This window comes from Miscanthus floridulus, chromosome 9, assembly GCF_019320115.1.
Source record: "Miscanthus floridulus cultivar M001 chromosome 9, ASM1932011v1, whole genome shotgun sequence".
NCBI lineage: Eukaryota > Viridiplantae > Streptophyta > Magnoliopsida > Poales > Poaceae > Miscanthus > Miscanthus floridulus.
The window spans coordinates 84,602,816-84,674,904 of record NC_089588.1 but is presented as its reverse complement, the minus strand read 5'-3'; the positions used below and the strand labels follow the sequence as shown (position 1 = coordinate 84,674,904).

At 45.9% G+C, this 72,089-nt stretch overlaps 3 protein-coding genes and 1 non-coding gene across 4 annotated transcripts in view; 2 read left to right on the top strand and 2 right to left on the bottom strand.

Moving 5' to 3' along the window:
* Window positions 1-26,861: 26,861 nt before the first annotated feature.
* LOC136484572 (small nucleolar RNA Z247) lies at window positions 26,862-27,000 on the bottom strand. The gene has a single exon (XR_010766083.1). It is a non-coding gene; the product is annotated as a small nucleolar RNA Z247 (small nucleolar RNA).
* Window positions 27,001-30,490: 3,490 nt separating this feature from the next.
* Window positions 30,491-31,752, top strand: LOC136482289 (uncharacterized). Its single transcript, XM_066479509.1, has one exon. The coding sequence runs from the start codon at window positions 30,660-30,662 to the stop codon at window positions 31,311-31,313; it is 654 nt and encodes a 217-aa protein (XP_066335606.1). The 5' UTR covers window positions 30,491-30,659; the 3' UTR covers window positions 31,314-31,752.
* A 4,410-nt stretch (window positions 31,753-36,162) lies between these two features.
* Window positions 36,163-38,086, bottom strand: LOC136482288 (probable protein S-acyltransferase 1). The gene is made up of 3 exons (XM_066479508.1): window positions 37,856-38,086; window positions 37,487-37,669; window positions 36,163-37,367 (listed from the first exon to the last, which is right to left on the bottom strand). Exons 1-3 carry the CDS (start codon window positions 37,973-37,975, stop codon window positions 36,303-36,305), a joined length of 1,368 nt encoding a protein of 455 aa, XP_066335605.1. The 5' UTR covers window positions 37,976-38,086; the 3' UTR covers window positions 36,163-36,302.
* A 32,444-nt stretch (window positions 38,087-70,530) lies between these two features.
* LOC136482287 (leucine-rich repeat extensin-like protein 1) overlaps window positions 70,531-72,089 on the top strand; it is a 1,972-nt gene continuing 413 nt past the window's right edge. Inside the window, exon 1 of the mRNA XM_066479507.1 lies at window positions 70,531-72,089. This exon is cut by the window's right edge and continues 413 nt beyond it. Within this exon, the coding sequence (XP_066335604.1) occupies window positions 70,717-71,895 (1,179 nt within the window). The 5' untranslated portion in view covers window positions 70,531-70,716 and the 3' untranslated portion in view covers window positions 71,896-72,089.

The following is a 72,089-nucleotide window of genomic DNA, read 5'->3' as shown; positions in this document are numbered from 1 at the left end:
TGTCGATCGTTGGGCCGACTGGTTCTAGGGACACTCTTTGGCATAGTGGCCATCCTTGCCACATTTGAAACAAGCACCAGGCTTGTTTCCAAATCCTTGGCGAGGTGGGACCTGCTGTCCCTGAGGCTACTGGGGTTGCACCTACTGGGTGGGTGCATGGTATTGAGTGGAAGAAGTCTGAGAAGTTTGCTAGGGCTGCCGAAACGAATGTATGCCTGATGATTGATAGGGCACCCATCGGACAACCTATACCTTCTGAGTATGAGGGTGGCTAGAACATCTCGTGGCCACTCGCTTTCTCTTCCACTCTGCCTAGGAATCTGGCTGCAAGCCCTCCATAGTGATGGCAGCATTCATCATTGCCCCAAAGGTCTGATAGTTCCTAGTGTATAATTTCTCCTAAAGGATGTAAGAGAGGCCACGATAGAAGCGGTCCGTTTTCTTCTCATCGGCATCCACATGAATTCCAGCATATTGGGACAAGTGACTGAACTTATTGACATAGTCCATCACTATCATACCCCCTTGCCGAAGTTCCAAGAACTCAGTTAGCTTCCTATTGAGGACAACAGCAGGAATATAGAACTCTCTGAATGCTGCGGTGAACTCCTGCCAGGTCACTCTATGATCTAGCTGCTGCATGGCATGGAAGGTGTCCCACCATGCACTTGCGGACCCCAACAACTATTGCGCTATGAAGTGCGCTTTCTGCTCATCGGCCACGTTGAGCAACAGAAACTTCTGCTCTAGAATGTGAAGCCAGTGCTTCGCATCCAAGGGCTCAACTATCGATGTGAAAGTGGGTGGGTGGGTCTTGAGGAAATCCTGGTAAGAGGAGGGTCCCTTAGGATGGTGGGAACCACCCCTATTCCCACCATTGCCCCTGTGGCCTCTGCGAGTGAAGCCAACGACAGCTTGTGCCATTAGCTCCATGGCACAGGCTGACTCACGGTGAGCAGCCATCAGTTCCACCATCATCTCTATGTGAGTCATTGGAGGCAGCAGTGGTGGAGGAGGAGGAGCCAGAAGTGGAACCTCATGGCTCTCCCCGTTGTGCTCATTGACCCGACCACTTTCCCCTTGGCCTTCGCCAAGACCGTGAGCCACCCCAGCATTGGTGCTCCTGCATCTCGACCTTAGATTCATCTGTAAGAGATAGGAACCATCCATTTAGAACAACCTTTCTGATCAGAAGCAAGGGATTAGAGAAATGCTAGGACATTTATTAAATGTTCTTTAAGTTAATCCTATAAATTTACTAATCCAATTATACGTGTATGGGGATTTTAGTTTAAGCAAGATCATATTATCATGATGCATGCTTTGGCCTATATGTTCACTCAAGCTGGAATATAGCGGCATTGGTAAAATTTTCGGCACATCACACTCACTTTCCATATACTAAGTGATTTCTTATGCAATGTTAGTCAGTGTACCTATAGAAAACTGATTAGATAAAACTAGTGCCACTATCCTAGATAGACCATATTGCTAGGGCTTATACTTATTTACATAATTTAATCGCATCCTACTTTTCTCAAAACTTTGTTGGTCAAATTTTTAAGTTTTGAAAAAGAGTGATGAACTCATAACCCATTATTGGCTCTGGTGCCAACTGTGGCAGAACCGCTTGAAATAACACACTTACGGAGGCGCTCGTCTTCCATCGGACACTAAGCACCCAGAAAGCAAGCTACAACGAGCAGTATCTGTCGGGCACACCCCAAGGGAGAACCTGAAAGATCTACATTTTTCCCCAAGGATCCAATAATGAGAATGAGTAACAATACTCAATGCATTTCATACATCTAGAGTTCATAAAAGGTACATTATTACATTTCCAAAGTCAGAGTGTGGAATATTAAACAGCGGAATTTAAAAATAAACATCCAGCGATAAGGAATGAGGATCCATCTGTGCCCACCAGAAGAATCCTCCACACAATGGTACTCTTCAAACATTACCTGCAACCGGGGTAAATAAACCCTGAGTACACAATGTACTCGCAAGACTTATCCGACTAGTGAGAATAATTTCCCGACTCCAAGGAATATGATAAGCTTTATGGTTTGCTGGTTTCTTTTTTGGCAGAAAGCAATACTATTAGTGAGTCCTTACTTATGATATTATTAATAGCCATATTAATTTATTATCTATCCATTCTATGTAAGCACATGTTCTACTTTCAAGCAAGAGTTGAGAAATAAGTTCCATTTCATCACCTTCCATCTTTCAGTTTTTACTATGATGCTAGAGTTAAGATAAGCCGTACCAACTCGGCGGTGATTTGCGAATCAGTGTCCCCAGCTAGGTACCCTAAAAACACATGCCCCGCTTGTACCCCAGGCACAAGCCAGACTAATCCATCACCATCCTATCCTAGGTGTCTAGGTCCCTGTCTAAACTTGAACTCCAAGCCCCCACTCCTGAGTCCTGGACTCAGTGCGGTGCAAGGACCTCCACCATCCCTGTCTCTAATCAGTCGGTCTAGAAAGAGCCGGATTCATGACAAGAGAGCAATGAGTCTTTCCTGCGCCCATACCCAAGTATGTGCTAGGGATAATAGGTCTGTGACTTGCCTAGCGTCCATTGCAATGACCGGTCCTTAACCGACATAGATAGGAAAAAAGTGTAACCTAGCCATGCCCTATTGGCCGCAAGACACAACCCCTCACACCCACCAGTACCCAAACCACATCCCTACCCAGTCACCACTTTTCCTTTCCACTATTTTATCATGAGTGATCATAATTATCACCTATTATGAGTAACGACAGGTTACTCACGCTACCAAAATCCTGAGCATAGCAGCTATTCGACCTGTACTAGTAGAACTCATAGGTAGATATTTTTATGCATGTGGTTTCTATAAAATACCTGTAATGTAAATGCACATCATATATATATTCAGTGATCATTAAAAATAGGGGTTATGCATCAGGGCTCACCTTGGACAGGTGGTGGGTCAGCAAAGTCAGCACCAAAAGGCTCTAGGGCTCCCTCCTACACGAGGATCTCCTCCTTGTACTCCTCAATGACATCTTCATAATCCAATTCATCCATGGGCATGAACTCTACCAACTCGTGATCTACATGTATGAAATGATGATGCAACACTTAATAATATGGCAATATCAGCTCTTAAAATAAAATACCTCAATCAACTACTAAGCTAGTGTTACCGACCAAGGTACTAAGTTACCTACTGTTACCACTAACAAGTATGAAGCATGACATACATTATCATAGCAACTAAAGGTATCCTTACTCCTAATACCGATTTACTCTATATATGATAAAACAAGGATAATAGCTACTCTATTTATCAACCTACTCTAGGGCTACAAAACTTATAGCAAGTACATAATAATCTAATGAGCCTACTACAAAAATTTTGTAGCTAAAGCTATCATCTATTTGCCACAAAAATGCCTACAAATATTAATCTTCATAATACTAAGCTCTCTAATTCGAATTTAAGAACCTACCATTACCACAGCTAACTATAATCTAACTACACTAATAGGTAGATGGCATTTTTGTGAACCTAACAAACTTGGTTTCACTATTTTTGGACATCTACAAGATTTGCTACAAATTATCAAAGTTCAGCTCAAAACTAAATTGAATAAGCCTTTACTATTTTAGTGGAAATTGAAAAATTAAATTGTATTGCACGGCCCGCGAGCGGGTGACTCGGCGCAACACGTGCGTGCGTGTGCTGCACCGCGCAGCCCACGTGGGGGTGCGGCCTGGTCCACGCGTCGACGGCCCGACGGGAAGGACCCGCGCACGCCGACCATCTTACAAAAATGCCCTCGACCTTTCCGGTAATAATGCAAGTACTAAGAACACTATTCCACCAGTCTATGATTATGCAAAACAGTCCCTAGAATATGCTACCTTCACAACAGCGATACCCCTCGGGCACCCACGTGCGCGCCGGCGCGGCGGCGCTGGCACCGATGGTTACGCCGGCCACATGAGCCTTTCCCCGTCCTAACTATAGAGCCGATACCTACCTAGGAGTGAACGTGAAACTCTGGGCGAAGGAAGCATGAGATGGGATACCGCAGCAAGGCGGACCATGGTGGCGGAGATCCTGCAACCACGGCGGTGGCGTTCCGGTGAGTCACAACAATGGTGGAGAAATTGGGCTAGCTAGTGAGCTCAAGGAACTCACCATGGAACCAATCGAGGCAGTGGTTCGACCAGAGACGGCTCGAGCCGAGGTGGCCACGTGCGCACGGACATTACGGCGGCACACGACGGTGGCAAGGCTACGTCAGGGAAAGCTAGGTGGCGGTAGCGATTTGGCAAGGGTGCGCAGCATGATTAGCAGGTGGAGACGAAGCTAGAGGTGCAAGGAATCGACATGGGCTACACTGGATAGGGGCTGGCCTTTGACGTAGGCCGACTCGGTCTTATCGACCCAGTGGATGGAAGCTCCAAATTAGAGCATGATGCGGCGAGACTCGCTGCAAGGTGGGGTTGGGTGGGTGGGTGTCTACTCAGCGGGGCTGAGGATGGGGTTAATTGGATTACGGTGCCTCCACCATGGCGAATTGAAGGGAGCGGGTCCGTCGGCCATGGCGACAGCGGAGATAGGGGAGGACAGGTGAGGCTTGGCTCTTTGCTGTTGTGGCATGACATGGCTGCCAATCGGTGTACAAACAAGTACCACTACAGGACTGAAAGCGTCTAGGCTCCTAGTTGGGTTTCAGTGATTAATGACAATACAAGATTACTATGACTAACATGTGTTTTGTAGATGCAATTAAGTTAGGTCATGGTAATGACAATTGATTAGGCAATCATGGTTGTCATGCCCCTACGATGGAAATCGTTTCGGTTTTCAAAGGATGGACGACAAGGTTAAGGATGGACTAGTTCTAAGTGTCGTTTGGAGTTGAAGAGACACTTAGAGTAGTTTAGGACTTTGTTTTTTCCTTTGGCCCTACTATTAAGGGGGTATGGACGGGTAGCTTGACCTAGGTAAGTCTAGTGGGTTAGGTGTGGTGCACACTTGTCAAATCTAGCACTAGGTAGCTCCAAAATAGCCCTAAGATCAATTGGAGCAAACTTCATTCACATATGATTGCGAGTTGGAAGTGAATGGAGGGTCAAATGTTGACCGAACGCTGGTTCCGGTGTGACCGGATGCTAGTGCAGAGTCTGGTCAGTTCATTTGATCAAGGTGAAGTCGTCTAGATGTGACCGAACACTGAGAGAAATGTGATCGGATGCTGGGTGCCAGAGTCCAGTCAACTCCAGTAAGCTTCCTGAGAGGGAGAATCCTGATCGGATGCGTTCGGTCAGTGCTGACTGGATGCTGGTCAGGTTTCGGCTACTAACCGGACGCTGAGCAGCAAAGTCATCGGACGCTGGGTGCCAGAGTCCGGTCAACATCAATAAGGTTCTAAAGAGCAATTTTTGTGACCAGACGTGTCCGATCAGTGCTGACCGGACGCTGGTCAGTGTCCGGTCACAACTTAAATGGCTCAATGGCGGGTGAACTGACTGGAGTGTTCGGTCACCTTGACCGGAGCGTTCGGTCACCCTATAGTGGCACATAACGGTTCATTTTGAATGAGGGTGTATAAATACTTCCTCTATTCATGTGAGCGATCACTTTTGCTCATTCCGACAGCTGAGAAACACCCTTGAGAGTGCCAAGAAGAGCAAGGTCCTAGTGAGGTAATTGAGATTTGAGAATCCAAGAGAGAGGCCTCATTAGTGAAAGCAAGAGTAACAAAGTGTGCATCCACCCTTCTCATTAGGCTTGTCATGTTCAAGTGAGAGTTCGTGCTTGTTACTCTTGGTGATCGCCATCACCTAGACGGCTTGGTGGTGAGTGGAAGCTTGGTGATCATCTGGCGGAGCTTGTGGATGACCCAACTCAAGTTATGAGTGGTTGTGGGTGATTCACCGCGATGGAGTGTCAAAGAATCAACCCATGGAGAGCACTTGATCCTTGCGTGGATCAAGGGGGAGCTACACCCTTGCGCGGGTGCTCCAACGAGGACTAGTGGGGAGTGGCGACTATAACACCCCTAGTGTTACGAGCTCATTTAGCACCGCGATTTAGGCCTAAGTCAAATTTTCGAAACAAGTTTCCTAGAATTTTGATTTAAAACATACTTGATGTGATAAGTGAATCTTGTGTGACTAAGTTTCGTGGACTCAAATAAACGCTCAAGTTAAATTACGCAGTGCGTAGAAATATTTAGGAATATTCAATAACGATTCTAGCAAGTAAATGGCGAATGGCTTGTTCTATTGGATTGAACATGAAAACAATTTTTATAAACAAAAATATGATATGACTGGTATATAGTACTTAAGTAAAATTTGGAGTATGATTTTGGTTGCAGTTAAAATATCAAGTAACAAACTTTAGTGCTTTAGCCGTGTTTGAAAATATAAATAGTCATCATGGTAAATGAATATTTGAGAGCTGAAATAATAACGAGAGTGCCGCTGGCCACTCACCCCGCCTCACTTGCTGGTACGACACATGCACTGATGGATGAAAGTTGGTCGGGCTACTGCTGCCATGTACTGCCTTGCTTGTCCTGTTGCTCGCATCCTCCCGTCGGTCTGCAACATTGCCGGAGCACGCCGCGCGGTCCCTAAATAATGGAAGTTGGCCGACCCTCATGATGTTGTCCCCTTCCTTGTCTATTTCTACAGCTAGCCCTAGCTTCCGTTTGCCAGTCGCTCCTTGTTTCCCTCGCCTCCCTCTACTTGCCTGCCTCGTCTTGTCCCGATCTGCATGCTTTATCTCTGCGCTACCCTATGTTCTCATTCGAGTAAAGGCCGAATCATCCCCGTTCTTCCCTGCTCTGTTAGCCTCTATCTTCGATTGCTTTTTCGAGCCAAGCTGCTACCATCGTTGCTGGCTCATTTCCTTCCCTCTGCTTGCTACGTGCTGAACTGCAGTCCCAGTTCATGCTCTCCTTTCCCTGCTCGCCTCCATTCGTGCCTAAGGCACCGTCGCCCTTCCATGCAAACGATGCACCTGTGCCCACAGTCGTTGACTCTCCCTCCCCTTCCTTCCTAGCACTCGGCGTCCTAGCGTTCATGCCCTTGTTGCCCTGCATGCCTGCACCCAGCTGAGCCATAGTGCCTCGTCGGTCCACCCGTGCCGAGCTAGGCCACTGCCTCAACTTTTGCACCTAGCCACCGTTGCCGGTTGCTGCCCCACGGTTCGTTGTTGCTGTTGTGCCTCACCGTCACAGTGTCTTCTGGCTCGCGCATTTCCCTGCTGTCGCCTGAGCCACCTCGCTAGCCACCGTGCCCTCACACTGTAGGCTACCACTTTCCCTTGCCAGCATCGCAGTCGAGCAGAGCAGCCATCCACCATTGATGCCCTTGTGCTCTTCCTTCCTTCTCCAAATTGGCCACACTCAACTCATCCCCCTCCAATTGCTCGCACCCACATCTATGCTAGCTCCTTAGCTAGCCTTCGGACGAAGCCTCGGTGAAATACGTCCACTAGTGCCCATCGTCACGGTTACCATCAGCGCCGAAGCTAGGCTCCACCATGGGCATGTTCTCCTCGTCCATCTCCTCTTTGTTTTTACCTTGTCTCAGAGCCACCTTGTTACCTTGCCTCTTCTACTGCAATAGGTTCTCCGATGGAGCTTCATACCATCGAGAACGATGGCGCTGCTCTAGTTCGCCGCCACCACCTCACCGGCACACGCGGGCAGCTCTCCCCGTAGCATATCCGACTGAACCAACGCCGCTAGCAATACCTAGGTGAGGCCCTATTGTTTCCCCACCCCGTGGATTATGTTGTACCATGCTCGTCTCAATGGTGCACGTATGCCACCGCTAGTGAACCACGCTGACGTGGGCAGTCACGCCCTGCCCCCCTCCCCTCCCCCCATCAGGTGTCCTGGTCCCCTCGGGTTGCTCTCCACAGCCACGTGGTCTCTGCATGGGGGGCCGTGCACCTCATCGCTCATCCCACGCCGCCGGCGAGCCCTCCTAGCCAGAACCAGTGCCGCCCATCCATGACCGGCTATGCTTCTACGCTCTAGTTTCCCTAGAACGTGCGAAAACATGAATTTGGTTTGTCTAAGGAGTAAAATGTGAATAGCATGACTCACAAGAATAGTGGCCTCAATGGTTTTGCAATTAAGGGATAAAACGAGGACTCTTTAGGAAGATTGCCACAGCCGATGCGGATCCCTCCTGGGCCGACCTGCTCCCACGCGTGGGCTGGCTGCTCACCCGCACCTGGGTTGGCTTGTTGGGCTGGCCTGCTCGCGCTGCCGGCTTGGTCCGCCTGTGCCTAGGCCGTTTGCCGCGCTCTGGGCCGGCTATGCCACCCACGCCTGCCCCGCCTGGGCTACCGTGGCCGCTGGTCCAAGCAAGCTGGGCCGTTTCGAACCCAAGGGGTCTTTTCTTCTTTCTTCGATATTTTGTTAATATTAGTAATCGACTGAATGTCTAGAAATTTGTAGTAAATAGTAAAAAATCATAAAAATGCCAAACTAGTTTTGTTGAGTTTCTAAAATCATGATCTATCTAATAGTGTATTTCATTCGCATAGGTTCTGTATATTTTTAGGATTGCTCTAATTATTTTAAAATGCTTAATATTGTTAAAATGTGAACTTGTAGGAATTTCCGTGATAAATCGGTGATAGTATTAACTCCAAGAATTTTACAGTAAATTACTAATATTATTAGCTGCTCACTATAATTTTTATAGCTCTGGTATAATTAGTTTGTTAGATAGATAATAATGCCCTATTCCGAATAATGATTAAATCGATAGAATAAAATAAAGAAACAACTTGGATTTATATAACTAAAATAATTGTTGGGAAATAACGCCTGATTCGACAACATGGATATGTGTCCTAAGTACGATCGTCGTTAGAACTAGCTCGTTAACTTGAGAGGCGTAAATCATATTTTATGAGTCACGATTGTAGTCGATTAATTACGTATTTGCATTGCATCGCATTGCATATCATATAGGTACAATGATGGGTCAACAGATCAATTGAAGGATGATTGGGAATCCGAAGATGGTGTAATGGTATTCTCTCTAGGAGATGATGCAATGGGCTTTCTATTCAGTTGATGGTGGATGATCTGAAGATGCAGATACTAACTTTTAATATATATCTTACCCAGGAAGCCCTGGTGCATAACCCCTACTTTTCTGCAGTTTAAATTATATTTGTGCATTAAGTTTTAAGGAGTTGAATGAAACCCACTTGCATATAAATATCTTTATCCTATGAGTCTTACTAGTATGACAGGATCATGTAGAATGCTGTGCTATAGGACTCCAATAGAAGTCGAGTGATTGCCTGTCACTCACGAGATATAGGAAATATGTTACTATATCATTATCACTTGGAAAATATAAATGGTGGAAAGGAAAAATGGTGACCGGGCAGGGATATGGTTTGGGTATGGGTGTAAGAGGTTGTGTCGCAGTGGACACAGGGGCATGGCTTGGTTACACTAGCTTTCCCTGTCTGTGTCGGTTAAGGACCGGTCATTGCATAAGCCATCGAGGCAAGTCACAGATTTATTATCCCGAGCACATACTTGTGTATGGGCGCTTGGAAGACTTGTTGCTCTCTTGTCAGTGGGTTCTGGCTCTTTCTGGACCGACTGTTAGGGTTTTGTTTTAGTGGAGGAGGTCCTTGCACCGCACTGAAGTCCGGGACTCAGGGGCGAGGGGCTTGGAGTCCCAGTTTGGATGGGGACCTAGGACCCTAGGATAGGAGGGTGATGGGTTGGTCCTGCTTGTGCAGTTAGGTACAAGCGGGGCGTGTATTTTTAGGGTACCTAGCTGGGGACATTGATTCGCGAATCACCACCGAGTCAGGTATGGCTTGTTTCGTGCCTAGCACCAGTAGTAAGAACTGAAAGATGAAAGATGGAATGGAAAAAGGAAATCTGATTGCTTACCACCTGCTTGAAAGTAGCACAGGTGCTTACATAGAATGGTTAGTTATTGAACCAATGCGGCTATTAATAAAAATCGAATATAAGGACGCACGCTTAGTAATGCTTCCTACAAATGCAATAAATCCACAAGCCAGATAGCCTTGCATATCCTTGGAATCTTTTCTTTCCTTTTGTCGGATAAGTCTTACTGAGTACAATTGAGTACTCAAGGTTTATTCCCCCTGTTGCAGGTGACAGGTGGATGCTAGAGCTGACCCTTGTGCGTGGATACCTCCTGGTGGGCTCAGCGAAGATTTCCTTTACGCTATGATCGTAGTTTTTATTTATAACTCTTACCAAATATTTTTATAAATAAAAGTTTATAATCTGTTGTCATAGTTTATATATCAATACTTCATCATGTCATGATTAGATATTTATTTTCGCTGTAATTCTGATCACAAGTTTATATTCCGCTGTTAATTTAAATTATTCATAACTCTGATAATTTGATTACATTCTGCTGTTATACAATTACTATTATACTCTGATGATATATTAAAAGTGATGTAAGAAATAGTTAAGAACGATGTAAGCTTTATTCACTCATTTATGATCCTGATGGGAAAATGTGGATTTTTCGGGTTCTCCCCTGGGGTGTGCCCGACGAAACCGAGTAATTTAGTGTTCTCCTTTGGGTGCTTAGTGTCTAATGGAAGACAAGCACTCCTGGAAGGCATTAGATTAGGTGGTTCTGCCACAGTGACTCTCTGATACCTCGGCAAAACATCGTCGTGTTCCTCCTTCTCTCTTTACTTTAAGCATTTACTTTGAGCAATTCAATTCTTGTCTTTACATTCATAGAATTGCCATGCTAGAGTAGGATTGGAACATAGGTTGCTAAACTTTTATGCGGTAGAACAATAGAAACACTTTCTAGACACAAGGGGTGAAGTGGGCTAACCATAGGGTTTAATTATTATAAAGAATTTTAGAATTAGCCCAATTCACCCCCCCCCCTCTTGGGCATCTTGATCCTTTCAAGGATGACGGGAAATTGGCCAAACGCGCTCAAGATGGTGGGGAACAGCGAAACATGCTCCAGATGGCTGGCCGCACTGCCTAACACGCAAGCCGATGGTGGCTTGGTCCTTTGCGCCATAGTGGACACCGCCGGTCAGGGAGAGGCTTTTGCGTAGCGTCACATCAAGCTCAGACGTGATGGTAGAGGTAGGCGGGGCAAGCTCACGCGTGTGCAGCTGTGAAGGTCAACAACAGCAATGGTCATGCGGCAGCGGCGGTCGGAGCGCAGCGCGACCGAGCCACAGCGTGACATGACGGTGGCGATGGCAGAGTGGCTGGGCCCGCTAGGCACGACGTGCGTGTGCGGCATGAGACGCGTGGCAGAGCGCCGCCATAGCGGTGCGGGTGATGGTGGCCACAAGTAGGCCTGGGCAGAGGTGCGTGTGGCGCGTGCGTGTGTGTGCGTGGCATGCCAGGACGCAGCAACGACGGCACGGCTTGCAGCGCGGGGCTAGTGGCAGGGCTGGATAGCGTGGTGGCCCACACGTGGCGCACGCGTTGGGCAGCAGGCGCTGCGACGGCGAGTGTCGGCACGGTGATCATGCCCAGACGCTGTAATTGATTGGGAAAAGTGACTTGCACGCTTTTTAAAGCTGCCCAAAAACCCAACTTAGTTGCTAAACCAACTATTTTACGCTCGAGATGGTATATCAAGCGACTAAAACAAACCCTTAAATCATGCCACTACCTAACCCGATCCTCCTATAAAAATTGTCGAACTCAGCTTCGTCGACCCATTTTCAGACTTAAGAAAAGTGACCAAGTTTCGATCAGTTTTTGCGTCAACTTCGATTTCCAGGCTACCAATTAAACTAGCTAGTGATTCCCGTTCTCGACCGCGAGTATTTCACCGTCACCTACAAAGCTTGTACTACAAACTTTATCAAAGTTTCGCATATGTGTTTTATAGCATTTTCATTCAATAAAAATTCGTTTAGACCACTAAGTGATACAACACAACATGAAATGTAACATTCATTTTGTGTTTTCCGACAAACATTTCAAGTTATGTATATTGCTTTACACTCTATAATTCATACATGTACACATAAGTATGATGCTCATGCAGTGTTTTAGCAAAAAGCTGTGCAGTGTAACACCGAGGGTGTTACATATTACTAAGGAAGATTAAGAACAGAGCTTGTCTTCCTTCGTAACTAAATCCTACTTGTATACCTATATTCAGGGAGTGGACTACAAAGGACTCAATGGGAGTGTCACATCCATGATCTACCATATGACCCGGAATATAAGGTGTATCCGCAGGTAAACAACGTATAAGCACCACGCTTACATAATGTCGACCACTCACCCTGTGTACACCAGGGCGAGCGCTATACAAACTTATGCATGAATATGTTGCCAATCCAACTATACTAAGCATATAATCAAAGTAGACGATGAACATGATAACTAGGAACATAAACGATATGAATAATAATGTCATAACAATTGTAGCAAACATATAAAAGTAATGAGAGATACAAAAGAGAGAAGGGTATAAATATTATACCAAACCATGCTCTTGACACGATCAGGAATCCAAGCGAAACATGCTTGCCTCCCTCTAGACCTAGCCTAACTAGCTATGTCCTAGAATGTGGTGGAGCTCTAAGGATGATTAAAGTTTCTATTTTCTCAAATGACTTATGCCTCAGGGGGAGTGACAGGGGCTGGTATATATAGGCCGGAGCGTCAATTCTGAGTCCTTGGATCAAACCAACTTGAATAAATGGTGTAGATGCAATCTAGAAGGCGATGGAGAACCGACATAGCAACGGGGGCTGACATGTGGACCCTAGGGGCCGGCCGGCAAGCAGGTGGCGCCGGCCTGGCGGCGCCTCACCCTCCACTTGGGTGTGGAGTCCTGTCGAATCTTCTGGAACCTTCTTGGGTTGTTTTCGCTATGGATAAGTGCGATTAAGTTTGACATCTAGGTCCACCTTGATGGTTTTTTTGGATAAACCCTATAGAAAATACAGATTCACCAAAACTCGTGGAATTTGTTAGTTTAAACCTCTAGACCTTCGTTGGTGATTATATTTATGCCCTTATACATATTTTATAATGGTTGTTAACTACCATTAACAACCACCACAACAGACTAGGGATCCTTCGCCTCCATCATCGCCGCAAGTCCAGCGGGCACAGATTTGTTTTCACTTGCAGGGATATCCAATTTAGGTCAAACCTATAGGATATCCACATAGCCAATAGGATACTATAGCGACTCCAAAGATATATCAGCATAGCCAAGCGTCTAGCATAATGGTAAAGACGTTCCATTCCTTGGTCTAGATCCCGGGTTTGACTCTCAGGTATCAGACCTTTTATTTGAGAAATTGAACCCCGACGGCACACATGGTACAAGTGACATAAGCCGTCGGGTCCCATAGGTCGGATGGAGATGGAGAAAGGTCCGATAGGTAGACGTGACACGTAAGCCGTCGGGTCCTAGAGGTCGGATGCAGAAGGGGCCCGCAGGTACACGTCAGATGGAGAAAGGACCGAGCAGAGACTTTTATGACGAATTTCAAGCGTCACGTATGAGTAACTGTAGGTCCCACAGGTACACGTCGGACGTCTAGTCCCATAGGTCGGATACAAAAGGGTCCTGCAAGTACACGTTGAATGGAGAAAGGACCGAGCAGAGACTTTTATGACGAATTGCAAGTGTCACGGATGAGTAACTGCAGGTCCCATAAGTACATGTCGGATGCAAAAGGGTCCCGTAGGTACACGTTGGATGGAGAAAGTATCGAGTGGAGACTTTTATGGTGAATTGCAAGCGTCACGGATGAGTAACTACAGGCCCCACATGTACACGTCGGATATAGAAAGGACCGTGTGAAGATTTATGACGAAGTGTCATTCGTTACAGATCGAAAACTTCATCACATATGTGTAATTAGTTCAATGACGAAGCCCTAGATTTAACGTTGGCTCGCCACACCTATCACAACCATCCTCCTTTACCAGGGCTTGGGATCTGCTATGTTGAGACAACATAGGCGGAGTTCTCTGCAGTACACCTTATAGTTTTTTATTGGTATCCATTATTTTGTCTCATACCGTTTTACTGTATGTGATGCTGAAAGCATAGTTTGGGGTGTTGTACAAGATGTTGAAGTCCCAATAAGAAAGATAATCTGACTTTTGATTATTCCAAGATAGTTTGTGCTTGTTACTTGTATTTTACAAGGCAATTCACAGTACAGGTGGTACTACCTTATTAGCTGTTTGGGCATTTTTGTAAATGAGACCTACTCTCACAATCGGTAGAATACTGCCACTGTGACAACCCCTCCTGCAGCCGCTTAGTCAAGATGTGATGTCATTAAGATAGAGACATGCTATTTAGTTGGTGAGAGCAGATGGGAATTGCATCTGTTGTATATTCCTAATTGAGAGATTGGATACAGAGTACATTTTATAGAGACTTAAGGCTAAAAAAGAAAGAGGCAACACGCCAGTGGGAGAACTATGTGTTTGGGAGACTCTACAAGGAGGGGGTTTATGGTTTACAGAATCTTGCACGGATCAACTCCAAAAGAGTCCATGTATACCCATCAGATCATAGCCTTCTACATTTGTCATTTAACATTTTCGTCTACAGGATAGACTTGGAGCTATTGAGGAGCATTCAGAGCTTGGCCAAGGTTTCCATGTTGCAGAGAAGGATATGGGTATCAGGGGATTTGGAAGCTTGTTTGGTGATCAACAGTCTGGAGATGTTGCAAATGTTGGCATTGATCTACACCCTGTTCGCTTGGGCTTGTTAGGCTTATAAACCGTACTTTTTCAGTTAACGAACAGTATTTTTCTTTCACACTAAATCAGCCAGCAGTACTTTCAGCCATGGCTTATCAGCTAAACAAGCTCAAGCGAACATGCATTGGGAAGAGTGAAGAGTTCCCGACATCACAGAAGTCTTTGATATGCTTTTTGATAGCTTGTCAAAGGTATCTTCATTCATTCGGACACATTTACTAATGTTCTTCTCATTTTGTTCTCTACTTAGTGCTTTCTTTTGGGACCTGAATAAATCCTATCACTGTGCCATCTGGCATTTAGTAATCATGGCATTGGTTATCTAATATTATGGTGAGCCTTAAGCTATTAAATCTGCTGCATAAGAAATTTCTTTCTTACAAATAATGTTATTCATACAATGAAGGGCGGGCCTGGTGCAAGTGATAGAGTCTTACCGCCTGTGACCGAAAGGTCCCGGGTTCAAGTCACGGTCTCCTCGCATTGCACAAGCGAGGGTAAGGCTTGCCACTGACACCCTTCCCTAGACCCCGCACAGAGCGGGAGCTCTCTGCACTGGGTACGTCCTTTTTTAATGTTATTCATACAATATGGTGGTACAAATGCACTTGTAATTCAGCTTTTTTGGGAGAGAGAAGGTAGAAACATCTACCTGGCTACCAACTTCTGAAAGGTTTCTCTTACCACATTGGTAACACTGAAGTCAGATATGACAAAAGTCACTAATAATGCATCTAATCATCTCCTACGCATTTGCAAATTTGCATGAGTATTGTGAGATGCATCTTACATGGCCGAGAAGATAATTCCTGTTCTGAACTACTAGCTTGTGTACAAGTCTCCTTATCATGTTCTCCCCTTTGCAAGCCAGTCTATTCTTTGCTTGATTCATCACGGGTACACATTATTGTATTTAGAATCTCCAGATTACTCGAAGGATAGTTAAAGCAGTTTGGCTAGTCTTTCAGATTACTGAAAGCATAGTTAAGAATATTTGTATTTTGCAATTTCAGTTTCCAACAGTACAACTATTGGGGCTGGTTGCTTTCCTTTATAAAAGCAGTCGAGTAATTTCTTAGCTAAGTTCTAGCTAGTTCTGCATGACATGACATTGCCCATGATAATTCTGACAGGATTACTAACTATTTCAGGTTGATCAGTTTTGCCTTGTTCCCGTTCCATACAAAGATGTTTAGGTGAACCTGAAAATACTTCTCAATTTGAGTTGCATAGCTTTCTTATGCAAGCATTACATAATGATATTTTGCAATTTTGTATGAGCATTGTTTGAGTGAATCTTTTCTTGGTGCTGTTGGTGTAAGCCTGCTGATGGACGATGTGGAGCAGCGTGGAGGCAACTGTGAAACAGCAAGGTGTTTGAATTTGATTTTAGCCTGGAGCGAGAACGGTTGACATGGCAAGGTGGTGACCACGCCCACGGAGTTAGTTTCAGCAGGAGCGTGTGTTTGTGGTGAGTTTGTATCCCGTGTTTAAAGTTTGTAAGGGTGTTATCGACTTTATAAGCTTGTGGTATAAATAGCTGGTTGTAAGAGGAGTGGGTCAGCCCCTCTGTTGAGTTGTAACTCGTGTTGTGCTCGAACTTGTGTTGAGTGAAAAAGGGCACTATCATCCCTGTTGACAGTTGCCAGTTCAGGGGTGCGTTCATGTTTGCGTGCGTGATCTTGATTTAGGCATAGCCACCGTGTAAATTTGTGTGTGATTGATTGATCCTTGCCATCATTTGGTATCAGAGCAGATCGATCGCATACAAACGCGTTGAGTGATCAACCATGGGAGATCGCGGGAGTGGCGGCGGAGGAGAAGGCGGCGGCCGGATCCAGTACCCGCCCCTGACCTCTACCAACTACACTAGTTGGAGTATCAGGGTTCAGGCGATCATGGAAGATCAGGGCGTGTGGGAGGTGGTTGAGCCGGCGGGGAGAATCGTCGGATCAAGGCGCAGCAGGCGGTTGCGGCGAGGAAGGCGAAGGACACCAAGGCACGGGCGCATCTGCTCCAGTGCCTGCCCGATGACTTGCTGATGCAGGTCGCCACGAAGAAGACCGGAGAAGGAGGTCTGGGACTCGCTCAAGGCGAGATTCGTGGGGGAGGAGCGTGTCAAGGAGGCGAGATTGCAGACGCTGAAGAGCGAGTTTGATGGATTGAGGATGAAGGATGATGAATCGATTGACAGTTATGCAGGAAAACTGACGAGTATGTCAGTGAGATATGCTAACTTGGGTGGATTGCTGGATGATGCAGCGTTGGTGAAGAAGATGTTTGACACCGCGCCGGAGAAGTACATCCATGTGATCGCCGGGATCGAGCAGTTCTTTGACCTCAAGAAGATCGCCTTCGATGAAGCTGTCGGTCGGCTCAAGGCATTTGAGGAGAGGACCAAGCGGGGAGCAGGAGGTTCTCGGTCAGAGGCCCGGCCTAGGTGCTGCTGACACAAGCTGAGTGGGAGGCTCGGCAGAAGAAGTCCACTGGAGAGGGATCTGGTGGTGGAAGGAGTCATGGCGGTGGCCGTGGACAGGGTCATGGCCGCGGCGGTGGAAGCAGTGGGCGTGGCAGTCATGGCGATGGTGGCAGAGATGGCGCAGGGGAAGCGTGACAAAAGCCACATCAAGTGTTTTAAGTGCCACACCTATGGACACTATGCCAACAGGTGTCCAGGAGGTGGTGAGAAGAAGAAAGAAGAGGAGGCACATCATGTCAAGAAGGTGGAGTATTGAGCCTACAGTTTTGCTTGCTGAAACGGAGGAACCAGGACAGCTCAAGCATCTGTTGTCGGAAAACAGTCAGGCTCAGGGAGTGTGTTGTCTGAATGACGGTGAACAGTGTATGCAGGAGGAACTGTGTCTGAATGAGATTCATCTCGATTCAGAGTTGCTGTTTGCAGGTGCTGACAAGTCATGTGGTGATCTCTGGTACCTTGATAATGGTGCTAGCAACCATATGACAGGGGATCGTCAGAAATTCAGGAACATTGACACCACCATCGGTGGCAAGGTACGTTTTGGTGATGGCTCAGCAGTTGAGATACATGGTAGAGGTTCCATTTTATTTCAAGGCAATGCTGGTGATCAATGGTTACTTAGTGATGTTTACTTCATTCCTAAACTCAAAAGTAATCTCATTAGTTTGGGTCAGTTAACTGAAATTGGCTATAGAATAGAGATGGATGAGAATTTGATAGAAGTAACAGAGAAGAGTACCATGAGAACCATAATGAGAGTGCAGAGGTCTGGGAATAGGCTGTACAAAATTGAACTAAAGACTATGGAACCAGTGTCCTTTCTAGCTAAAGTAGATGATCAATCTTGGCTTTGGCATGGTAGATTGGGCCATGTAAACTTTGAGTCCATTAAGATGTTGGTTGAAAAAGAGATGGCAGGGGGTTTACCTTTGATCAAGCATCCAGATCAAGTTTGCCATTCTTGTTTAGCTGCAAAACAGACTAGAACATCATTTCCAAAATGCTCAAGATGGAGATCAGATGAACCATTAGAACTGATTCATGTTGATTTGTGTGGTCCTATTACTCCTGAAACTGTTGGTGATAATAAGTATTTCATGCTGTTAGTAGATGATTGTACTAGATGGATGTCAGTCTCAATTCTGAAATCTAAGGATCAAGCATGTTCTGCATTTGTCAAGTTTAAGGCAGAAGCAGAAAATTCTTTGGGTTACAAAATTAAAATGGTGAGATCTGATAGAGGTGGTGAGTTTTTAGCAACAACTTTTAAGGGATGTTTGTGAAGCTGCTGGAATCAAAAGGCAATTCACAGCACCCTACTCACCACAGCAGAATGGTGTGGTTGAGAGAAGAAACAGGACTGTCATGGAGATGGCTAGGTCTATACTGAAGGGCATGAGTGTACCAGGGTGTTTTTGGGGAGAAGCTGTAAGGCACTCTGTGCATTTACTTAACAGGTTGCCAACAAAGGTTATGGGGTATAGAACACCATTTGAGGGATGGTGTGGGAGGAAACCACAACTTGGGCATATGAGAGTGTTTGGGTGCAGAGCTAATGTGAGGCCAGCAGTGCCTCATCTGAAGAAATTGGATGACAGGAGTGTTGGCATGGTTTATTTTGGTGTGGAGGAGGGCAGTAAAGCACATAGACTGTATAATCCTCAAACCAAGAAAATAGTAGTCAGCAGGGATGTCATCTTTGAAGAAGCAGTAGCTTGGAATTGGAAGTTCAGAGTTTGGTGAAAACTCAGAATTTATTGTTGAAGAAAATGATGAAAACATGTTTCAACCATGGACTAGGGGACAGTTTGGTGGTGGTCATGTTGATGGAGATAATCACAGTGATCATCATTCAGGGGGAGCTGATGATGGTCACCAGTTTGATGCACCTAGTGGAAACAACTTTGATGGTGCAACTGAAAATTCAAGTGGAGTGGGAGAGAACTCACATTCAGGTTCTGTTCACAGTCAGGCAACAAGAGCAACAACATCAGAAAGTGTAGAGACAGGAGATGTACCTGCTGAGATGGATGTTGATGGCACTGTGGATATTGATGATGGACCTGTGAGATTTAGAAACTTGAATGAAGTATATCAGGATTCAGTGGAAGTAGAACTGAACTATGACAGTGAAGTAGAAGCACTGAATGGCAGTCATGGAGGAACCAACTTGCTACCAGGAGGCAGCTGGTGATGGGAACTGGATAGAGGCCATGGAGAGTGAGATTCAGTCCATCAATAAGAACAAAACATGGGAGTTGGTGAAATTACCAGCTGGTCACAAACCTATAGGCTTGAAATGGGTGTTTAAATTGAAAAGAAATGCAGAAGGAGAGGTGGTGAAGTACAAAGCCAGACTTGTTGCTAAGGGCTATGTTCAGAAGAAGGGAATAGACTATGAAGAAGTATTTGCACCTGTTGCAAGGCTAGAAACAGTTAGACTGATATTGGCTATGGCAGCAAACAGAGGATGGGAAGTACATCACCTTGATGTGAAAACTGCATTCTTGAATGGTGAGCTCATAGAAGATGTGTATGTAACACAACCTGAAGGTTTTGTGAAGGAGGGGCAAGAGCAGATGGTGTTTAAGCTGAGAAAAGCTTTATATGGTTTGAAACAAGCTCCTAGAGCTTGGAATGTAAAGTTGGATAGCAGCTTGAAGAAGCTTGGGTTCCAGAAGTGTGTGACAGAGCTAGCAGGTGTATACTAGAGGCAAGGGAACTGTCCAAAGTAATTCTTGGTGTGTATGTAGATGACCTTATTGTAACTGGTGGTGATCCAAGAGAGATTGGAGTCTTTAAACAGCAGATGACTTCTGAGTTTGAGATGAGTGACTTGGGGATGCTGTCATTCTATCTTGGAATAGAGGTTGAGCAGAGAAAAGACTACATCACCATAAAATAGACAGGTTATGCCAAGAAGGTGCTTGATTAGTTTGGAATGGCTGATTGTAATGCAGCAAAGTTCCCTATGGATCCTGGTGCAAAGCTGGATACAGATAAGCAAGGGGAGAGGACAGATGCAACTAGATACAGGAGAATCATTGGATGCCTGAGATATCTGTTGCACTCTAGGCCCTGACCTATCTTTCTCTGTTGGTGTGGCAAGTAGGTTTATGGAAAAACCTACTGTCAAGCATTTCAATGCAGTGAAGCAAATCCTGAGGTACTTGAAGGGGACACTGAACTTTGGTTTGGTGTACACTCAGGAGATGAAGCAGGAGGTGTTGGTGGGTTACACTGATAGTGACAGTGGAGGAGATGTTGTGGGGAGGAGAAGTATAGGTGGCATGGCTTTCTATCTCAATGATGCATTGATCACCTAGAATTCCCACAAGGAGAAGACAGTAGCACTGTCATCTTGTGAAGCTGAATTCATGGCAGCAACTGCAGCTGCCAAGCAAGCTTTGTGGCTTAGAAATCTGTTGGGAGAAATCACAGTAACAGAATCAAGGGCAGTGACTTTGTTTGTGGATAACAACTCAGCCATTGCATTGATGAAGAACCCTGTGTTTCATGGCCGCAACAAACACATAGATGTTAAGTTTCATTTCATCAGAGAATGTGTAGAGCGTCGGTCAAATCAATGTGAAGAAGGTGAACACTCTTGATCAGAAAGCAGATGCACTAACAAAGTCTATGTCTGCAATCAAGCTATCTGTGATGAGACACTTGCTCGGTGTCCGAGAAATTGAGGATCAGCAGACTTAAGGGGGAGATTGTTGGTGTAAGCCTGCTGATGGACGATGTGGAGCAGCATGGAGGCAACTGTGAAACAGCAAGGTGTTTGAATTTGATTTTAGCCTGGAGCGGGAACGGTTGACACGGCAAGGTGGTGACCACGCCCACGGAGTCAGTTTCAGCAGGAGCGTGTGTTTGTGGTGAGTTTGTATCCCGTGTTTAAAGTTTGTAAGGGTGTTATCGACTTTATAAGCTTGTGGTATAAATAGCTGGTTGTAAGAGGAGTGGGTCAGCCCCTCTGTTGAGTTGTAACTCGTGTTGTACTCGAACTTGTGTTGAGTGAAAAAGGGCACTGTCATCCCTGTTGACAATTGCCAGTTCAGGGGTGCGTTCATGTGTGTTCTTGCTCGTTTGCGTGTGTGATCTTGATTTAGGCATAGCCACCGTGTAAATTTGTGTGTGATTGATTGATCCTTGCCATCAGGTGCAGCTGGATATAAACATTTCTCCACGTCTCTCCTCTGAATACATAAGCTATCTGGAAAATCCTGTTGAGTTGCTCAATGAAGTGGCAAAAGCTGCAGAGAAAGACCTATGGACCTTGATACAGTTTACAGAAGACCTTCGCCGACGATACGGAAAGGAGCCCCGTGATATGGAGGTGTTTCTTTATGCTATGATCAGGGCTGATGATTTCAGTTTAGTGGCTTACTTTGTTGTGTTATTTACTTTCTCTTGCAGTTACTACTGAAAAAGCTCTATGTAAGATGGACGGCTGCAGATCTTGGTATCAGTCGGATATATCCATCTGGCAAGATGATTTTCATGAAAACAAACATGAACAAGAAGGTATTTAGGCTCATGACAGAAGCAATGGCTTCTGAAACACATCGGAATTCCCTATCATTTGCTGGAAAGGAAATTAAGGTAAGGGTCCATGTGCCCCAGTATGCCATTTCCTGGAGCAGATGAAACTGAGGAAAATCAGTCCCAGTCATGATTTTGATACTATAAGCAAAACAGTATTTTAGTTGTGATGGATGGGATTAAATTTGGGATCTGTAGGTTTTATGCCCAAAATTCAATCAAACAATATTCTTAAAGTATATGACCTTGTCAATTATCTGTATAGCATAAATTAATGTGATCTTTAGTGTTGATGCACAGCCCAGTGGCTAGTTGTTTAGTGCTCATCCTTCTGTTAACCATAAACCATGTGCCTGGAAGCATCCACTGTTCCAGCATCCAAGTGATGTTCATTTGACTGACCTATATTGAGTTGTGGTACTGGCTAGTTCTTTTTTTTTTTGAACAAATCACTAGTTCTTTGTTTTACAAAGCCTTAATACCTCTAAAGATCAGTGGGGCAGGCTCCTGGGTGGTTGTGTTGTGCCAAAGCATCAATCAATCATTCATGCTATCATGCACAGTTTTATTACTAATGATATCTGGTGTTACTGATTATAATTTTCCTTGCTATCATGCATCTTGGCATCTACATAGGTTCCATTCATAGGTGTATGTGGACGAACTTGAATTCACCTTTTCTGGTTTATACCATTTTAAAATATTTTATCTTATCTCCTTAATGAAATGACACACGTCTCTCATGCGTCATTCGAGAAAAAAATGTTTCCATATGTGTCACCTTTTTGACAATTTTACTCTTTTCTACAGGCTGAACTCCTCGTGAGTTTGCCAGATACCCTACTTTTGAACTGGCTTTTCCATTGCTTATCAGACTGCTATACTGTAATACCAGCCCTTGTGAAGTACTAGATTATTGTTATTATTTCATAAGAACTGAAGGCTTGTGCCGCCACCATGAAAGCGGACAATATATCCATTCTTGAAGAGAATGGTCTATCCGAGAAAGCAGTCTTGGCTATTTGATTCATCTGCGATGGATGGCTCTTCATTATGTTGGTATTGGTGTGAGAACTGGTGGAACGTGGTACCTTCTCAGGTCCACGGTTGCATGTTATATAGGTGGTGGCATGTACACATATATGGTTACAACAAGAAAACAAGGAGAGTCCTACAATCAAGGATCACCTCCCATCTACAATACACGCATGCATGAGTCTAAGATACAATGAACCTAGACTAACAGATATGCTTATCATCTAACACTCCCCCTCAATCTCAGCCACTTACAAGGTTGAGATTGATCCTAAACTGTCTAAGCTTCGCAGCAGTGATGGCCTTAGTGAACCCATCTGCCAACTGATCTCCGGAGTTGATGAACCGTATGTCCAAGAGTTTCTGTGCCACTCGTTCTCTGACAAAGTGGAAGTCTATCTCTATGTGTTTGGTTCTAGCATGAAACACGGGATTAGCTGACAAGTACTTTGCCCCTAGATTATCACACCACAATCGAGCAGCCGATGGATGTGCTACCTTGAGTTCGGTCAAAAGTTTCTGAACCCACATCATTTCTGCTGTAGCATTGGCCAAGGCTTTGTATTCTGCTTCCGTGCTAGACCTTGATACGGTGGCCTGTTTCCTGGCTGTCCAAGATACAAGGTTACTGCCAAGAAAAACAGCAAAGCCTCCTGTAGACCGCCTATCATCTAGGCAACCAGCCCAATCAGCATCTGAAAAGGCACTTATAATCATTGACTGTGATCTCTTGATCTTGAGTCCAAAATTCCTTGTCCCACTAACATACCTCAGGATCCTCTTGACGGCGCTCCAGTGAGTTGTAGTTGGAGCATGTAAGTACTGGCACACCTTGTTCACCGAAAAGGATATATCCGGTCTTGTTAGTGTTAAGTACTGCAGCGCCCCAACCACACTTCTATAGTGTGTAGCATCCTCTGCCCCAAGTGTAGCACCATCTGTCAATCTCAATTTTTCAGAAACAGCAAGAGGTGTATCAACACTTTTGGCCTTGTCCATGCCGGTCCTGGACAAAATATCCGCAGCATACCTGCCCTGTGAAAGCACAAGCCCATCGTTGCTCCTCCTCACCTCTATCCCAAGGAAGTAGTGTAAATCACCCAAGTCCTTCAATGCAAAATCCTTCTGCAGATCCTTAAGCAATGCTGCTGTAGCTTTGGGAGAGGAGCTAGCAACAATAATATCATCAACATACACTAGTATATAAATAGTATACCCACCCCGGCTATAGTAGAACAATGACGTGTCAGCTTTGGATGGAACAAATCCCAACTCTTGCAGCCTCTTGCACAATCTTGCATACCAAGCCCTTGATGCTTGCTTTAGCCCGTAGAGAGCTTTGTCCAACTTGCAAACATAATTTGGATGAGTCTTGTCTTCATAGCCAGGTGGTTGGTGCATATATACTTCTTCTTCTAGATACCCATGGAGAAAAGCATTTTGGACATCAAGTTGACGAAGTGACCAGTCTCTTGATACTGCAATAGATAAAATCAGCCGTATAGTGGCAGCTTTCACAACAGGACTGAAAGTGTCTTCATAGTCAATGCCATAACGTTGCTTAAAACCCTTAGCAACCAACCGAGCTTTGTATCTGTCCACAGTGCCATCAGCTTTGCGCTTCACTTTATAAACCCATTTGCATCCAATGACGTTTCTCCCCTTGGGCCGAGGAACAAGATGCCACGTCTTGTTTCTCAGCAAGGCTTGGTGTTCGTTTTCCATGGCAGATGTCCATTTTTGATCTCGGAGTGCTTCTTCCAACGAGCTCGGCTCCTCAGTTTTGATCAGTGCGTTCATGCACCAGCGTACTGTACCATCCGTGTACTCCTTGGGCTTTACTATCCCATGTTGAAGCCGAGTAACCGGTCTTTGAGGATCGGCGGCAGCAGCTGGAGCATCAGAAGTAGGTGCAGAAGCACCGGCTCCCGTGGATGACAGGGTTGCAGAGAGCTCATTTTCAGAAGATCCACCTGGGAGGATCACCGTTGAATCCCATGCGTGATCCAGCGCCCCCTCGCTGGGATCAGTTCGCGGTGTCGAAGAGACCGATCCAGGCGGTGTGGCCACAGACTCAGCCACAGATGATCCGGCCTGGGATAGGATCGGCGAGGCCCCAGGTTCCAATCCCGAAGGTGATCGCGCCTGACTGCCTGATGCTGCCGCAGTCGTACCGGACGGATCCGCCTCGGCCGCTGCGCTGTTGCCGGATGGGTGACACAGCCAATAATGCCTGCCAACAGTAGCAGTTTTTCTTGTCCCTGCAGCGTTTTCGCCATGGTTTGTCCCTGTACCATCAACATACGGTGCATGGCTCGATGGCCGGTTAGTAAAGACAGGAGAAAGCAAAGGCTGGTCACCAATTTTTGCATTCTCAAAATCCGAGGAAGGGTTCTTAAGGATATCAGGAAGGAGAGCAAGCTCGGCTCGAAGCTGTGCTCCTGCGTTGGGATGGAGAGAGGAGAAAGGAAAAACTTCTTCATCGAAGACAACATCCCGGGATATGTAAACTCTCCCTTCTTTTGGGTCTAAGCATTTGAAACCTTTGTGCATATTGCTATATCCTAGAAACACACATTGCTTGGATCTGAATTCAAGTTTCTTGGAATTGTATGGGCGCAAATTCGGCCATACAGCGCAGCCAAAGGTGCGTAGGAAGGTGTATTCTGGTGGACGGCCAAAGAGTTTCTCAAAGGGGGTTTTGTCATCAATGATTTTAGACGGCAAGCGATTTATAAGAAAGACTGCAGTGAGAAAGGCTTCATCCCAGAATTTTAGAGGCATAGAGGCGTGTGCAAGGAGGGTGAGACCCATCTCGACAATGTGTCGGTGCTTGCGTTCGGCCGACCCATTTTGTTGATGCGCATGAGGGCATGAAACATGATGTTCTACACCTATGCGCCTGAAAAAGGAGTTTAGTGCTTGATATTCCCCTCCCCAATCTGTTTGTATGGCACGAATTTTCCGATCAAATTGTCGCTCAACAAGTTTTTGAAAATCTTGAAAACACTGATAGACTTCAGATTTGTGTTTCAACAAATATATCTAGACAAACTTACTGTGATCATCAATGAAACTCACATAATAATTATGGCGACCAATAGAGTTGGGGGCAGGGCCCCATACATCGGAAAAAACAAGATCCATAGGATGACTCGACACACTGGTAGATCTAGGGTAAGGCAATTGATGACTCTTGCCTGACTGACATGCATCACACACCCTAGTATTATTTTGACTATGGGAAACAGGAAGCTTATGGCGGCTTAGGACCTGCTGGATGACCCGAGATGATGCATGGCCCAGCCTACGATGCCATAGTGAAGTGGAAGGCTTGACTGCACCAAAGGCTTGTTTATTTGGAGACGACTTGGATGGTAGCTTCAAAGGATAGAGGCCCCCCTCACATCTACCTGTGTGGAGGATTTTCTTCGACACCTGTTCCTTAATGGAAAAATGGTGGGGGTGGAATTCAAGAAAAACATTATTATCACGAGCGAGTCGATTTACAGAACAGAGATTTTTATGTGCTTGTGGGACATGAAGAATATTTCGGAGATGAAGATTAGGTGAATGCAAATAACTGTGACCAACATTAGCAATCTCCATACCTGCCCCGTTTGCAGCATGCACCTGATCACCGCCGTGATACTTGTCACGGACGGTCAACTTCTCCAGCTCGCCAGTGACATGATCCGTGGCTCCAGTGTCCATGTACCAATTTGTGTCGACACCGTATGAACTGGTGGTAGCAGCAGCAGTCTTTTGTGGAGGGCCCTGATAAGATGAATCATACCGTTTGAAGCATCGGTAGGCCGGGTGTCCTTCCTTGCCACAGACTTGGCAATAGACGCCTGGTTCAAAACGCCCGCCACTGCGTCCTCCTTTCTGTCCGCGGCCGCCACCACGGCCTCCACGCCCGCCACCGCGCGCGTTGTTGTTGTAGTTGCTGCCACCACGGCCACCCTTGGTGGCCATGTTCACAGAGGACTGTTGTCCCCCACTCCTGGCCTCCATGCGCTGCTCAAAGGAGATAAGCTGCGCATAGAGCTCGTTTACGGTGATCGGTTCAACTCGCGCCGCCACCGCTGTCACCACTGGATCATATTCCTGATCTAGCCCGGTCAAGATGTAGGAGATGAGTTCCTCATCTTCGAGCTTACGTCCGGCAGATGCCATCTCATCTCCCAGAGCCTTCATCTTCGTGAAGAACTCGTTGATCGAGGATGCACCCTTGGACGCGGTAGCAAGAGCCATTCTTGTGCTGATGATTCGGGCTCTTGATTGTGACGCATGAAGCGCCTGAATCGCAGTCCACGCCTCCGCTGCGGTGGTCACCGCAGTGATCTGAGATCCGATCTCGCGAGAGAGGGATCCAAGCAGGTAGGAAAGGACTTGCTGATCTTGGGCTACCCACTTCTTGAACTCAGGATTCAGAATGGGTGCCGCATCTGCGGCCGGCTTCCCATCGTCCGCCTCGGCCTTGGGGGGAATGAACTTCTCCGGCGGCTTCTCCGTCGGGTCGATGAACTTTTCCATCTCCGCACCTCGGAGGCCGGAGAGGACTTGGAGCTTCCACATAGGATGATTATTCCTGGTCAACTTCTCCGTGACCGGGAACATGCCGAGAGGGGAAAAACCGGCAAGGGCGGCGGCGGTGGAAGAGGATGCAAGCGCCATGTTTTTCCGCTAGGATAGATGCTCTGATTACCATGTGAGAACTGGTGGAACGTGGTACCTTCTCAGGTCCACGGTTGCATGTTATATAGGTGGTGGCATGTACACATATATGGTTACAACAAGAAAACAAGGAGAGTCCTACAATCAAGGATCACCTCCCATCTACAATACACGCATGCATGAGTCTAAGATACAACGAACCTAGACTAACAGATATGCTTATCATCTAACAATTGGCAGTCACAGGCTCTGGCAGGCCAAAGCAAGCCCATACAAACTATTGATTGATGAAAAGGTCTGTCAAAATTGTCAACATAAGGAGCATACTTTAGTCCTATACACAAACTGGTATTCTCTTGAGCCCCAAAGTTCCCATTTTTGCAGTTCTTCAATAAATCCTTCACATTATCTTCTTTATGTGACGTCATCCTGCCATTTTTTTCAGGAGAATGCTCAACACAAAGCCACATATTGCAGTTTTCTACATTCGCTGACAACAATGGGATGGATTGCCTAATACATAACCGCTAAATTCAGGTGCAATGCAAGTATGAAACATGAAATCAGGAAGCTCAGAGAACTAGTTCAGATATACCTGACAATAGATACATTCAAAATTCTTCTAGGATTTTTGACATGAACTATCGAAGTATTGCTCGATAAAATGGTAGGTAGGGAACTAGGGATGGCGTTAACCATACACCATTTGTTTGACAAAAAAGCATTAGGAAATTTGGGGCCAATTGGTCTGTGAGTTAATATTTGTTGTAAATGCCTATTCAAACAGATTGTGACGGACTGACAATGATCATATTAGTTGACAAAAATTCACGGAACTATGAGTATTTTTGTTATATAATAATGAAGATCTATAATTATTTTGATACGTATCACAAAACTTCAACTATTTTGGCACTTGGTATCACAGAACCCAGTGCCTAAATAGTAGGTATTTTTTGGCAAGAAAATTGTAGCTTTGTGGTAACAAGCGCCAAAGTAGTTCTACGGTGCATGTCAATTATTACTCATTAGGTCGAAGTAGTTTTGTGAACTTGATATGTTGGTTTTGTACAACTAAGTTGTGTAATAGTTTAAGATTTGTGCTTTAACATTTGAAGCTTAGCATAGTTTACCCGAAGACAAAAAAAAGTATAATATCTCAGGAAAACCACTCTGATCTGTTAGAAGAAACATTCTGCTTGGTAAGTTCACGAATATGTGAATTGAAAATACTCCATCCCAAATTATAAGTCATTCCAACTTTTTTGAAGGGTCAAAGCATCTTAATTTTCACCAAATTTATATAATAAAATAATAATATTTAAGATACCAATTAAGTATGATTAGATTCTTCATTAAATATATTTTTATAGTATACCTATTTGATGTCGTAAATCTTTGTAATTCTCTATATAATTTTGGTCAAACCTGAGACGCTTTGACTCTCTATAATTCTTGGAATGACTTATAATTCGTAACGTAGGGAGTAGGTCTGAATATCCGATGCGAAATCAAAACGTGGGGTCTCTTCATTTAAGCAACACTTTCTGTCCAAATGTACAAAATGATGCAAATGAAATTCATTGCAAAGCATGCCTAAGGATCTGTTTGGATCAATGTATACTAAACTTTAATCATCTAAAGTTTTGTCGTAGGCCATTTAAACGGATAAATTAAAAGGTGGACTACTATTTTGGTTCAGTCCAATTTACTCCTTTATTCCTTTTCAATAGTTTATGTACTCAAAACATAGGACCAAACTTTAGTTAGCTAAACTTTTCACGTAAATTTGAGTTGGGACTAATGACTAATCTAGGATCAAACTTTAGTTGGCTAAACTTTTCAAGTAAGTTTGAGTTGGGACCAATGACTAATCTAGGTGATTCAAGAAAACCCCTATGCCGCTATTTGGATGTCATGGAATTTGGAATTGGAAATGAAACTCAATACCAACCGGTATTGGTCCCGCTCTCACCATTCACCCTTAATACCGAGCTGAGCCCCTCCGTATTAGCTAGAATCGCGTCTCCCCCCCCCCCCCCCCCCCGCGTCTCTCTCTCACCCCCTTCGTCTTCGACATGAGAAGCTGCGCCACTGCTCCCTGCCTCCCTCACGTTGTCGTCGCTCCCTGCCTCCCTCGCCGGCGGGCCGCGTCGCCCCTCCTTGCCTCCATCGCCGGCGGGCCTTGCCGCTGCTCCCTGCCTTCCTCCGATGGCGGGCTGCACTCCACAGGTGGCAGAGGGGATGAGATGTTGTCTGTCAATTCCAATTTGATGATATGGATATCCAAATATGAATTGGTATTTGCCACTCAGTTGAATTCTATCTAGCAATTTCATCTGCATCCAAACAATACCTTTGGTATTGTATCCATTTCCAAAACTAGCCTGATTTGCTATTCAACCCAATTCAATTCCAAGCCCTCCAATATCTACATCCAAACGAAGCCTATATGTGTTTCGTGGAATTGAATGTTATTTCAAGAATCACATTACATTTTAGATCTTAATTGAAGTGTTGTCCTCGGTGAGAGAGCTTAACAACAGTAGGGAGGAGGGTCCCCACAATGAGTTTTTTTTTGTGTGTGTCCAGACTCGCGAGAGACGAGCGTAGGAGATCAGGCTGCGGAGCTGGCGATAAATCTCTGTTTCCATTTCTTACTATCTCTCTTTCAATTTTTTACCCTTTGAATTTAATGTAGGTATGTCATTAAGATTTGAAAAGTGGTGGAAAATATTAAATTCTAAGCCAAATAGTTTGATCCAAAAAGGGCATAAACGTTTTTGAATTTGTTTGAATAGCTTTGTACTCCAATGCTTTGGCAGCAATACTGTTAATGCTTTACAACTGTAGATGAGAATTTGAGACCCGTTCGTTCACGCAAACTTGCAAGTTCATGTTGGTGTGTGCTTCCGGAGAAAACCGGGTCCATGCCGGGACGACCGAATACCGGCGGCAACCGGTGCCCCTCTCCATCCTCCTCGCGGGCACGGCTGGCCGCGCTCTCGCTCCTTCGCCCCGCCGCATTTCTCGCCGCCCTGTTTCCTGCTCCCCTCCTCCGCTCCCCTGCCCCCAAAACTCCGGCATCGACCGCTCCTCCTCCTCGGAACCCCGGCCGTGCTCCAACTGGCCTGACCCCAATGGCGGAGGCGCTGCTGCTCGCGTGCCACCTCGCCCTCTCTTTCTCCCTCCTCGCCGCCTCCCTCTCCCACCTCGTCGTCGCCGCCGTCTCCTACCTCTCACCCTCCTCCCTCCACTACCGCCTCATCCGGCTGCTCCGCCACCCGCTCATCTGCCTCCTCCCGCCGCTCCTCGCGCTCCCCTTCGCCTTCCTCCCGCTCGCCTCCACGCCCCTGCTGCCGCTCCTCCTCCTCCCTCCGCTGCTCCCGCTCCCGTTCCCGTTCCTCCCACCCCACCTCCCGCTTCCCCTCCTCCGCGCGCTCCTCCTCTCCCTGCCACTCCTCCTGCTCGCCCGCGCGGCCGACCTCCTCGCCGCCTCGTTCCCGGCCTCGGACCTCCAGGCGCACGCGCTCGCCGTCGCGCGCCTCCTCCTCCTCGCCGTGGCGGCGGCCTCCCTCGCCTCGTCGCTCTCCGCCTCCGCGCCCAGGGGCACGACGGCGGCCGGCGCCCACTTCGTCGCCGAGGCGGGGCTCGCCTGCGCGGGCGCCGTGGGCGGGCTCTGGGCGGCGCAGAACGGGCTCAGCCTCTACGTCGACGCGTGCGTGCCCGCGGGGTGCCACCGCCTAGCACATTCTTCCGTGAAAAAATTTAAACATGTGGTACTTAGTTTTTGAAGAGAGATATTGAGAGAAGCTGAAGGAATTGCATGGATGACCTCATGATGATGATAGTTCCATGAATCAGATGTTATTTAAGTTTAAGTGGTGTAACAAATGAACTATGGAACCAGAAGTCGGAGAATGTAGAATCCCTTTGCAGTTTGCACCAAGAGATTATTTCGAATCAGAACCTCAGGTTGTAGGGACACCTCTTCTAGGTTCTCATCTCATGATTTGTTAAATTTGTTATCATTACTTCTCAATTATTTGATTAGAACGTGAAGGGGTTATCCAACATACTGAAGCTAATTTGGAAAGGTTGACAAGAACCATACTCAGTTTTATTGTGATTCACTGAATCTTATTGAGACTACACCCAACTAGTTCAAAGGAGTATATCTGCAGTCTGCTAGTAGTAGGTTTGTAATGATGTGGCAATGTCAAACTTAAATGCTACTAAATGACGACCATATTCTTCCTTCGTGGAGTTAGCCAAATGCTTTTTTTGCTTTTAGATTTATCCTTTAATTTTGCAAATGAATTTTGCTATTTGCATCTTTATGCCTTTGTTTTGTTAAAAATCATTATATAACTGAATTAGATAGCCAAGAGTGGCAAACCTGTGCTGTTTCCTTCTGAACTATTTTATGGTTTTGGCCAAGCTATTCTTCTTCTGCTCATTAAATAATAAAGCAAATCCAAGTAATGTTGTGTTTTCAATTTTTCATATGCTTCTTCATGTCACTGTGCTGCCAAATATTATTTGGTAGCTGCAAGAATAGTATATTGACTTTATCAGTGATATGCTGGGCAGCAAAAGATGTCCTCTAGAGATTTTGACATTGACAATTAACTACTTGTACCAACTATGATCCATATTTACACCTTTGTAAATCTTTCGCTTAGTACTTCTTTAGGAAAAGCAATTTGGCTACTCCTTAAACCAAAGGTCACTTAGGACATCTATATTCTATATCTCTGTCCAATAGGTGATTCTTGTCATTTTTTATTTAGCCTGTCTGTGGGTGAATACTGCTGGACTATGGTTGAACTTATTCAGATGCGACAACTGAATTGCCTGGTTCAGAACATCTTCAACTGTGTATGAATATCTGCTATGTGATTTCTCGTGGTTGTATTCTTGTGTAGCGAGTGAGATTCATAAGATACTAAAGATAGTTCCCTGCACCAAACCATTTCATATGGCTATCCAAGTATGCTACTTGGATTAGGGCAGCACATCCACTCCTTCGCAATTCGATTAATTATGGAAGTGCTTGCATGCTTTATGGGTAAAAATTGTGACTCATCTTCAAAGAGGTTACTGAACCTTGTGATGCGGCTAAACTATTGGCTCTACCCAACTTATCAAGAACTTCTGCTGGCATGTACTATTATTTTTCTTATGCATATGTGTCAAGACTATGAATAAAGACCGGTGAACATCATATATACAGGAAAGTGAGCATTTAGCTTTCTCTTGATACAAAGCTGGTTAATTTGTTGTAGCCTTGTGATACTAGGTGATCAAGCATGAAAGATGGTGTTTAAATAGCAAATGGGAATCAAACATAACCATGAGTTGGACCAATTGATAGGCACAGTCAGATACCATTGGACAAAAGTTGTCTTAAAAAAGATAGTTCCACTATGGTAAAGTATCTGGTCTCTTTCTAGGCGGTTGAGCCTATGTTTATCTTACCTGTCTACAATGCAGTAGCACCTTATTGTTTTAATTATACCTCAGTTGTTGCCTGTCTTGATCAGATTAGTTTAATAGTATGTGTTAACTGCATCATGCATATATAGTAGGTTCTGAACACTATATAAATGTTCACTAAGTTCTGTCAATGATCCCTTGTGCCTACAACTCCAATGTTGTCTGAACTGTAAACCTAGAGCTAAGAGTGACAAATGGCATGGCTCTCTTGGTCCCTCTCTCCCTTGAAGGCTTTCTCTGGTAAATCTGGTTGGCTTGCACAATGAATTTCCACCAGATCTTTGTGAGAAAGCCTTCAGGAGGGGGGATCCAAGTGAGCCACAGTGCCTGTGCCCAGCAGCCAAGATGTGGACTGTTTAGTTATTTGTATATTTAATTCATTGTTTGTTTATATGAGAACTTGGTTATTCATTTGTTGTATTGATTGTTTGAAATGATAGCGAATCCCAATCAAAATCAGACAGCGGATGTATGAGAAATGGACAGTGGGCGAGTAGTATGCTTCTTATCTTTACATGGCAGTGGGCATTACTGATCATCTATCTCACTTGTATCCAGGTAAGGTATGAGCATCATCATCACAAGGAAAGGTATGAGCATCATCATCACAAAGATCGAACAATTTCAAGAGGCTTTATTAGCATTAAGCACGAGAAATTCCTTAAAAGAACATCTTGCATGAATTAGGAGCTGCGCACCTGGCATAATATTGGCAACAAAAAATTCTTTTTGTAGGAGCTGGATGAGTTTTGGGTCTTTTGATTACGGAAATGCACGAGATGTTCTCCTGGTCTTGGGCTTCAAAACATTCCTAAAAACAAATATTTTGAGTGTAATTCTTTTCAACTCTATTTTTCCTGAGAAATGTCTCTTCTGGTATCTGAGTTGTACAAAGCTGACATTTTCCTGCCTTTTCTAGTATAGATCCATATGTTTCTTTCAGTTGGTGGTCCTCATGTTAGGTTCTATCTCTATCGTACCCAACTTGCTTGGGACTCAAAGCTGATGTTGTATTGCAGATGAAGGTTTACTGTTGTTGCACATGCTCTACTTTCCTAATAGACGCATTCATTAGCAACACTTGGATATGACTTTATTGGTGCTTGCCAAACCGCCAGTTTATCAGATTGCATCAATCATGAAATGGACCTGTTGTTGATTCAGCAGTCAGATACCAACCACAGATGAAGTCGATTAATCTACTCCTGGTTTTGTGCTACTTGTTGACTGGTAGTGAAGCCAGTCGTTCTTTATTCAACAGTCGAAAGGTTTGATTTATTTGTTGTCAATTGTCATTCTTGGTTAATTACGGAGTGAATTGTCCATACTTTTTTCCCCATCAACTTAGGTTTATGTCTTTTTTTTTTTTGAAATATGAGTGAGTTATCCGTATTTTTCTACCATCTTAAGTTTTATGGTTAGCGCACTGTGAGATCAAAGCAAAATGTCTCGAGCTAAGGCTTGATCAAGTCAATTAATGTAAATAAAGTATTGCAGGCGACTCTTGCGCCAGGTTTGATAGGCTTCCTGTCTTCCCGTCAGTTTATTATAGGCTTTTAATTAGTAGCTCAGTAATTTCCATCCAGATGAATATAATGTTCTTATTCTTGATGCATTTGATGGAGCTCGAAGGAGCACAAAATGGGACACCATGGAGTGCAGAAATACAATTCTTCATGTGTTTGCAGATTTCGTTTCTGACTGTGTGGTCCAGGATGATTGCACAGGCTATACGGTAAACTTGGAAGTAGGAACCCTTGGGAAAGAAATTAAGTCCATCCTTGTAACATAAAAGCACATCACAAAGTGAGCAGCACATGTCTGTTATCGTTTTGAACCTAGGACACATGCCTCTTGACTTCTTAAGGTCTTGTTTGGATGTATCCGTATTCATCTTAATCCATGTGTGATGGGAGTGAATTAGAGTGAAACTTGGTTTAATTTCATCTTAATCCACTCCAAGACAAAAGATTGAGATAGATACAAGTGTATCCAGACAAGCCTTAAGTTAATAGTGAATGAGGGGGGGGGGGGGGGGGGGGGGGGGCAGCAGGAAACAATTGTGTATTCTAGGACCATGAAAAACTAGTTTTCCCACCCATTAGGTGAAGATAGGATGACCTAGATTAATTTAGTCAGACATAACAACAATCCCAAGTCATCTTTTGCCTCGACCCAAACCACAGCTCCACCGCTGCCGGCAACATGGCCCCTACAGCTTGCTTGCCTCTAACATCAACATGCCATTTCAATGAACTTTGCCATCACCGCCTTCCTCCTCGCCTCAAGGATTTATTTTTCACAATGTCATGGATCTATGATCCCACCCCCATCCTCCTTCATCTCTCGCGGATCATGCTATTGCGCTAACACATCAAGTCATTCCACTCCCGCCCTTTTTCCACCCAATCAATCGATTCCTTCATCTCCTGGGGCTAGTAGCGGCCACTACTACCAAATTGAGGGATTTGAGAGAGGGTCGCTAGAGCCCAAAGCCCAAAACTTCAAACCCTAATTATGGACTGGACAATGTTGCCGGATATAGAGAAGGTGAGCATCACATGGCTCTTTGGGACTGCTTCTAGAGGGGCTTTACTTGTGGCTTTTGTGGCTTTTTGGAGAAGCCCTGCCAAACACTCGCATATGAAAATGGCTTTTGAAGCCAAAACTAGTCAAAAAGTAGTGAAGCCGAAACCACGAAAATATGACCTTTTTCTGGCTTCATTTCTGGAGAAGCCATAGCCCCGCCAAAGAGGACCTGAAATCAAAGTGCTCCCTCTCACGTATAACATATATAAGCCCTGTTCGATACGCGTTCCACGACCGCATGGTATGGTAGCGGAGCCACGGTACGAGAAATCGAATTTCTAGTTTAATTCCTTAGTGGGTGAGTCTTACGTGGTGAAAAATCATCGATTCCACGGTATCTCCTGCTTCGTAATTACTAGCATCGGACTCAACTCTTGCAGACATCAACTCACATGTGCGCATGTATGTGCATAGGCAGCCTATATACATGTATGTATAACAACTATATATACATGAAGCCTCGAACTACAATGTACCATGCAGGAAGGAAGTAGAATGCTATGATATGAGCCATCCCATTTCCAAACATACATATGGAGGACGAAGCTGGGGCTACTTACACGTACGTACGACATCGACATCACGCAAAAAAGCACACGCGCAAATCGCATTTTCACGATCGAGCTGAGAACACGGCAGCATTTGCTTCTTCTCGATCAACGACCCCCCTCGTTCCCCTGCATGCGCGCGCTCGATCACACCACCTCGAACTCCCTCGCGCGCGACCGGCCGGCGGCGGCGCCGTAGTGCATGTGCATCGTGGCCCCGAGCTCCGCCGTGACGGCGTCCGCTTCGTCCTCCGCCTTCTTGCTCTCCCTGCCGGGCCCGCCGAAGATGGAGTGCCGCGGCTGCTGCAGGTGCGTAGTAGAGACCCGGTCGAGCGCCCCGGAGCCGTGCCCGCCGTGGCTGCCGCCGTAGATGTCGCCGAAGTCGGAGGACGCGACGCTGGTGCGCTTGGCGGAGTAGTTGAGGTCGAAGCTGGCCTTGGCCATGTCGAAGCTGAGGCTGGCCCTGGTGTAGAAGCTGATCCGCGACTCGGACGACAGCGGGCCGAGGTAGTAGAGCGCGGCGGCGTCCGGGTCGGCGGGGGACACCTTGGCCCGGAAGTCGTTCCTGGACGGCGGGATCGGCGAGAAGAAGATCTCGGCGATGTTGCTGCCGGCGCCGCGGTTGAAGGGGTTGGCCTTGCGCTCGTACCGGTACCGGAAGTTCTCGTACGTGGTCTGGTTGGTGCACACGAGGTAGGAGTGGAACGCCGTGAGCCCGCCGACGAACCACGCCGTGACGAAGGTGTAGACGATGAGGCAGCCGGAGACCGGGGACTCCGCCACGGCGTGGCCGAAGCTCACGCAGTACTGCCGGGAGATGAGCAGCAGGTTGACCCAGCAGAAGGCGAACACGTAGAGGCACAGGAAGGTGGTGGAGGAGATGAACATGAAGAAGAAGCGGTAGTTCCGGCGGCCGATGCACTGGCCCACCCAGGGGCAGTGGTGGTCGAAGCGCTCCACGCAGTTGTTGCAGACGGAGCAGTGCGAGCAGCGCGGGGGCCGGTACAGCATGCACGTGTGGCAGTACTTCACCTTCACCACCACGCCGTTCACGTACACGTCGCGCGTCGGGGGCAGCGACCACGACGCGCCCGTCGCGGGGGACGCGAAGGAGGAGCTGTCCGTCGCCGCGTCGTCGGGCTCCGGCGGCCGCGCGTTCCGGGGGATGATGCCGGGGTCCCGACCCGACGTGAGCACCAGCACCACAACGTCCTGCACGCACGCACGCACCATCGCAATGATATCATGATCGACGCCGCCGGCCGCGTGCTACAGCTAGGTAGAGTTGGTCCGTGATTGATTGTATGTATGTGTGCGTGCCACGGACTCACGAATACGCCGACCGCCATGGCCGTCGCCGGGACGGCGGTGCCGAGCGGCTTCCCGATGAGCTCGGCGAGCCGGAACGAGACGAAGGCGACGAAGAGCGCGAGCGGCGTCATGATGAGCGCCACCGTGAGAACGATGGAGCTCGCGTCCGGGCCGAAGATGAGCCGACCGCCGCACAGGAATCTCTGCCAACGACATCAGCACCAAAGACCAAACCATGCATCTCGATCAGACAACGACATCAGGATCGGCCACGAGAGAGTCCTCGATCGATCGCCATTGTTAATTACTACGTAGCAACGATCGATCGTGGCAGCTTGTAATGAATTAATTAATCAATTAGCCATCAATTAACGAACGCACGCACGTACATTCTTCCCTCTCCAGACTTGGTAGACGCGGTGGGTGGCAACGGCGGCCGACGAGACGCTGGAGGTGTCGGAGAGGTAGCTGCGGGGGAGAGGGCTCTTGAACAGTGGCCTCCCCTTCATCGTCTCCGCCGGTGGGCCGCCGCTGGTCCGGTGAACGCGCGCCGCCGCGTCGTCGTCACCTTCACCTCACCCGCGCATGGGCCGGCCCTGCAGAGCGGCAGCGGCCGGAATGGAGGTGGTGGGGAAGGAGGGACGGGAAGCTCGTCTCCTCGTTTTTCCGTTTCGGACATCATTGTGCTATCCATAGGAGGGAGAAGCTATAGCGCATCCTCCTGATTGTTATTGGGGAATCACCATGCCTAAACATAGCACGCGCATCACACAGCTCACGTACAGCTCCACGATGATGTAAAGTAATAATCTGCTGCGCGTGGCAGTGCAGACGCCGAAAGGTCCGTCCTGCTGCTACACTGTAGCTATAGTAAGGGCAGACGTCGAAAGACTCTTCTGTCGCACTGCAGCCACAGCAGGGGTAGGCGTAAAGTCAGTCTTGCTGTCATATCTAGTCACTGTAGCAGCATGACAGCCTGACATGTCTGTTTACTAGGATGAGATGGGTAGAGTTGTATATATAGCTTTCCACTGCAAGTCAGTAAAGTTGAGCGAATTCAGTTTTGTCATCTCCTCTGCAGAGCTCCAGCTAACGCTGGTGCTTGTGCTGTGTGTGCGCGCTCTGTTTCTCCCTCCCTTCTTATACCCCTAGCCGTAGTGTGTGTGGTCGACTAACGACAGGTGAGCGGTCGGCTTCACCCTGTGCCAAGATCTCGGGACTAACAAGTGGTATCAGAGTCGTACAAGCACCGTCGCCGGACTAACCGCTGGCGATGACGGACGGTTTAGGAGATGGACGACAGCAGCGGCAGCTGATGTGGCTGCCAAGCCACGACTAGAAAGTCGTCGTGCGTACGGTGCGGGAGGTCAGCGGCATCAGTTGGCCAACGCTGACTCGCACCAACTATGGCGAGTGGACAGTGACCATGAAAGTCAAGCTCAGAGCCCGACGGCTTTGGAATGCCAGTGACAAGAGCACCGACAGCGAAGAAGACGACATGTCAGCGTTAGATGCTATCCTCGTTGTTGTACCAGCGGAGTACAGGAGCCGTTGGGGGTGAAGAACTCTGCTAAGGAGGCGTGGGAGACCATTGCAGCGATGCGTGTCGGCTTCGACCGCGCAAAGAAGGCGATGACCTAGCTGCTGAAACAGGAGTACGCCACCCTTAAGTTCAAGGATGGTGAGTCGGTGGAGGACTTCTCTCTCCGCCTACAGACGCTCATCAACAAGTTGAGGAGCCACAGTGTCACCATCGACGAAGAAGAGACGGTCTCCAAGTACCTTCACTCCGTGCCGGTGAAGTACATCCTAGACGATGCTAGGACTTGTCCACCCTCACCATTGAGGATGTGATAGGCCGTCTGCGGGTCGGTGGACGAGTGCATGGAGCAGGCCACAGCAACGACGGACAGCGGTAAGCTGCTGCTGACAGAGGAGGAGTGGGCTACCTAGAAGAAGTCCGGAGAAGCCTACTCTAGCCGCAGGTGGTGATGGCAAGCGTCATGGCAAGGCTTCTTCGGAGAAGAAGAAGAAGAGGTCGACCCCAACGTCTGCCGACTGCTATGGGAAGACGAGCCATTAGGGTAAAGGAGTGCCCAAATCACAAGCAGGAGAAGAAGGCTGAGGCTCATTTAGCGCAGGCTAATGAGGATGATGAGGCCACTCTCCTGATGGTGACGTTCTGTGCACTGCACAACGTTGAGGCCAAAGAGAAGGAAGAGGTGATGGCGGTGAAAGGGCACGGCAAGGCTCTGAAGGCTGTCAACCTCGACGAACCACGTGCCCAAGTCCACCTCGTACGTGTGGGCGACGAATAGGAGCAGCGGTGGTACCTAGACTCCGGCGCCAGCAACCACCTAATGGGCTCCATGGAAGCCTTCTCCGAGCTCGACGGTAACATGACCGGCATGGTAAAGTTCAATGATGGCTCAAGGGTGACGATCCGAGGGCGCGGCACCATCATCTTCAGGTACTAAAATGGTGAGCACTGTGCGCTGACAGATGTGTACTACATCCCGTAGCTGTGTTCAAGCATCGTTAGCATCGGACAGCTAGACGAGCGCGGATGCGAGGTACTGATCGAGAGTGGGATCCTAAAGATTCAGGATCAGGAGCGACGTCTTCTCTCAAAGGTAAAATGCTCACATAATCGAATGTACCTGCTTGACTTGAAGGTGGAGCAGCTGGTGTGCCTGGCAGCACGGCACACCGAGGGGCCATGGTAGTGGCATGCCTGGTTCGGCCATCTCAACTTTGACGTGCTCGGTCGGCTGGAGAAGATGGTCCGAGAGCTGCCCCACATCAAGCACGGAGGCGAGCTATGTGACAGCTGTCTAGCTAAGAAGCAGAGGAGGTTGTCATTCCCAAAGGCGGCCAAGTATCATGCAATGGACTCTCTCGAGCTCGTCCACTGGCAATCTCTGTGGGCCAAACACGCTAGCCACAAACGGTGGTCGGCAGTACTTTCCTCCGGCTCGTGGATGATTGTAATTCCTATATGTGGCTGCAACTCCTGACGAGCAAGGATGAGGTGGCGGAGGCGATGAAGAAGTTTAATGCGCGCGCGGAGGCAGGAGAGCGGCAAGAAGCTATGCGTGCTGTGAACTGATCATGGCGGTGAATTCATTCGGTGGAGTTCACTGAGTACTGCGCGGATCAGGGTGTGGTGCAACACCACATCGCGCCGTACTTGCCACAGCAGAATAGCATGGTGGAGCGGTAGAACTAGACGGTGGTTGGCATGGCTCGATCCATAATAAAGGCCAGGAGCATGCCGACAAGGTTCTAGGGTGAGGTGGTGACCACGGCGGTGTTCATCCTCAACCATGGGCCCACCAAGGCCCTGAAGGGCAAGACATCGTTAGAAGCTTGGTATGGGCGCAAGCCAAGCATGTCCTTCCTCTGGATCTTCGGCTGCATCGGCCACGTTAGGAAGACGAAGCTGGTCCTCACCAAGCTGGAGGATAGGAGCACACCAATGGTGCTCCTGTGCTACGAGGAAGGTACCAAGGCGTACCGGCTCTATGACCCATGCAGAGGCAAGGTGGTTGTCTTGTGCGATGTCATGTTCGACGAGAAGGTGGCCTAGGACTGGGACAGTCTGGGCATGGGGGGAAGCTAGCAGCTTCACCAACACCTTCATCGTCGAACACTTGGTCATCCACAGTGGTGGAGACGCTGGAGAGGAGGTGCCGACCACTCCAGCAACAGAGCCAAGCACTCCTGGGGCGGTGCCGAGCACTCCAGGAGGGGTGCTAAGCACTTTAGGAGTGGTGCCGAGCTATCCTACAGTGGTGTCGACCACTTCAGGACGAGTGCCAAACGCTCCCATAGCAGAGCCGAGAGGTCTTACAGTGGTGCTGATCACTCTAAGACTAGTGCTGAGCACTCTTGCAGTGGTGCCAACCACTCCAGGAGTGGTGACGAGCGGTCTAGGAGTAGTGCTGAGCACTGCAACCGGGGTGCCAAGCACTCTAGGTGTTCTGCCAACCACTCTGGCGGAACAATGGACTCCATCGACGTCGATCGAGTTCATCTCACCTCCAAGCTACATCACTGAGTTCATGGATGCCTTCCATGACAGTGAGGAGGTGCGGTTCTACAGGCTGGACGACATCGTCGGTGGCATAGGGTCCTTAGGCCTGACAGGTTGACTGCTTAATGACCCAGAGCTACTTCTCGTCAGTGCAGAGGAACCACCCACGTTCGCGCTGGCCGAGCGCGATGCAAATTGGTGACAGGCAATGCTGGAGGAGATGAAGGCGATCAAAGAAAATGAGACTTGGGAGCTCATTGATCCACCTCTAGGATGTCGTCCGATCATCCTGAAGTGGGTGCACAAGGTCAAGCGGGACGAGCGCGGCGCCATTGTCAAGCACAAGGCGCGCCTCATCTCCCAAGGCTTTGTCCAGTGCAAGGGCATCGAATTCAAGGAAGTCTTTGCATCGGTAGCGCGCATGGAGTCTATCCGACTGCTGCTAGCTTTGGCAGCATCAAAGGACTAGTGTGTCCATCACCTGGACGTAAATTAGCCTTCCTCAATGGTGAGCTAGCAGAGACAGTCTTTGTCAAACAACCTCTGGGTTTCACCGTCATGGGAGTGGAGCATAGGGTACTCTGACTACGCAAGGTGCTCTATGGGTCGCGGCAGGCCCCATGAGCATGGAACGCCAAGCTTGACGCCACGCTGGGTGAGCTTGGGTTCACGTGGTGTGTAACTGACCACACGCTCTACATGCAGCGATGGGGGAAGGAGGAGCTCGTCGTTAGCATGTATGTGGATGACTTGATCATCACTGGTGCACGTGCGGAGGATATCAATAGCTTCAAGCATGAGATGGTGGCTCGTTTTCAAGTGAGCGATCTCGGCGCACTCTCCTACTACCTCGGGATCAAGGTGAGATAGGGGAAGGAGGCGCTCACACTCAGTCAGAGTGCGTATTCCTCAAAGCTGTTGGAGCGAAGCGGCATGGCTGAGTGCAAGCCGTGCGTGACTCTGATGGAGGAGCGACTGAAGCTGACGAAGGCCAGTACTGCGGCAAATGTAGATGTAGCACTCTACCAGAGCATCATTGGCGGTCTACGCTACCTAGTTCACACTAGGTTGGACATTGTGTTTGCTGTGGGCTACGTTAGCCGCTTCATAGAGGATCCCCGAGATGATCACTGGGCCATGGTGAAGCGGCTGTTGCGCTACGTCAAGGGGACGGTGGATCAGGTGATCGTCTTTCCCAAGACCGGTGGAAGTGGGTTGCAACTCACTGTGTTCAGTGATGCAGACATGGCGGGGGACATCGACGGACGGCGGAGCACCTCTAGCATGCTCGTCTTCCTTGGGTCAGCTCCAATCTCATGGCTGTCGCTAAAACAGAAGCTGGTGGCGCTGTCCACGTGCAAGGTAGAGTACATGGTGGCAGCCACAGCAGTGTGCCAAGCTGTGTGGCTACGCCGACTGCTGGGCGAGCTGACCAGTGTGGAAGCTCATCCACCAGCACTGATGGTGGACAACCAACCCACCATCACCCTCGCAAAGAATCCGATTCTCCACGACTGGAGCAAGCACATCAATGTCAAGTTCCACTTCCTCAGGGACTATGTCGATGGAGGGCAGATCGTCATTGAGTTCGTCGAAACTGGTCGACAACTCACGGACGTCCTCAACAAGCCGCTCGGCTATCTTCGATTCATGGAGCTGAAGAAGATGATCGGCATGATGGAGGTTCTAGGTTTAGCAACAAGATTAAGGGAAGAATTGTAAAGTAATCTGTTGCTCCCTCGCCTATACGCGTGGTAGGGGCAGGCGCCAAAAGGGCTCCCCTGCTGCTGCACTGTAGCTGCGGTAGGGGCAGGCGCCGAAAGGCTCTCCTGCCACACTGTAGCCACAACAGCGACATGCGCCAAAGTCGGCCCTACTGTCACATCTAGTCACTATAGCAGCATGGTAGCCTGTCATGTTTATGTACTAGGATTAGATGGTAGAGTTGTATATATAGCTTCCCACTGCAAGTTAGTAAAGTTGAGCGAGTTTAGTTTTGCCATCTCCTTTGCAGAGCTCCGGCCAACGCTGGTGCTTGTGCTGTATGTGTGAGCGCTCTGTTCTTCCTCTCTTCTTCTACCTCCAGCCATAGTGTGTGTGGTCGGCAACAATGGTGAGCGGTCGGCTCACCCGTGCCAGGAGATCTCAGGACTAACAAATGATCGATATATATAATATATTTGGCTAGTTGGAGAAGAATTGGAAAAGACAGGGGATGAGCTAGGGCTCACCTACAACCTACTTCAAAATTGCACTAGTGTAATTTCTAAATTAGTGGACAAATATATTTTTAAGTTTGACTAGATTTATAAAAAATATTAGTAGTATTTGTATCTTTAAATAAGGATTTAATAAAAAAATATATTCAATGGTTCATCTAATGATACCAAATGCACCATAAATTTAATATTTTCTTATATATATTTGGTCACATTTTAAAAATATTTAACTTCTCGGAAAGTGACAATAACACTTTTTGTGGGGAGTGCATAACATATTACTCCATCCCTTCCAAATGATAGTAGTTCTGTAGTTTTGGACTAGTAAGTCAAATTTCTTTAACTTTGATCATTTAAAAAAAATACAAATTAAACCTATAAAACTCAAATAAATGTACTATCAAAACATATTTCACAAGAAATTCAACGATATTAATAATTTGATTTTTTGAGCAAATATTAATAATTTGATACTACAATGGAATGCGCCCTGATAGGTTGCGTCGGGCTAATTGATCCTAGGCGTCACTTTGTGATGGCGTAATATAATGGTATGTTAATGGGCTAGTTTAACTTGTTTTCCTGGGCTCCTTTATTTAGAACTTGTATGCACTAAGTATTTGAAACAACCTAATTCAAAATTGCAATTGTGCCATTGCAAAATTAGTGGAGAAATATATTTTTGTAGGTCATACATCTATGGTGACAAACATTTTTCTTATGGAAGAACTTGAACATATGTAGAGTAGAAGGGTATCAGTAGGAAACAAGCTACTAGAATGAAATCACCTAGTCGAGAGGGTGGATAATATTAATCTACAACCGGGCGCATTCCACTAGTCGATGTTTGATTATCATTACTCTTAGAATTATACCCTTTCTAGGATGGAGGAAGACTTTACTAACTACTCCTATTTGAAACAAGTTTTGCCCCTAAAAACCCTTCATCCCAAGCAAATCAAGATTCATGCAATCATGTCCACTACTACAAAATCTTTTTTGGGGGCAGGCAAAATGGATTAACCAAGGCGGGCATCACAACCGCCTCGGAGCAAAGGCCCCGGTAAATCCATCTTTCCCGAGGCGGTCCAAATGTCCACCTCAGTAAATCAAATAAAAATAAAAAAAAAGGAGAAATCCATAGGACAAGCCTGCCGAGCCCATCCATAGGCCCACCAAGCCCATCTATGGCTGCAGGATCCATGCATGAGCACCGCCGCTCATCAGGACCGCCCTCCAACGGAAACTGCCGTCGGCAGAGGGTGCAGATCCGCCGCTGGGAGGTGGTGCAAGTCACCAGGATCTGGAGCTCGTGGTGGTGGAGGGATGGTGGATGTTAGTTGGATCTGGAGTGCATGTGGTGGAGGTCGCCGGATCTAGAGCTGGAGGTGGTGGAGATGGTGGAGGTCACCGGATTTGGAGGTGAAGGTGGTGGAGGATGCCATATTTGGAGGTGGAGGCTGGTGGGGGGCACCACCGCTGGAGGGAAGCCGGTGTGCCGCTGCCGTGGCTAGCCCGTGCAGTGCCGCTGCCAGGAGGGGGTTGGGCGTATATATAGTAGGAATCCATTACCATGAATAGATGGGCCAGGTGGGCTCGGCCACCATCTACAGACGCCTTCGTAGATCGATTTTAGGAGGTTATTTTTTTACCGCCTCAGTAAATCGATTTTGTGAGGCGGTTAAATGTGTCCGCCTCAGTAAATGAAAATGCCCGCCTCTGAAAATCCTCAGGCATTTTGCGAGGCGGTTGGATTTTATGACCGCCTCGGTTAATGTTTGGGCACCGCCCTGCAAAATCATTTTTGTATTTGTGAGTGTTTGAGGCCGAAAAAGTGACCGAGAAGATGTTGCATCCAAGCGTCGGGTACGAGGTGCTCTCCTACATGTTCTTCATGAATACTCTGATTAACACCGAAAGAGATGTGGAGCTGCTGAGGTCTAAAGGGCTCGTAAAAAATTTGCTGAGTAGCGACAAGGAATTGCGAAGATGGTTAATGGCATAGGTTTTGAAGCACTAATGAGCCAATTTAGGTTTTGGGATGTGCAACTTAAGGTGAGCCAACACTGTAAAAAGCTGTGGAATAGGTGTCCGTGCTAGCTTTGTGCACATGTACCATCTTGACTACCGTCATCCTACTCATCGCCACACTATTGCAAACAATCTACACAATTGTCCCATTCTACACCCAGAAGCAAAAATTCTTCGAGGGGCTCTAGGAGATCATGGACGGTAGGGGGGGCTTGAGCCCCCCTCCCCCTCCCTGCCTCCACCCCTGACAGCACTAGTGTTTAGGTTGACATAAAATATGATGGATGTCTATTTTTATGCAGGCATCATATGGGATCAATCAGGTTCTAGGATTGTTGTAGGCTTCTTCAGCTTTACATTGAAACATACAGCGAGTGATATTTTCACCAAGTATGGTGGAAGTCTAATGATATGCTCTAGCAGTTATTGACCTTTTATCCTTTATTTCTACTCCTTCCATTATCTTTTATTGGGCGTACCATGATTTTTCATTTTTGACGATATGTTGGGCACATGGGGTACCTTCTGAGGCAGGTACAACTCGAAGAGGAGCCGTGGACATTTACTCTTACTGCATCCAATCGTGTTCATACTTGCCAAGGGAAATCAAACGGCCAGTGCATGCTTAATTAATGTAGCCAATTGTGAAAAATGCATGAAGAGAGAAACTGAGGGATGCTAATGCATGCAAGAGGAGTTAGCCACTTGTCTTAGTATCCCAGGATGTCACCTCTCGCGCCCAATGAAAGATAACAGAGGAAGTATTAATCTATATCTATTATAAAGATAAACTCCACTACCAACACAGTCGGAATGATGCGAGGTGATGTGACACTAGGAACGCACGGCTTCAAAGTACTTGACAACTACTAGCTTCATGTTGGGCAGGATGGAAAAGTGGAAATATGTTTCTTTCAACTTTTAAACGTGTTTTGCGAATGAACCGGTGACTCGGTGGTGATGCCGCTTGGTGGGAGTGCCGCCCACCCGAGTTCAATCCCCAGTTGGGACAGCTTGGGTAGGTCAGTAGAATTGAGATGCTAGAGCTTGTATATTAGGAGTCCGGGCTTAAAAATCTCTAAACATGTTTTCTCCCTGGTCATGAATCCCTTTTTGAATGTACTTAAACCATAGTTTGCCTGAGATTTAATGCTATCAATTTAGAACAGGCACATATATACTTCTTAATTTTTTCAAATTTTTTTTTGAAAGTGTTAAGTGGAAACGGTGAAAGCGAGAGCGATCAATGAAATGACCGATGTATTATTGTGATGAACAGTACAGGGTTTATATACAAGCCCAATGGGCAGTTGCCTAATGGCCAAAGGGTGTCAATTGGACAAAAGGTGTCTCTCTAATGCCTACTACACAACTGTCATTAGTAGTTGCTAAATTATGTGATTAACAATAAATTGATCACTAATAATAAATCTTAACACCCCCTTGATCAATTGGTTTCTTGTAGGTATCGTTGTTTGTTCATTAGTCATCGTCTTGAAGCTTTGAAAAACCATGTGGGAAAAAACCAAAGTATATCGATATACCAGGCAAAACTCCTTAAAACCCAATGGAAAAAATAATAAGGAGAAACACCATAATATATATAACTCCAATGTTAATAGACCCTTTAGGTGTCCCAAAGACAATCTAAAAACAATTTGATCAAAGATCAATATGCCATAAATATTATCTTTGAAAACCCTATGTGAGAAAAAATAGATAATATGACATTTCACTATGTGTTAACATTACCTCATTAAAAACTTTGTGATAAAACTCCAGAAGAGTAAAACTCATATAAAGGAAAAAGAGTATAATGTGATGTTGAAACAGGTTATATTTTAGAGAGGTTCTTCCCCTGATGCTTGCAAACCTCTAAGATTTTGTGAATAAATCTACTAGATTATCACATGACTTAGTTTGCAAGATTTCAATTTCTCCATTCTTTTGGAAGTTCATGGGGGCAGAATGTGACTAGAACCGCCCAATTTATACAAGATTTAGTAGTGACTGTCCCTCATTAAACATGTTGACACATGCATACGCTCACTTATATAAACCCTGGTAGTCCATCGAGTACCACGAAGGCCTCGATAAATAAACTTCACAACCAAGATCGTACTTGATTAAGCAAATACATATTATATACACAGAGTTTGTAGCAGGAAATAATATTACAATAGGGTCACAAGTAATTAATACAAGTTTAGTTTCAAATCCAATAGGTTAAAACAACATAACTTTAAAATGATTACCATATCATAATTTTGAATCATATTGCTAGCTCTGATGACACCCTCCAACAAAAGCATAGATGAGAAGCAATACTAGAATAGCCGAGCCCACCGGCACTTAGTCACCACCTTCAGCAAACATAGTACTTCACCTGCAACATGGTGGGATAAAACCCTAAGTACTCAATTGTACTCAGCCAGACTTACCCGATAAGAGAAAAATAAAGACTCCAAGGATATGCATGGTTTATTTGGTGCAGCTAGTTGGATAGCAAAATCTTTTGCAAAAGAGCTTACTATGTAAGTTCTTACTTTCAATATTTTAGCATCAAATTCAGTGAAGCCAATTATAGCTAAGTTTGCATCTATCCTGTAATAATCATTTGATTACTAAGTATCACAGTAGTAACCATATTCAATTATCATGATCAACAGAACCATCATGTTTCATCAGTTACTACGACTGCCAGAGCAAGGTATGAGTTTCTCACTATTCGGGAGAGACTGACGATTCGAATCGATTTCATCCAGTTAGGGCAATCCCAAACACACACCCGTACGAGCCCACATTAGCTCGTGTGGATTACCGTTCACTCCATTCGGCAGGTGAGTCTGGATCGTTTCGCAAAACTCATGATCCTGTATCCTCACATGAATTCCCGAAGCCTTGAAGCCCATAGCAAACATGGTCTTGGACCTGTCCCCTTCCTTCAGCCTTCCCTCCCAGCAATGCTAACGGTTCAATATACTCAACCCGAATGAGCTAATTGGCTTCACGGTCAACTATAACTCAGGCCCCCTGTTATGTGTTTGGTACCTTCAATCTCAACCAAGGTTCGACAACTGAAGCGGTCCTTAAATGACACAGACTGGGATCAAAGAATACATGCCTAGCCTGGCATCAACAACCATAATAGCACCGGATCCTGTCCAGTCTCTAGTTATTCATTATCACCTGGTTCTTTTCCACTGATAGCAAATATAGCCAACCAGTGTCAGAGTAGCCACCTATGTCTCGCAGGCGACAGGAATCACCCGACTTCTATCGGTCTAAGCATAGCTAAGCATAGAGTGACCTATACATACTAGTAAGGTTGCAGGTACATATATTATGGACAAGGTAAGTAATGCAACAACTGGGTTTCAATCAACTCTTATAACCTAATGCACAATACAAAAGATAAATTCGAATGTAAATTTAAAAAATGAGGTAGGAGGCTTGTAATACTCTGAGGCTTGCCTAGGGTTTAACATGATGTTAGTGTTTGTAGATGAAGCTTGTTTGAAAAGCATCTCCATTCCCAAGTGCTCGAGTTAGCCCTTCCATCTTCCAGGCTTGTTCACCAACATCATCTTTTGGTTGGTTACAACATCACGTCCTTCATCTTCTCGTCGTGCATCTAACGTACCTAAATGATATGCAACAATGCAAGACATGAATACATAGAAGAGCAATATACGCTACATCACAAGAAGGTGAGCATGACAAACACAAGGCCATGATAGGTTAGGGCACAAGCACTTATATTAAACTATACATCACACAAGTTTACCATAGTGAGATTGCGAGTTACTAATCCAAATCATTCAATCACATGTCACCTTTATTAAACTACTAAAAGGACATTCATCTATTACAGATTAGCTAAGATGGCATTACCAGATTTATAGGGGCTTGTTGTGCTCACATTAAACATAGTCATTAAGTTAACCAAGGTTCATATAGGTGATACACAATACAAAGTAGGCCACAAAACATGATCACCCAAATAGAGAGCATGCATGACCATCATATGAGCAAGAGAATGATATAGGTTGCATTTCCCTTTGTGGCAAAACCTGCCCAAAATAGCAAGCTTCCGGAGGCGCTCGTCTTCCACCAGACACTAAGCACCCCGAAAGCTGGCTACATCAGACGGTTCCATCGAGCACACCCCAAGGGAGAACTCGAATAATCCACATGTTTTCTCTAGGATCCAATAATGAGAACGAGTTTACAATACTTATTCCATTTCATACAACTAGAGTTCTTAGAAATACATTATTACAGTACCAAGTTCAGAGTGCGGAATTTAAACAGTAGGAATTACAATAAACATCTAATGGTAGAATACAAGGATCCGTCTGTGTCCACCAAAAGAATCCTCCACACAACAGCTACTCTTCAAGCTGCACCTGCAATAGGGGTAAATGAAACCCTGAGTACACAATGTACTCACAAGACATACCCGAATAGTGGGAATAACTTCCCGACTCCAAAGGATATGATAAGATTTATGGTTTGCTAGGTTTCCTTTTTGCAGGAAAGCAATACTAGTAGTGAATCCTTATGTATGTTTCTTATTAGTAGTCATGATTAGTTCATTACCTAACCATTCTATGTAAGCACATGTTCTACTTTCAATCAAGAGTTGAGCAAACAGATCCATTTCACCATCTTTCATCTTCCAGTTCTTACTATGGTGCTAGACTGTAGACAAGTCATACTGGATTACCTTAGCAATTCGTGAATCAATGTGCCCAGCTGGGTACCCCAAAACACACGCCTCGCTTGTACCCCAGGCACAAGCAGGACCAACCTGATCACTCTCCTAGTCAAGGGGTCTAGGTCCCCGTCCAAACTTGGACTCCAAGCCCCCACACCTTGAGTTCTGGACTTAGTGTGGTGCTTTGACCTCTACCATCCCCGCCTCCAATTAGTCGGTTCAAAAAGAGCTGAACCCACGACAAGAAAGCAACGAGCCTTCCCTGCTCTCATAAACAAGTATGTGCTTAGGATAATAAGTCTGTGGCTTAACTAGAACCCAATGCAATGGCCGGTCCTTAACCAACACAGATAGGGAAAATAGTGTAACCAAGCTATGCCCTGTTGGTCGTGGGACACAACCTCTTACACCCACCAATACCCGTACCATATCCCTGCCCGGTCTCTATTTCCTTTCACCATTTTATCATGAGAGTGATAATAATAATCACCTATTGTGAGTAACGGCAGGTTACTCACGCTACTGATAGCCTAAGCATAGCAGCTACTTGACCTATGCTAGTAGGACTCATAGGTAGGTTATCTATGCATGTAGTTTCCATAAAATGCCTTGTAACATAAATGCACATCACATATATATCCTAGTGATTATTCAAAATAAGGGTTATGCATAGGGGCTTGCCTTGGGCAGGCATAGTGTCAGCTCAATCAGTCCGTGGTGGCTCTAGGACCTCCTCCTGCACAAGGATCTCCTCATACTCTTAATCACCTCCTCATACTCCTGCTCGCCCGCGGTCATGAACTCCACCAACTCGTTCTCTACATGCATGCAATAACGATGCAACACTCAATATTAAGGCAACAACAGTTCTTAAAATAAGAATACATCTACTAAGCCACTAAGCTAGCTCTAATGACTAAGATACCGAGCTAATCATCATTCCCATCAAACCAGTAGGGTTTCACCTACAATGCTACTTAGCAACTAAAATATATTCTTACTCTTATTAATGATTTCCTATATACTACAACAAGGAGTACTTAGCTACCATATTTCTCAACCTATTCTAAGGCTACAAAAATTATAGTGAGCACATAATAATATAATGAATCTACTATAAAAATTTCATGGTCAAAGCTATTACTAATTTGCCATAAAAATTCCTACAAATACTATTCTAAATAATACTAAACACTCGGAAATGATTTAATAGCTACTGGTATCAACAAATATATATATATATATGAACTAAATACACTAACAGATAGAGCACAATTTTAGAAACCTAACAAAATTAGTTTCATAATTTTTGGACATCTACCGAATTTGCTATAATTTTCTAATGATCAACTCAAAACTAAATTAGAAAAACATTTGCTAATTTGCTAGAAAAAGGAAAACCACTTCTCGCGTGGCCCATCTACGCGGCGCACACGTGCGGCCCATAGGTGCGGCCCACGCTTGAGGCGGCCCACCATGGGGAAGCCTGTGCGTGCTTGTGCTCTTGCAAAAACACCATTGAGCTACCGACAAATCAATCCGCACTCCACATGACTATTCCTAGAGAGAGGCCCTTTCACTCTTCCCTCTTTGCATCGTCCAGGTCCCCCGGTCACCCCCGTGAGCACCGGCGTAGCGGCGGTGGAATTGGCGTGCCCGCCGGCCACCCGGGACCTTCCTTGCCCAAAATAAGAGGCCGACGCTCTCCTTGGGGTTGATGCGAGTTGCTGGGCAGAGGTAGAATGGGCGGGGACACGTCCAGGTGCTCCCTCCATAGTGGCAAACACCTGCGGCGGTGGTAGCCATGTTTCGGTGAGCCTCGGCACAACAGAGGTGATAGAAACAATGGGTGCGCATTGGCAACTCACCCCACAGCTACCCGTGGTGGTGGCTTGGCTAGGGACGGACCGGGTGCGTCTGGCCACGTGCGCATGGCAAGCCCGATGATGGACTGTGGTGGTGTGGCCACATTAGCGCCGTGAGAGTGGCAGTAAAGGTGAGGCTTAGATGCGCACGGTGAGAAGGAGGGTCATGCGAGTGCAATGGCGCAAGCAATTGGGCTTAGGGTGGGGAATTGAAATCTACCCTCGGTCATGGCCGAGGCACGGCCTTAATGGCTCGCTGGTGGGAGACGCCAAAATTGGTGCTTGGCCGGGCCACCGTTAAGGCTTTGTAGGGTCAGGCGGCGAGAAGATGGAAGGGCAAAGCTATAGGCGTTAGTGATTGATGAGGTGACCACCCCACTGGCACACTCGTGGGCATGACCCGGTGGCAAGAATAGAGGAAGAGGGAGAGATAGATACAACAGGGCACTGCTCTGTTGGCCTTAGCGGCAAGCGGCTGGCCAAACATGCGTATGCACCTCTAACCGAACTACGCAACACACGGCCGGACCACGTGCGCGGGCGGGGAGGGTAGGTGGGAGTAGCCTGCGCGGCCGCAGCGCCATTAAGGCGAGGCGATGGCGCGAGCGTGGCTGTGGCACCCCACGTGCATGCAGTGGCAAGTGGCAGTAGTAATGTGACCTAGCACCAGTAGCGACAATGGAAAACCATGCAGCCGTGCGGAGACGTGACGATGAAGTGACGATGGGACAGCGGGGCCAGTGAAGGGCGGTGCGCGCTGTAGTGGTGACGCGACGACAGCGGCACCAGTGGCCAGCGAGGCAGGGCAACGCAACAGGGCGGTGTGTGCAGCCACAGTGGCATCGACAGCGGCGCCAGCAGCAGCGTGCAGCGTGCCAGGCGTGCATTGACCACGCACACTTGGCTAACTGGCCCAAAACGCTCTGTGCACGCTTTTTAAAGCAGTCAACCATGACCCATCTAGCTCGGTTATGACGCAACCAACTCAGCCGAGCTGAAGATGGTACCTAGGGCTACTGAATGAAGCAACATACTTGGACCAAGGTAGACTAGAAAATAAAATATGAGCCTGCCAAGTGGATGCTATCAACCGGCGCCCAAACTAGCATTTTCTAGCTTTTGTAGCAATTAATTGATAATCAAAGCACATACTAACTAAACCAACCCCTATACCATTGACAAGTACTTACTTGGATGCAACCCACCAAGCAAAAACATAGCACAAGTCTTTAGCTAAATTTTTCAGAATTAATTCACTAATATAGCATTGTCACACCGCTTTCTACTTTGAAAATTTGCTAAGTCTTGGGCTGAATTTTAGTCCAAGTTCCATTTCTAAGCTATTAGAAATACTATCTAACAATAATATTTTTCAACAAGTATTTCATTGCCATCTACAAAGTTTGTACTTTCAACTTTCTTTAAGTGTCACATACATGTTTCATAGCATTTTTGCTTAATAAAAATTGGGTTTCAACCTTAAGTGACATAACATGACTATTGAATTAACTTTCGTTTCGCATTCTCGTTGATCTACATACTTTATTACATGCATTGACACATAAACATGATGCTCATGACATGCTTTAGTAAATGATTTACAGTGTAACACCGAGGATGTTACACCCTTACACTAATTCAACATAGGAATAATTTAGACTACTCACATGCATATAATTCACATACAAATATGATGAAGGTTCTAGTAAGACAGATACAAACATTATTTCTAATAACCTGCATACAAGACCCTCTATTAGCTTAATTAGTTGATCATCATTAAACCACAAAGTGACCAGCTATTTTAGGTAGATGAAAACAACCTTAACTAAGGCATGAGTTAACACTAACAAACACATTACTCATCAAGTTAAAGCAATCAAACTTAGCAAAAGTCATTTTTTTGGACTGCAACACAGTAGCTACTTGTTTTGATCATAACTGGAGTTGTAGGAATCTAACAAAAGTGTTCCTACACTTTCTAGAAATCTTATGAAATTTCCTACAACTTTATTATTATCATCTTGAGATGATTAAACAGTTAACGAAGCTAAAAAGCACAACCTTTCAAATCTGTCCTAGCATACAAGTAAAACCTGATATGGAATTTGTAAAATTCATAACTCCCAAATCTGTTGGCCTAAAGTCATGAAATGTTAGGAAAGCCAAGATCAGTAAGTTACCTACAACTTTTGTATAGATCACAAACACAGAAAAGATAAATTTCACTATGAAAACAGTTCATCAACAGAAACTACACATAAAACAAGTCATTGACTTAGGTAAATAAAAAACTCACTCATGCATACTCTAATAATGCTGACATTGTTAGTAAACATTAAGCATAACATGAGAAGGCCTACCATAAAAATTTCACGTCAATTGGAGCAATAGCAATAGTAGATATGAACTTCTCCCTAAAAAGCGTAGGCAAAAATTTAGAGCAAGATTTTTCCACTAACAGATACAAGATTATACATCCACTATATAAATCTAGTCATGAGGATTATAGAACATCTTTATTTTTCATTTTATGATTTTTCTATGATTTACTATGAATGTTCAAAGTTTTAGCTAGATTATTGGAAAAGAAAAAGAGAAAACCATATAAAAACAGACTCTTTACGCTAAGGCCCCTGATTGTTTCAAAAATCAACCCGCAGTGTAACAATACTATTCACCTAAGTCACGGTTTGTGCAAAGAGGCCCCTGAATTTGTTTCTATTTGAGCGCGAAGTCCTGCTCGTGAATGGAACATAGCAGCATCGGGAAGGAGGCTGATTCTAGCTGGATGGGGTGGTCACCAGCGGCTAGATGTGGCGCTGGAGCATTAGGGGGACCGTCTCACTTGTGGGCGATCGTGGCTTGTCGTGCGGTGGCCCGAGGCATCCTAGCCGCGCGAACAGGCGGCTCCAATAGAGGATGCCCACCGGCGACGGCACTTCGGCGGATCCTGTGGACAAACAGCGAAGGGGGCGAACCGGTGAGCACCAAGGAGGCACAAGGAACACAACGCAAGGGAGAAGAAGGGGGAAGATCAATCGGAGAAAGCCGGCCATGGCGAGGGGGTTGTGGCGGCCATGGCGGACCACGATAGTGGCAAACCGATGCACGACTGATCCCGATGGCGAGAGGTGATGAGAGTGGGTGCAAGAAGCGCTCAAGGACAAGGTGGAGCTAGTTGCGAGAGGAATTAGGCAGAGTCAGTGCGACGGCGACAAAATTTGATGGCGTGTAGAGCAACCTGGCAGCGGCGCATATAGAGAAAAGAGATAAAGAACGCCGACGGCTTGGCGTTTTAACAACGAGGACGCGAACTCCAACTTCACCGGCTCCTGCTCGAGGTGGCCACACAGGTAGGAGTGTGTCCAAGCGCGGGAAACATCGTGAAGGCGGTAGATGGCGCGAGGCGAACAGCGGACAGCAGTGGGCAGCCGAGCAGACTGCTGCTGGCGTGGCTCTGTAGCTACCTGACAGAGCCACTTCTTCCCTCTCTTTCACTCGATCCATTCATAAACTTGACGATATCCATTAACAAAAGTTGCTCATCTATCTCTGATCTCCAACTTTTCTATGAGGTCCAACGTCAAAATTTCACTAGGTTTGAGAGATTTGGAATTTTGAACACAGGAACTTGAAATTAGAAACTGAATTTCATTTCAGTATCTTTTTGGAAAACAGAGTTGATTTACTAACTTTGGGGATTAATTAGGGAGCAACCGATAATCAAACATCACAACGAACTACACATTATCAAAGATCAAACATTACTCTAGTCAATGAAACAAAAGTTGTGCCACTTTTATCCATGAAAATTCACTTAATAATTCTCCTAAAATGGAACTTAATAACTGTTTTCAGTGACTTAGTCAATATGACTAAGTGTGAGAATCAATTATTGAATTCAATCTTTGAGTTCAAATTGGAACATGTTTGACTTGGAAACATAACACAACTTTGATTCTATATTGAAAAACATAGTTTGTACTACCAAGTTTATATTGGCATATTTTATATTGCTTAAGAAAATTTCAAACCACATAATCACAAAGAACCATAATCAATATTATTGATAACATCACATGGTCACACATAAAAAAACATATGTAACACATATATATACTATAATTGAAAAATGAAATGCATAAACATGACACAAGCTTGATGATTAACTAATGTTCATGCACATTTTGAAAAGATTACAAGTCAACCGAAAGATATTTGCTTCTGCCTTTCAAAAGAATTTTGAGATAGGTCTCAAATGAAAAGTTTGACTCCACCTCTGTCACCACTTGCAAACTGTTAAACTAAAGCTCATAATCATTCTCTGACTTGTTTATATTAGACTAATCCACTGCTTAACTTTAAGCTGACACCTAGGGGTGTCACATAGAACAACTTGGGAATGATGTGCTTAGTCATATTACTCTTAATATAACATGATTCCATTTTTGTAACACATGTTGAATTATCCTCAAAGATAATTGTCGGTGTCTCAAGTGCACCAATACCACATGATTGTATTATGTGGTTTATCAATCTACGAAGCCATACGCATTCATGTGATGCTTCATATAAAGCAATTATTTTAGAATGATTGGTGGAACTGGACACCAAAGTCTGCTTTGAAGACATCCAAGATATTGTTGTTCCACCTTGCAAGAATATAAAGCCTATTTGTGATCTACCATTGTGGGGATCTAATAAATAACCAGCATTTGTATATCCTAACAAAATTGGATCTTGATTTTTTACTATAGAATAATCCAAGATCTCTAGTGCCATTGAGATATCTTAAACCGGTTTTAACTCCTACACAATGACGTTTGGTAGGTTCAGCACTATGTCTTGCTAGCAAGTTTACTACGAATGCAATATCCGGCCGGGTGCTATTAGTAAGATACATTAGTGCTCCAATGACACTAAGATATGGGACATGTGGTCCCAATATCTCTTCTTCTTCTTCCCGTTGTCTAAAAGGATCCTGTAAGAAAAATGGACCATAGGCCCATTTACTTTGAATTTTGGTGTTTGATGACCAACACAACCAAATTGGACTAATGAATTTGCAAGTGTTTGTTTTGTAGTTTAATAGGGTGCAAGACATGACTTGGACAAAGGCGATGTGATGATTCAAGGATCAACACCACAAGCAAGACCTTAGGAGCATAAGAGAAGACCCAAGATATCAAGCAAAGTCCAAGCACGAAGATAGGAACCAAGCCGTACGCAAGATCATGAAGAAACGAGCTCACAGAAGTGACCGGACGCTGGAGAAAAGTGATCGGACGCTCTAAATAAGTGGCTCAGCATCAGCAACAGCGATCGGACACTGAACAAGTAAATCGACCAGACGCACCAATGGCACTGTTCATCAGTCCGACAACACACTCAGCAAGTGACCGGACGCTAGCGGCAAACTGACCGGATGCAGGACAGCAACGTCTGATCGAGTACAGAGAGGTTCCAGAGCGGCAAAATTGTGATCGGACGCGTCTGGTGGCAAGTGACTAGACGATGGCAGCGTCCGATTAGTTGTTCGTGGCTCCAACGGTCGGGACGACCGGATGCGTCCGATCAGGACGACTCCAGCGTCTGGTCAGTAGCAGAAAAGCAGGATTTCGTCCCCAACGTCTACTTTCTCAGTGGGGCTTATAAATACAACCCCCAACCGGCCATTTGATAGGTGTGGAGCTGAGGAAACATACCAAGGGTGTTGATACACCATTTTAGTGATCTCCACTTGCATAGTTCTTAGTGTTTTATTAGGTGATTAGCATAGGTGCTTTGCGAAGTGCTTAGGTTGATTAGACCACCGCTTATGCGCTTGCTCTAGGTTTAGGCCTAGTGTTTAGTAAGGTTTGCATAACTCTTACCACTCGGTGCTTGTGTGCACCACTATTGTACATCAGACGGGCTTGTAGTCTTGCGAGATCACACCAACCACGTTTATGGTGTGTCCACCACTGTGTACCAGAGGGAACAAGGCCTGTAGCGTTTTAGCTGGAAGCTTGATAGTGAAGATGGCGGGGAGCATCCAGGAGAGGCTTGCCGGAAGGCACGTCGGAGACCCACTTGCGTGTGGGGAAGGGCCGAGGCTATCCATGGAGTTACCCGACCAGGAGCTTGGCCCTTGCAAGGGATTCCTTGCGAGGGGCTCCAATGAGGACTAGGGGGAAGCTTGCGCGCTTCTCGATACCTCAGTAAAAATACCAGAGTTATCAATGGGAGTTTGCATATCTCTACCTTACTTTTTAGCTTCCGCATTTACATTGATTGCATTACTCCTTTTGCGGTAGAGATAGCAACATATTAGCAAAACCGTAGTTGCACATTTAGATAGTTTGTTTTTTGCATAGGTTTTGCTAAGGTTAAAAAAAAGAGGTCATAGTTTAGAGTTAGAATTTTAAGTTGCCTAATTCACCCCCCCCCCTCTTAGGCGTCATGATCTCCTTCAATTGGTATCAGAGCCGGTTGGCTCAATTTGGACTTTTGGCTTAACCGTCGTTGAGCCGACGCTATTTAGAGTGGTTGGGATGGATGCCTCTAGGCCTCCGCACTTTGACGGTACTAACTTCCCATACTATAGAGTTAGAATGGCTTGCTACCTTGAGGCAGTTGATTTGGGAGTTTGGAGAGTCACTCATGACAGGATGAAACCCATAAAGAATCCCGATAAACCCACGAAGAGTGATGAAATGGAAATTCATTTCAATGCTAGAGCAAAAAATTGCTTGTTTGAATCTTTTAGCACGGATGTGTTTAACCAAGTGTTCACTTCAAATACGGCACATGAAATTTGGTTAAAACTTCAAGAGCTCCATGACGGCACAAGTAATGTCCGTGAGCAAAAACATTGTCTAGCTAAACAAAATTATGATTCCTTCGAAATGAAAGATGATGAGCTTGTTCGTGATATGTATTCTCGTTTGAATCTAATTATCAATGAGCTCCATTCTATAGGATTAACAAAGCTAGATGATGTGTACATTGTGAGGAAGATTATCTCTGTGCTGCCACAAAAGAAATATGCAAGCATCATCACCATCCTTCACAACATGGAGGACTTGAGCACCATGACCCCGGCCATAGTCATTGGCAAGATAGTGGCATTTGAAATGTCACGCAAGATGGGTCAAGAAGAAGCCTCTTCATCAAGCAAAAGCAAAGCCCTTGCATGTGTCAAGAAGAAGATGAAGGGCAAGCAAGTTGAAACAAGCTCAAGCTCAAGCTCAAGTTTCTCAAGTGAAGAAGAAGAAGATGATGAGGATGATGATGATGAAGAAGATTCAAGTGATGATGATCAATCTTCCTCCTCCACCTCCGACCTTGATGAAGAATCAATCAAACTAATCAACAAGGTGGAGAAGATGATCCAAAAGCTCAACGTCAAGGGTGTGCCTATCCAAATTCAAGATCTCATTTTCACCAATCAAAGAAATGAGCAAAGAAAAAGAGGATGCTATGGATGCGGCGAGATAGGGCACATTGTGGAAGTTTGTCCAAATAAGCCCTCACCCAAGACAAAGAATAAGGCATGCAAGAAACAAGCCCTCACATCAATAAGGACATGGGATGATTCTTCAAGTGAAGAAAAAGACCATCACAAGAGACGAGGGCGCAAGCACTCATCATCAAGCTCTTCTCGTGTGTGCCTTATGGAACGAGGTAACGAAAGCTCATCCTCTAGTGAGAGTGAGAGTGATGATGAAATGCCTTCTTATGTAGAAATTGTGCAACAAAACCTTAATTATGCTAAAGTTTGCACTAGTCAACAAAAGAAGCTCGGGAAAATAAAAGAAAAGCTAGATAGTTCATAAGAAGCATACAAAATTTTGCTTGAACAATATGAGAATTTTGCTAATCTTAATGTTCAACTATCTACTAAAATTGAGCAACTTGAGGCTAGTGCAACAACAAATGCATGCACAATCAATGATGAGCAACTTATAAAGAAAAATGAAAAATTAAAAGAAAAGTTAGCTAGCTCACAAGATGCTTATAAAAGTTTGCTTGCTAAAATGGAAACCATGTGCAAATATTGTGATGAGCTTACTAATAAAGTTAGTAATCTTGAAGCCATTAGTACAACTCCCACTAAGGCATCTGAAAAGAAAAGTTCTAACATGTCTAAAAAGGATGCCTTTACTTCTTGTAATGATTTATGTTTAGACTCACCTTTGTGCAACCAAGTTTGTGTTGAGAAAGTTGTTGTAGATACATGCACACAAGAGGTTGCAAAGGAGAATGAGCAACTCAAGCAAGAAGTAGCTCGCCTCACCAAGGACTTGACTCAAGTGAAAGGCAAGGCGAAGCAAGCCCAACTTCATCAAGATAACTCTATCAAGGGAGTGAAGAAGTTTGATGAAGGACAAACCGTTGTTTGCTACGTGTGCCACAAGGAAGGTCACAAGTCCTATGAGTGTAAGGTGAAGAATGGGGGAGGAGCAAAGAAGAAAGAGAAGAAGCAAACAAGCAAGCTCTCCAACACCTACACCAACAAGGTGGACAAAAAGGCCTCCACACCTTATCTCTTGAAGAAGAAAAAAAATGACAAGGTGGTGGCTATCAAGGTGAACAAGCAATCCAACAATGGGGTCAAACGCTTTTAGGTGCCTCCACACCTTATCGCTTGCTCTAGGTTTAGGCCTAGTGTTTAGTGAGGTTTGCATACCTCTTACCACTCGGTGCTTGTGCGCACCATTGTTGTACATCAGACGGGCTTGTAGTCTTGCGAGATCACACCAACCGCATTTTTGGTGTGGCCACCACTGTGTACCAGAGGGAACAAGGCCCGCGGTGTTTCGGCCGGAAGCTTGATAGTGAAGATGGCAGGGAGCATCCAGGAGAGGCTTGCCAGAAGGCACGTCAGAGACCCACTTGCGTGTGGGGAAGGCCCGAGGCTATCCATGGAGTTACCCGACCAGGAGCTTAGCCCTTGAGAGGGATTCCTTGCGAGGGGCTCCAACGAGGACTAGGGGGAAGCTTGCGCGCTTCTCGATACCTCGGTAAAAATACCAGAGTCATCGATGGGAGTTTGCATATTCTATCTTGCTTTTTAGCTCCTGCATTTACATTGATTGCATTACTCCTTTTGTGGTAGAGATAGCAACACATTGGCAAAACCGTAGTTGCACATTTAGATAGTTTGTCTTTTGCATAGGTTTTGCTAAGGTTAAAAAAAAGAGGCCATAGTTTAGAGTTAGAATTTTAAGTTGCCTAATTCACCCCCCCCCCTCTTGGGTGTCACGACCCCCTTCAGATCCTTTTCAACATCTAAGGATCTCACTACCATCGGGTTTTTTTGTTGGATATGACTTGTCCATATTGAATTTCTCTGATACTTTCTAGACATAGGCAGCTTGGTATATAAATATACCAGAATGAAAGTGCTCAAGTTGTAAACCCAAGCAAAATTTGGTTTGACCCAAATCTTTCATTTGAAACTCTATCTTTAAATGATGGCGTGCTTGATTAATATCAGGTTCGTTGCCAATGATATTGAGACCATCAACATACACTGATATGATACAAAATCCTGTTGATGATTTTTTTAATGAAGACACACGGGCAGTCATCATTATTTGTGTATCCCTTCAACTTAAGGAATTCACTTAACAGATTGTACCACATTTGGCCCGACTGTTTCAAGCCATATAATGACTTCTACAACTTGACGCAATACATGTTGCGATTTGCCTTGGGACTAATTCTATCAGGAACTTTCATGTATATATTAGAATCCAATGACCCATACAAATATGCGGTCACTATGTCCATCAATTGCATAGATAGACAATTTTGTACTGCTAGCGATATTAAGTATCAGAATGTTATTTCGCTCATTACTGGAGAGTAAGTTTCGTTGAAATCAACGCCAGGTCTTTGCCTAAAACCTTGTGCTATAAGCCTTGCTTTATATCTCACCACTTTGTTGTTTTCATTCCTTTTACGGACGAAAACCCATTTGTATCCCACAGTGAAGATCCCAGGGGGTGTTGGCATTATAGCCAAAAACACTTTCCTTTTATAAAGTGAGGCAATCTCTGTTTCAATTGCTACCTTCCACTTATCCCAGTCCGAGCGCTTCTTGCACTCCGTCATAGACTTAGGATCTGAATCAGTTTGAAGGATATTTGTAATTTGTTCAGAGAAATAAATGTAGACTATTATGGACTTATGATTATAAGACTCCAGTTTCTATGAAATTTATAGCAATTTTGTCTACCCTTAAAGATTCATCATGAATTCCCAAAACAATGGATCTTGGGTCTTCTGATGTTTTAGCCTCAGTGTTTATGTGCATAACTAAGCTAGATTGTGGATCACTTCTATCCATAGGACATCGTATGTCCTCTAGGTGTCTTTCAACCAAAGGTTGAGTTGTATTTACAGTCTTCTTTTGCTTGCCAGCAACCACATCTTTCCTCTTAGAAGTGCTTCTCCCCCTCTTTTTGTGAATTTGGGGGTGTGGTTTTATTAGGTACCTCCACTCTTTCAGGCACATTCCTTGCAGGATGGAAAGACTTTGTAACACCTTTATAATCAGAGAAAGCATCTGGCAGATTGCTTGCAATATTTTGCAAATCAATAATTCTTTGAACTTGTAGTTCAGTTTCTGTAGTACGTGGATCAGAAAATAGAATGCCTTCTGCATTCCAATCAATTTCTTGGCATTCCTTTTGTACAATTCTCCCTCTAATGTTGGCAAATGATCCTCATTAAAAACACAATCAGCAAACCTGGCTGTAAATAGATCCCCTGTTAGAGGTTCTAAGTACTTAATGATCGACGAAGATGAATATCCCACTTAGATCTCTAGTTTCCTGTGAGGACCCATCGATGTCCACTAAGGTGGTGAGATGGGTACGTTTACTGCGCACCCAAACTTACGCAAATGGGAAATACTCGGAGGATTCCCATGTGCTAACTGCAAAGGGGATGTTTCATGATATGCAGTTGGTCGTAGTTGGATCAGGTCGGCAGCGTGCAGAACTGCATGACCCCAACATGACTAGGCAATTTGTAATTCATCAACAAAGGTCTTTCAATGAGCTTGATTCTTTTAATCAATGATTCAGCCAAACCATTTTGAGTATGTACATATGGAACAGAATGTTGAACCTGAATTCCCAATGCCATGCAATAATCATTAAAAGCACGGGACGAGAATTCAGCAGCATTGTCCATTTGGATAGATTGAATCTGATGTTCAGGATAATGTGCCTTCAACTTAATAAGTTGGGCCATTATTTTAGCAAAAGCATAGTTGTGTGTCGAAAAAAGAGACACGTGAGACCATCTGGTAGATGCGTCTTTCAATACCATGAAGTACCTGAATGGCCCCGACAATGGTTGGATCGGACCACAAATATCTCCTTGAATTATTTCGAGGAATTTGAATGGTTCAGCTTGAATTTTAAGATATGACAGTCTTAAAATTAATTTCCCAGATGCACAAGCAGTGCAACAAAAATTTTTATTTTGAGGAAATTTTGCCTTTTCCATATCATGACTAATGGAATTACCGATAATTTTCTTCATCATCCCTATTCCAGGGTGCCCAAGTCGATCATGCCAATTTTGAAATGTATCGATATCTTGGAATATATCTTATAAGCAACATATTCTATGGGCTTTATGTATGTAAAGTACAATCCAGTTTGGAGTGGAGAAATCTTTTCATAGATTTGGTTGCCATATCCAGTAAGTTTGGGAAAGAGAAGAAATTCATCTTTATTATCCATGTGTTTCCACATGGAAACCATTCTTATGGACATCTCTAAAACTTAGAAGGGTACGAGTCGAGTCTAGATACAACAAGGCATCCTCCATCATAATTTGTGTACCCATAGGGAGAGTAATAGTGGCTCTTCCTGAACTAACTATTAACGCATCGCGACCAGCGATGGTCATAATATTTCCTTCTCTTTTTTAAGAGTCTGGAAATATTTCATCTCTCTAAGTATAGAGTTTGTAGTACATGAGTCCATAAGGCATAATTCTTCCTCCTTTGGATTGAGATCAACAGACATCTATATGTAAAACAAATATAATTAAAATACTCAAATGTAACATATAGAATTATACATACAACATATTGAATATCAAGTGTAAGAGTATGATATTACAATATCAATGTGTTGGTACAACTTAACAACAATATAAAGAACTTTGTACAACTCTCAAGCACACTAAATAATACAACCAAAACAACTATATGTTTGTATGACTTAAACTATTACAACATTTATCAAGTGAGATATCAAATGTTGGACTGAGATTACTCCAAATCTCCAAACATGTCTCCAGAACCAAAGTCTAGGAGCATGTTGTCCGTAGATGGAAGGTTCTCTTCAATGTTAAGAAAATTGTTGTTGACTTGTTCTTTTATGGCTTGATTGGAATAACCCTCTTTCGGGATAGCCTCGGATATAAGATTAAAGTGTGCCTCATATCTTGTGTCTCCTACTGGCTTGACCTCTTTTAAGGACTTTTGGTACAAACCAACCAGATGCTTAGGTGCACAGCAATTCTTGGCAAAATGCAAAAAATCTCCACATCTATGACACTTATTGTCATTTTTGGATTACGCATTGTCCTTCTTCCTCTTGTTTGAATTAGGCCTTTGTCTCTTGTTGTGTTTGTGTTTACTAGTTTTGTTGTTTGGAAAAGATCCATTGAACTTATTCCTAATATTTTTTTGTACGTTGTGAACCTCAGGCATAGGCGCCAAACCAACAAGGCGCTTATGATGATTCTTCAGAAGAAGTTCATCATGTTTGTCTACCTGAGTCAATGTATGAATAAGCTGGGAATAAAGCTAGTAATTATGAGCTCTATATTGCTGTTGCAATACGCTATCAAACGGAAGCATAGTGGAGAGTGTTTTCTCTATCTTGTCTGCATTCGTTGGCTCTTTTTCACAAAATTTCAACTTAGAACAAATCCTATGAAATTTTGAAATTTTGGAGACGTAAATGATTCCATTCATGATTGGCCTCAGGCCAAATAAGTTTCTTTTTGCTGCCCATATCACTCTTTAAGAGCAACCCATAATCCGCTAGGATTTTCAATCATAAAATATTCAGATTTAAGGTCCTTATGAATATAAAGTCATAGCAAAGCCAAAGCAGTATAGGTATGCTTATCTTGTAGGACACCCCAGTTTGTAGTTCCTGAATTGTAGCCAAAAGGCTACGAGATGTGAGCGCTATCTTGATATCAGAAGCCCATGTAGGGTAATTGTTGCCATTTAACGCGAGTTCCTCGAACTCCTTAGTGGCCATAATCCTACGTGGACAACCATGGATTAATTAATTTACCATATGGTAAATTAAAATCAACATGGTAATGTTGTAATACTAGGTGTAATATTTTAAAAGTTTATATCTTATCATAGTTTTGGAGTGTTGTAGGTAATCACAAAATTGTGTAGACCATACAACAAATCATCATAATTTTTTTATATACACAAGACAGATAGTCTCTAAGTCAAAGACAAAGAGTAGATCTCAATGGTAGATAAATATATTGCTACCTAAGCATGGTCTCTAGGCAGGATAATTCACAAGTGAATTAAATGCAACCATTGCTTAGGGCTCTACCATCTTGTGTAATAGCAAAATAATATGATGAAAAATGGTAATCATCGCTTGCATATAGACCATTATTTTGGGTAAGAATACAGTGTAGGTAATCATCAAGTCACAGAGGAACATGATGTAGATCTCTCAGTAACGGGTGATTTAATCACTCCTATGGCATGGTCTCTAGGCAGAATAATTCATAAGGAATTAAATGCAGCCAATGCCATAGACTCCATTACCTTGTATTAATTAACCAAAATAATCAAGATATTTATATTGCAATTTTAAACCAACAGTAATTAAAGTTTTCCAATTATGTGGATAACTTTGTTAAATTGCATCTAAGTCACTAGCTAATTTAACATGTATGTGGTGCAAAAGGGGTCTATGGGCACCAACATACCCAATTCTATTATAAAATTACAAATGTAACATATATGTTGCTGCAAAACAGGGGTTTTGGGTGCACCAACATAATCCAATTTAATAATCAAAGTCACAAGTGTAATATGTATGTGGTGCAAAAAGGGGTTTGGGTGCACCAACATACGCCAAAATATAATAGAATCACATATTGCATTGTAATATAATAAAATCAAACCACATTTATATACATTGACAAGGTACAACAAGTATACAGCATCATCAAACAATATGGTGAAACTGATCTTCTTACATAACAAAAATAACAAAGAAATAAAATTTTCTAGGCCTCAAGCGGAGCAAAACGGCCCAACAGGGCGCGCGGCCCTGCCAGCTAGCCAGGCGCGCAGCCCCGCAACCAGCCAGGCATGGCCCAGCCAGCCAAGTAGCAAGGCATAGGCGCGGGTGGCCAGGTCGCAACCTGGGCCCAGGCCACCAATTCAGCCCATGCGGGTGCCTGCCGCTGTGGGCTATAAGACGGGAGCGGTTAGGGTTTGGAAACCCTAACCATCTCCTCCAGCCAACTACCGTCGCCGCTTGGCCAACCGCCATCGCCACCTGCTTTGCCAACCGACGCTGCCTCTTCTACTTCGCCTTCAATGATGCTTGCTGTCGTCTTGTGCCTCATCTCCCTCCCTCCTCCTCTCATGGTGGGCTTGGGCCAAGGCCCTTACTTTGGCTATGGAGGCCTGCCAGTAGGGCGGACCCCACTCATCCTCGGTGAGCTCCAGCCACAAGGGTCGTTGCTACGAGGTGGTGGTGAGCTACCCCCTCCTCATCCAAGGAGGAGCCGGACCCAACTCCGAGGGCGTGTCCGAGCGGGAGGGCGTTCCGGCATAAGCCTTGCCAGCGGTTGGCCGTCATGTCGGCATAGGAGCACAGCCAAGTTGGTGGAGGTGGCGGTGGAAGCGCGATGTCGATGTCGTAGGCACAGCCGGGCGGCCAAATCTCTAATTCGGCGTTGTTGTTGGAGAGCGGAGGGGCCCCACGGCGTGTGGCCATGGTGCCACTACCGCCGTTCTAAGGCAGCGTGAGCGCAGTCGATGGCAGCGGTGGTGGTGGCGACAGCAGCATCACCAGCGGCCTCGGCAGCATCGACGACATCACCGACAGTGCCCCCACGTGCCTGATAAACATGGCTAGGCCATGCATCGAGTAGACGCCGAGGGCGAACTACAATGGAGACTCCGAGCGCGGTGACGAACAGCGGCTACCACTGCCTCCAGTACGGATGCGGTGGAAGTGGCGAGGAGGAATCTGGTGGTCGGAGATGTCCTGGAGGGCATGACAGACGGTGCATGTGGGGGACCAATACAAGGGTACCCGAAGAGGAGGAGCTAATGACCGACAACATTGACTCATCTAAGTAGTCAAGAGCACGACTACAGCTCCAACTGACCCCTCAGCGTGCAAGCTTCGCTTCTTCTGGCCTCTGGGGGAGGACACCACCTTGCCTGACCTCGAGGTCATGGGCTCCGCCTCACCCGACCCTTGGGTCTATGCTTTGCCTTCCCTGACCCCGAAGCCATGGGCTCCGCCTCGCCCGACCCTTGGGTCTACGCTCCTCCTCGCCCAACCCTTGGGTCCACGCTTCACCTCGCCCGACCCTTGAGTGTACGCTTCGCCTCGCTCGGCCTCTGGGGGAGGACTCCGCCTCGCCCGGCCTCTGGGGGAGGACTCCGCCTCGCCCGACCCTTGGGTCTGCGCTCTGCCTCGCTCGACCCTTGAGTCTGCACTCCACCTCGCCCGACCCTAAGGCCACGGGCTCCGCCTCGCCTGACCCTCGGGTTTGCGCTCCGCCGCACCCGGCATCTAGGGGAGGACTCCGCCTCGCCCGGCCCCAAGGCCATGGGCTCTGCATCACCCAATGAAGACCCATACCGCCACCAACCACTCTATGTCCAAGCATATGGGCCTGAGTCAAAGCTCTGACACCAGGAAAGAGACCGGCATGCCCCGTTGTAACTTGTGGCCTTGATGGGCCATACCGGAGGATTCACATCAAGAACACATCGGGCGTACCGGTGCAGTTCTGCCTAACCCCCGTACGAACACTGACAGGCGCATCAGTTCACCACGACGTTCACCAAGACGGAGTAGAGCGCCATGACCAGCATATGATGCCTGCGTATGGCGCTAGTGACGGATAGGACCACGACGCGAAGCCGTCCCTGTTGACATCTACAAGGTTGGCGGGACCCGCATGAAGGAGAAGAAGGACTCAGAGATCCTGAAGGCCTTCGGCTCTGTCTCTCTCATTCTTCTTTTTCCTCCGTTGTAACCCATGCTTTCCCTTGGCCTATAAAAGGGAAAGCAGGGCGTCCCATAAGGGGCATGGCAACACATCACATCGATTCAAGCTAGATCCGATCGAATCATCTCAAACCCATCGAACCCTGAACCAGTCAGAACACAGAAGCACACAGCCGAAAAGCGACCGAGCTCTCGGCATCCGTTCGCTCCTCTCACCAGAGACTTGGGACATGTCCTTCTCTCGACCGTTTGTAACCCCTACTATGAACTTTCAGTGCTAGTAACACAAGCAGCAGCAACGAACTAGACGTAGGGACATTCTGCCCGAACCAGTATAAACCTTGTGTCCTCTTAGTACACCATCCGAGCTAGACGCGTAACATCAGAAATTTACTTGTCGGTGGCAACTCGAAACACCGACAGCACCCTGGAGCATGAAGCGACGAAGGCCACCGGCATGGTGGCCACGGTGGATGGCGGACTCCACTGCATTGGTGATGGAGTCGACCATGACATTCATGGAAGGTATGGGGTTTACCATCTTCTACCTCGAGTTGAGATGCAGCGACGCCGGCGAAGTCCCGACGAACTCCCTCTCCTTCCTTCTCCTATTCGCGTTAGCGGTGTTAGAGCGTGCGTGCGGATAACATGTTAAGTGGAAACGGTGAAAACGAGAGCAATCAATGAAATGACCGATGTATTATTGTGATGAACAGTACACATTTATATACAAGCCCAATGGGCAGTTGCCTAATGGCCAGAGGGTGTTGATTGGCCAAAAGGTGTCTCTCTAATGCCTACTATACAACTATCATTAGCAGTTGCTAAGTGACGCGATTAACAATAAATTGGTCACTAATAATAAATCTTAACAGAAAGATCAACAAATTCAATAATGCACTCCAGAATTTTCCATATAATACGACATGTGAACATTTCTTCTAAAATATTTAACAAACCAAGTATAGAATTTTGTTTTTGTCCAAATTGTTTAGTTAATTAGGATTCATATGTTGTCAAAAGCCTCGAGTATGTATGATATATACACGGTTCTAACCATTTCTCGCAAGAAGCATTGAACGTGCCGTATGGAATTGTTCAACAAAATTTTTAAATAATTGCATCTAAAAATACATAAAGTTTAAAATATAGGTGTGATAGTTACTGTATTCAACGACAGAGAAAAAAGAAAAGGAAAAGAAAAGTATTAAACCTGCTCTAAAATGACAAGTATATAGATTAGAGTCTAAAATGACAGTTAAAAATGTATGAGAAATTTCAAATGAATTCTATAGGAAATTTTCATAGGAAAAATGTAGGATTTGGAAAAATATCCCGTGTTGCGAAGGAGCATGGAAGTTGAAACTTCCTCGAGAAGATTTTCTTGCTTCGACGTGGACATGCTTTGTGTGTGTGTTGACAAATACTCGTATTGTTTGTACATGAGTGGTGAGCTCTCGCAGTCACACTGTGTCACACGCATTGTACCAGCACCGTTGAGTGTGCTAACGAGAAAAAGTGGAAGAAGAAAGAAAAAAAGAGGGAAGGGACTAGTAGTCATGACTCATCAGACACGACTCGTTGTTCACGTTATGCGTCACTCGGTATTTCGTCCAAAAGTTTGTATGCAGAGCATATATGAACTGAACATATTTGTTTCAAAAAGTTCAATAAACAATCAAATGCTGCACCAAGCAACTCGAACCCCCCGCAAGTGCAAGCAAACAAATCTAATCTAATGTATGAAATTCATTTTTTTCTATCTTCAAAAGGCAGATTTAAAGATGGAGGCAAATGTCTTGGTCGCTTATGCTAAAATTTGGTTTATGACGATGCTTATGTTGAAATATTGTAAGAGAAAAACTGTATTTTATAGCTGAAAAGTAGCTCAAGCAACGGTGAGGCACACTGTTCTGCCCATCTGTCCATGATCAGACAGACAAAGACATCAGCAAATTAATTGCACCGAGATCCAATAAACCAAAGAACTCAAGGTCAAATTCTCAAATCCATCTGCCTTGCCCTCGCGCTCCAGATCCATCGTCCAAACTGGCCTCAGATTTCCCTCCCCAGTCCCCACCGCGCCGAGCTTCAAAGCCACTAAGAAGCCGCCCATGTCATCGGCCTCCGGCTCCGGCGCCGGCGGCCGGCGCATCACCATCAAGTCCATCTCCTGCCGCGGCGTGAGGGCGTTCATCCGGTTCCAGAAGCCGCCGCTCTACGCCGCGGTGTCCCTCGGCGGCCGCAGGGAGAAGACTCAGCCGGACGCCGACGGCGGCGAGAGCCCGGACTGGGACGACGCGGTGTTCGCGTTCGACCTCGACGGGGATGGCGCGCAGGCGCAGCAGCAGCTGGTGGTGGTGGAGTTCGAGGTCAAGGCGCAGGTGCCGATCCTCGGCAACAAGCTCGTCGGCACGGCTAGCGTGCCCGTGGCCAACCTGGCGGCGGCGGCCGGAGACGACGCGGGGCTGCGCCACGTCAGCTACCAGGTGAGCGCCCCCGACGGCAAGCCGAACGGCACGCTCAGCTTCGCATACGCCATCAGCGGCCGCCCTGGCGCCGGCGTGCGCCCGCAGCCGCGGCCGGATCAAAACCCGAGCTTTTGCTGCGCGCCTCCGCCAAGCGAAGCGTATCCACCACCCGTGGCGGCTGCAAACTTCCCGCCACAGAGCGCCAGGTACCCGCCGCCGGCTTCCGCTTCTCTCTATCCGTCACTGCAAGGATTGTTGTCCCCACGCAGCTACCCGCCTCCGCTGCCGCCTTATCCACAGTTTCCAGCGCCAAGCAACAGCAGCTACCCGCCGCCGGCTGCTGCTACTACAGCATACCCACCTCCACCCGCGTCATGTGCAGCCTGTCCGGCGCTTCCGGCAGAGTTCACCAGGTACCCGCCGCCGCTGACGGCGGCTGCTACGGCATACCCACCACCACCGCCTGCGTCGTCGTGTGCAGCCTGCCCGGCGCCTCCGGCGGCACAATACAGCAGCTACCCGCCGCCACCGTCGACCAACTACCCACCGGCGCCGCCGAGCGGGTACCCGCCACCACCGGCGTCCAATTTGACCCCTCCGACCAGCACGTACCCGCCGCCGCCGGAGTCAGGCTCCACCTACCCAGTTTATCCAAGATCGGCGCCTTCGCCGCCGCCAGGCACAGTTGACCGTGCACTACCGTACTACCCGGCGCCTCCCGGCGGCTCGTACTACCCTCCGCCGGGGACACGGCACCCTGAGATCGACGGAGCGGCCAGGACGCCGTCTTACTACCCACCACCGTGGACTCGATACCCGTAGGAGCAGCTCGGCGGAATAATCTGCAGCGTTGTGGAACTGTGACAACTGGCAAGTGACGACGATGTTTCCAAGATAGCTCAGCCGCTTCGCGCCATTGAAGCCAAGTCAGATTGCAGCGGTGGGTGCAAGCCTGCAAGCTGCCACCAACACTTGCTTGTTCGGGTCAATTAACCTCACAGTGTTTTTCAGTATTT

Coding starts and splice junctions, on each gene's coding strand:
- LOC136482288 (XM_066479508.1), bottom strand. CDS start 37,975: ATGAAGGGGAGGCCACTGTTCAAGAGCCCTCTCCCCCGCAGCTACCTC. Junction 37,670..37,855: donor AAGTCTGGAGAGGGAAGAAT/GTACGTGCGTGC, acceptor TGTCGTTGGCAG/AGATTCCTGTGCGGCGGTCG. Junction 37,368..37,486: donor CCATGGCGGTCGGCGTATTC/GTGAGTCCGTGG, acceptor GCGTGCGTGCAG/GACGTTGTGGTGCTGGTGCT.
- LOC136482289 (XM_066479509.1), top strand. CDS start 30,660: ATGGCGGAGGCGCTGCTGCTCGCGTGCCACCTCGCCCTCTCTTTCTCC.